The sequence below is a fragment of the Triticum urartu genome, chromosome 2, assembly GCF_003073215.2.
Source record: "Triticum urartu cultivar G1812 chromosome 2, Tu2.1, whole genome shotgun sequence".
NCBI classification, from domain to species: domain Eukaryota; kingdom Viridiplantae; phylum Streptophyta; class Magnoliopsida; order Poales; family Poaceae; genus Triticum; species Triticum urartu.
In genome coordinates this window covers 68,023,360-68,095,204 of record NC_053023.1, presented here as the reverse complement: position 1 = coordinate 68,095,204, position 71,845 = coordinate 68,023,360, and the positions used below count along the sequence as shown (strand labels likewise).

Below are 71,845 nucleotides of genomic sequence, written 5' to 3'. Positions count from 1 at the left end.
CTTAAATTTATCATGAACTTAGTACCTAATAGTATTTTGCTTGTCTATGTTGTTGTAGATAGATGGCCCGTGTTGTTGTTCCGTTTAAATTTAATGCGTTCCTTGAGAAAGCAAAGTTGAAAGATGATGGTAGCAATTACACGGACTGGGTCCGTAACTTGAGGATTATCCTCATTGCTGCATAGAAGAATTACATCCTGGAAGCACCGCTGGGTGCCAGGCCTGCTGCAGATGCTACTGATGACGTTAAGGACATCTGGCAGAGCAAAGCTGATGACTACTCGATAGTTCAGTGTGCCATGCTTTACGGCTTAGAACCGGGACTTCAACGATGTTTTGAACATCATGGAGCATATGAGATGTTCCAGGAGTTGAAGTTGATATTTCAAGCAAATTCCCGGATTGAGAGATATGAAGTCTCCAATAAGTTCTACAGCTGCAAGATGGAGGAGAATAGTTCTGTAAGTGAACATATACTCAGAATGTCTGGGTACTGCAATCACTTGATTCAACTAGGAGTTAATCTTCCGGATGATAGTGTCATTGACAGAATTCTTCAATCACTTCCACCAAGCTACAAGACCTTCGTGATGAACTATAATATGCAAGGGATGGATAAGACAATTCCCGAGCTCTTCGCAATGCTAAAGGCTGCAGAGGTAGAAATCAAGAAGGAGCATCAAGTGTTGATGGTCAATAAGCCCACCAGTTTCAAGAAAAAGGGTAAAGGGAAGAAGAAGGGGAACTTCAAAAAGAACGGCAAACAAGTTGCTGCTCAAGAGAAGAAACCCAAGTCTGGACCTAAGCCTGAGACTAAGTGCTTCTACTGCAAACAGACTAGTCACTGGAAGCGGAACTGCCCCAAGTATTTGGCAGATAAGAAGGATGGCAAGGTGAACAAAGGTATATGTGATATACATGTTATTGATGTGTACCTTACGAGAGCTCGCAGTAGCACCTGGGTATTTGATACTGGTTTTGTTGCTAATATTTGCAACTCGAAACAGGGACTACAGATTGAGAGAAGATTAGCTAAGGACGAGGTGACGATGCGTGTGGAAAATGGTTCCAAAGTCGATGTGATCTCCGCCGGCATGCTATCTCTACATCTACCTTCGGGATTAATTTTAGACCTGAATAATTGTTATTTGGTGCCAGCGTTAAGCATGAACATTATATCTGGATCTTGTTTGATGCGAGACGGTTATTCATTTAAATCTGAGAATAATGGTTGTTCTATTTATATGAGTAATATCTTTTATGGTCATGCACACTTGAAGAGTGGTCTATTTGTCTTGAATCTCGATAGTAGTAATACACATATTCATAATGTTGAAGCCAAAATATGCAGAGTTGATAATGATAGTGCAACTTATTTGTGGCACTGCCGTTTAGGTCATATTGGTGTAAAGCGCATGAAGAAACTCCATACTGATGGACTTCTGGAATCACTTGATTATGAATCACTTGGTACTTGCGAACCATGCCTCATGGGCAAGATGACTAAAACTCCGTTCTCCAGAACAATGGAGCGAGCAACAGATTTATTGGAAATCATACATACAGATGTATGTGGTCCAATGAATATTGAGGCTCGCGGTGGGTATCGTTATTTTCTCACCTTCATAGATGATTTGAGCAGATATGGGTATATCTACTTAATGAAACATAAATCTAAAACATTTGAAAAGTTCAAAGAATTTCAGTGTGAAGTGGAAAATCGTCGTAATAAGAAAATAAAGTTTCTACGATCTGATCGTGGAGGAGAATATTTGAGTTACGAGTTTGGTCTACATTTGCAACAATACGGAATAGTTTCGCAACTCACGCCACCCGGAACACCACAGCGTAATGGTGTGTCCGAACGTCGTAATCGTACTTTACTAGATATGGTGCGATCTATGATGTCTCTTACTAATTTACCGCTATCGTTTTGGGGTTATGCTTTAGAGACAGCTGCATTCACGTTAAATAGGGCACCATCAAAATCCGTTGAGATGACGCCTTATGAACTGTGGTTTGGAAAGAAACCAAAGTTGTCATTTCTTAAAGTTTGGGGCTGCAATGCTTATGTGAAAAAGCTTCAACCTGATAAGCTCGAACCCAAATTGAAGAAATGTGTCTTCATAGGATACCCAAAGGAAACTATTGGGTACACCTTCTATCACAGATTCGAAGGCAAGACATTTATTGCTAAGAATGGATCCTTTCTAGAGAAGGAGTTTCTCTTGAAAGAAGTGAGTGGGAGGAAAGTAGAACTTGATGAGGTAACTGTACCTGCTCCCTTATTGGAAAGTAGTTCATCACAGAAACTGGTTCCTGTGACACCTACACCAATTAGTGAGGAAGCTAATGATAATGATCATGAAACTTCAGATCAAGTTACTACCGAACCTCGTAGGTCAACCAGAGTAAGATCCGCACTAGACTGGTACGGTAATCCTGTTCTAGAATTCATGTTACTTGACCATGATGAACCTACGAACTATGAAGAAGCAATAGTGAGCCCAGATTCCGCAAAATGGCTTGAGGCCATGAAATCTGAGATGGGATCCATGTATGAGAACAAAGTGTGGACTTTGGTTGACTTGCCCGATGATCGGCAAGCCATCGAGAATAAATGGATCTTCAAGAAGAAGACTGACGCTGGCAGTAATGTTACTGTCTACAAAGCTCGACTTGTTGCAAAAGGTTTTCGACAAGTTCAAGGGGTTGACTACGATGAGACTTTCTCACCCGTAGCGATGCTTAAGTCTGTCCGAATCATGTTAGCAATTGCCGCATTTTATGATTATGAAATTTGGCAAAATGGATGTCAAAAATGCATTCCTGAATGGATTTTTGGAAGAAGAGTTGTATATGATGCGACCAGAAGGTTTTGTTGATCCAAAGGGTGCTAACAAAGTGTGCAAGCTCCAGCGATCCATTTATGGACTGGTGCAAGCCTCTCGGAGTTGGAATAAATGTTTTGATAGTGTGATCAAAGCATATGGTTTTATACAGACTTTTGGAGAAGCCTGTATTTACAAGAAAGTGAGTGGGAGCTCTGTAGCATTTCTAACATTATATGTGGATGACATATTGTTGATTGGAAATGATATAGAATTTCTGGATAGCATAAAAGGATACTTGAATAAGAGTTTTTCAATGAAAAACCTCGGAGAAGTTGCTTATATATTGGGCATCAAGATCTATAGAGATAGATCAAGACGCTTAATTGGACTTTCACAAAGCACATACCTTGATAAAGTTTTGAATAAGTTTAAAATGGATCAAGCAAAGAAAGGATTCTTGCCTGTGTTACAAGGTGTGAAGTTGAGTAAGACTCAATGCCCGGCCACTTCAGAAGATAGAGAGAAAATGAAAAGTGTTCCCTATGCTTCAGCCATAGGCTCTATCATGTATGCAATGTTGTGTACCAGACCTGATGTGTGCCTTGCTATTAGTTTAGCAGGGAGGTACCAAAGTAATCCAGGAGTGGATCACTGGACAGCGGTCAAGAACATCCTGAAATACCTGAAAAGGGCTAAAGCTATGTTTCTCGTTTATGGAGGTGACAAAGAGCTCGTCATAAATGGTTACGTCAATGCAAGCTTTGACACTAATCCGGCCAATTGTAAATCGCGAACCAGATACGTGTTTATATTGAACGGTGGAGCTGTTAGTTCGAGCAGTTCTAAACAAAGCATCATGGCAGGATCTACGTGTGAAGCGGAGTACATAGCTGCTTCGGAAGCATCAAATGAAGGAATCTGGATGAAGGAGTTCATATCCGATCTAGGTGTCATACCTAGTGCATCGGGTCCAATGAAAATCTTTTGTGACAATACTGGTGCAATTGCCTTGACAAAGGAATCTATATTTCACAAGAGAACCAAGCACATCAAGAGACGCTTCAATTCCATCCGGGATCAAGTCCAGGTGGGAGACATGGAGATTTGCAAGATACATACGGATCTGAATGTTGCAGACCCGTTGACTAAGCCTCTTCCACGAGCAAAACATGATCAGCACCAAGACTCCATGGGTGCTAGAATCATTACTTTGTAATCTAGATTATTGACTCTAGTGCAAGTGGGAGACTGAAGGAAATAAGCCCTAGAGGCAATAATAAAGTTATTATTTATTTCCTCATATCATGATAAATGTTTATTATTCATGCTAGAATTGTATTAACCAGAAACATAATACATGTGTGAATACATAGACAAACATAGTGTCACTAGTATGCCTCTACTTGACTAGCTCGTCGATCAAAGATGGTTGAGTTTCCTAGCCATAGACATGAGTTGTCATTTGATTAACGGGATCACATCATTAGGAGAATGATGTGATTGACATGACCCATTCCGTTAGCTTAGCACTTGATCGTTTAGTTTACTGCTATTGCTTTCTTCATGACTTATACATCTTCCTATGACTATGAGATTATGCAACTCCCAATTACCGGAAGAACACTTTGTGTGCTACCAAACGTCACAATGTAACTGGGTGATTATAAAGGTGCTCTACAGGTGTCTTTGATGGTGTTCGTTGAGTTGGCATAGATCGAGAATAGGATTTGTCACTCCGATTGTCGGAGAGGTATCTTTGGGCCCTCTCGGTAATGCACATCACTACAAGCCTTGCAAGAAATGTGACTAATGAGTTAGTTACAGGATGATGCATTGCGGAACAAGTAAAGAAACATGCTAGTAATGAGATTGAACTAGGTATTGAGATACCGACAATCGAATCTCGGGCAAGTAACATACCGATGACAAAGGGAACAACGTATGTTGTTATGCGGTTTGACCGATAAAGATCTTTGTAGAATATGTAGGAACCAATATGAGCATCCAGGTTCCGCTATTGGTTATTGACCGGAGACATGTCTCGGTCATGTCTACATAGTTCTCGAACCCATAGGGTCCACACGCTTAAAGTTCTGTGACGATCGGTATTATGAGTTTTTGTGTTTTGATGTACAAAAGGTAGTTCGGAGTCCCGGATATGATCACGGACATGACGAGGAGTCTCGAAATGGTCGAGATGTAAATATCGATATATTGGACGACTATGTTCGGACACCGGAATTGTTTCGGAAGGTTTCAGACATATACCGGAGTACCGGGGGGTTACCGGAACCCCCCGGGGAGTATATTGGGCCTAATGGGCCCTAGTGGGAGAAGAGGGCGGCAGCCAGGGCGGCGGCCAGGGCAGCCGCGCGCTCCCTCCCCCTCTAGTCCGAATTGGACAAGGAGGGGGCGGCGCCCCCCTTTCCTTCTCTCCTTCCCTCCCTTCCTTCTCCTCTCCTACTCCTACTTGGAAGGGGGGAGTCCTACTCCCGGTGGGAGTAGGACTCCTCATGGGGCGCGCCATAGGAGGCCGGCCCCCTCCCCCTCCTCCACTCCTTTATATACGGGGAGGGGGGCACCCCTTGGAGACACAATAATTGATCATTGATCTCTTAGCCGTGTGCGGTGCCCCCCTCCACTATAATCCACCTCGGTCATATCGTAGCAGTGCTTAGGCGAAGCCCTGCGTTGGTAGCTTCATCAACACCGTCACCACGCTGTCGTGCTGACGAAGCTATTTCCGGAAGCTCTACTGGATCATGAGTTCACGGGACGTCACCGAGCTGAACGTGTGCTGAACCCGGAGGTGTCATACATTCGGTACTGAGGATCAGTCGATCTTGAAGACGTACGACTACATCAACCGCGTTGTCATAACACTTCCACTTACGGTCTATGAGGGTACATAGATGACACTCTCCCATCTCATTGCTATGCATCACCATGATCTTGCGCGTGCGTAGGAATTTTTTTGAAATTACTACGTTCCCCAACATACTGTGCCTAGTTTAATTAAAAATTGGGAAAGAAATATATCCCAAACTAGTAGTTGGTCGGCCCACGTTGTTAACAACGTGTGTGTTACCTCGCTTTTCCGGGCGTTGAGGGTGGAATAGGAGCACTTCTTGTTGGCTGGGAGAGCTTAACCACTTTTGCTAAGGCTCAGCAACCCATACGCTAAAACAATCCACATTTCAACCTCCAACTAACCATTGGGTTCGATTTACTACCCTCAACTCCGAAACCGGTCTAAATACACCCTCAGCTTACCATAAGGTTTGAAAAACAACGAGGTCTCCGTTTGGACCAAGTAAGCCGGTTTTACCAAAGTCAATGTTAACTTGACATATCAACTAGGGGCTGAATTGTATTTTCATTGTAATTTCGACTTCATTTATCAAAAAAGAGCGAAACTTTCCTAGAATGATCATCATATTAGTGTTCGTTTCAGAGAATGTTTCCTCGACACTTTTTTTGTTTGAAAATTTGGTTGAAAATGAAAATTGATGAATCTCTCAATCTTCTAATCCAAACTTGATGATATTTTTGCACAGCACCAAACATATTGTCCAATAATTTGGAGAAATTCCATCAAGTTTGGAGTCCCAGATTGAGAGATTCGTCATTTTTTATTTTCAGTCAAATTTTGGCCAAAATTTTGACCCCCAGAAAATGTGTCCAAAATTTTATGATTTTGTACACAACACCAACCATATTTTTTCTTGTAATCTAGAAAATTGTCATCAAGTTTGGAGTAGATATTTATGGTGTTTTCATTTTCAATCAGTTTTTGTCCAAAATTTTGAACCAAAAAAAGTGTCCAGAAAGAAGTTTGAAAAATCTCAAAATTGTAAACTGATATGACGATCGTTATGGGTAATTTCATATGTCTTTGCCAAACCAATTAAAAATTATAAGGAAAATACCAATTCAACCCCTAGTTGGCATGCCCAGGCAGCATCGACTTCAGTCTGAACTGGTTGATTTGGTCAAAACTGAGACTCGGGTTGTTTTTGAACCTTGTGGTAAGCTGAGGGTGCATTTCGACTGGTTTCAAAGATGAGTGTTGTAATTCAAACCGATTGGGTAGCTGGGGGTTGAAATGTGGACTTTGCTCCAAAAAAACAGACTCAGCAACCCATGCGACTTGGAATTATCGGTGCATGTTTTATGGCGCAAGTATAATGACTTGCAATATCTCATTCGGGTGGAAGGACACAATAATTGTGATGATCATTAAGGCTAATTCTTTAGAGCACGTAACTCAATATCTCCTTATAAGTCTTTGCAATGTTTTTATAGCGTGGTCTAAAATGTTTGTTGTTTATATTAGATTTATTTTTACATAACTGATTAGGCTAGCATATAGTGTTTCTGTCCCATGTACATTGATTACTCGCAATGTCCTAGTAAAATTAATGCTTTCACAAAATAAAGAATAAAAGAGATAAGAAAGAAGTCGTGTGTGCAGTAAAACTAGACATGTACAAAGCTTATGATCATGTTGAATGAGATTTCGAAGCAACTGACGCTCAAGCTTAGGTTCCATGCAAACTAGGTCACTTTGATTATGCATTGTGTGTCCACTATGGAGTACAAGGTTTGTTTTTATTCAAAAGAGGTGTGATAGCTATTCCTTCATAGGTGTCAACTGCGGCTTTAGGAGAATATTTCAATATTGTCTGCCACTACGAAAAGGGAAAATAAAAATGAGAAGACATCATAGTAGTTAGAATAAAGTCGATGTGTTGCATGCAGGGCCAATCCTGAGATTTCAAGGGCCCTGGGCAAGACAACATAAAGGGGCCCTAAAACCACATAAAATTTTGAGTAATTCTTTTTCATATTCTGATTGCAAAGAAATACTCAAAACACCAACTTATGTTGCCTTGTCATCTCAATTATCAAAATAATCAGTGTCATAAATATTAACAGTAAAAGTTGTCAGTCGACACCCATTTTTTGTACGTAATATTGTTATTAGGTTAATTAGTAGCACTTTCGTGATTACTCAATATATTCTCATCCTACATTTGTTCGATAGGTTGTTCTTCAACCGTAACTAAAGCTAATTCCTTTGAAATCCCGAGTAGTAGAAGTACTCATTTATGTTCTAAAAAATATCAATAGCTCCTTTCAGGGACACAATCAACACAATACATGTTTTTTGTCCTTACTAGATGGATACTAGCAATCTTTCTATTAGCACACAAACTATCAAACAAGAAATTAAGAAGACTTCTAAATAAATAAAAATGCTAAGAACTGTAGGGAACACGGTACCTGGGTGGCTAGAAAATTAGAAATTGCAAGACTTTGCTACTGCCCAATCAACACAAGAATCCAAAGTGTGAGAAAGAGATATGTAAGAGGATGATTTTCACAGACGAATGAAAGATACAATAAAATAAAACTAGGGGATTTGTGTTGAAGAGGAGGTTAATGGGAATCTGAAAAATTGGAATACCTTATCGTGTTCAACAGTAGAAAATCAAAATTAGACGACGCGGGCGGGTGGCCGTCGACCTTGGCATGGCTGATTTATTGTCTATTCGGGAAGAGAAGGAATAGAAGCTGAGAAGACTCCGCTGTACGCGTGCGGCAAGCAGGGGAGTAATCAATCTTTTCCATAAGATCCCACGATGGACGAGAAGTAAACGATCTGTAAAATCCTTTTCCTTTTTTTGAGAATCTATGGATCTGTTACATGGCTTACGCACGTATAGGAAACCAGGCCATCAAGGGCCCCTTCGCACTCGGGGGCCTGGGGCGGCCACCCCCTATGCCCCCCCCCCCCCGGTCGGCCCTGGTTGCATGTTTTATGGCATGTCACCTGGGCTGAAGAGAGATTCTCATATCCAACAAACTGATAACTAGTTGAGCAATGCTTATTGCGTCCTTTTGTTTTCTTCTATTTCATATCCACGCGTATGTATATTGGTTCCCTATAGGGAGCTGACTTGAAACTACCCTTAGGCATGAAGGTGACAACAATGTTTACTGTTGTTCTGAGGTGTACCTATCAGAGACTCAGAGTAGCTATAGTCTTATAGAATTTTAGAGTACTATTGTTATTACTATCATATCATGCTTGCCTGCACTGTCAGCACGAGTAGTTTGGTCCAGTAAATACATCAGTCTCTAATGTCTGTTCAGCTACTTTTTTCTCTGAATTTGGTCCAGTAGTATTGTTATCACTCTCTCTACGTCACGAACAGAATGCAGGCAAGCGTACAGCATGCCCCCCTTCCATGAGCGATGGTGCATCTTCTCATTTTGGTTAGCGATGTTCACGTCTAATAATTAAGGCCTCAAACTCCGGCGCGCTAGCTCTCCCTATCGACCAAGCCCTTCCTTGCCCCATGCTTCAATATGCAGACAACACCCTGATTGTCCTCCCTGCTGATCCAGTCTAACTTCATAATCTGAAAGGCTTGCTAACCCAGTTCTCAGCTGCTACCGGTCTCACTACCAACTTTCACAAGAGTAATTTCGCTCCTATCCATGTGTATCAAGAACTTTCGCTCATCTTGCGGCTATTCTTGGGTGCCCGTTGCTTCTCCCCCCCCCCCCAACGTACCTTGGCATGCCGTTATCTACTTCAAAATTGAATCTCTCAGCGTTCTTCTTCATCATCGATGAAGTGGAGAAACGTCTGGCAGGTTAGCGCGGCCTACTTCTCTCCTAGGTTGGCCAGGCAATTCTGGTGTGGGCATCCCTTCTTGGACTCCCTATCTACGCCATGGGCGCTTTGTTGCTACCGATAAGGACGGTCCAAGAGATCAACGAACGTTGCCGAACTTTCTTCTGGTTGGGGAAAGAAGATATCATGGGAGGGCAGTGCAAGGTGGCTTGGGATCTCCTGTGTGCCCCCTTTGCTAACGGCGGTCTGGGTTTTTCGTCCCTTCAACACTTAAATATGTGTCTGCTTTTTTTAGATAAACATATGTGTATGTTTCTTAAGCACTTGTCGAAACTCCGCGATCAAGGCAATCAGGCGACTCCTCATTACCTGCTTAGCAAAAGACGGGTGGTCTCCAGTTCATGACTTGGGCCCTTGCAGTCAATCTTCCGCTCCTCCTTGTCGGGACATTTTCAAAGGCCTTGATTGTTGGGGAACGTAGCAATAATTCAAAAAAATTCCTACGTCTCACCAAGATCAATCTAGGAGATACTAGCAATGAGATAGAGGGAGTGCATCTTCATACCCTTGAAGATCGCTAAGCGGAAGCGTTCAAGAGAACGGGGTTGATGGATTCGTACTCGTCGTGATCCAAATCACCGATGATCCTAGCGCCGAACGGACGGCACCTCCGCGTTCAACACACGTACGGAACGGAGACGTCTCCCGTGCCTTGATCCAGCAAGGAGGAGGGAGAGGTTGAGGAAGAGAGCTCCAACAGTAGCACGACGGCGTGGTGGTGATGGAGTGGCAGTTCTCCGGCAGGGCTTCGCCAAGCTCACGCAAAGGAGGAGAGGTGTTGGGGAGGGGAGGGGCTGCGCTTTTGATGTTGTGTGCAGCCCTCCCCTTGCCCCTCTATTTATAGGGGAAGGGGAAAGGGGGCCGGCCCCCTCTAGATGAGATCTAGAGGGGGGCGGCCAAGGGGGGGGGGCTTGCCCCCCAAGCCAAGGGGGGCGCCCCCTTTAGGGTTTCCCCCAACCCTAGGCGCATGGGCCCTTGGGGGGGTTGGCGCCCCAGCCCACTTGGGGCTAGTTCCCTTCCCCTTACAGCCCATAAGGCCCTCCGGGAGAGGTGGCCCCTCCCGGTGGAACCCCGGAACCCCTCCGGTGGCCCCGGTACAATACCGATATGCCCCCGAACCTTTCCGGTGACCATATGACAACTTCCCACATATAAATCTTCACCTCCGGACCATTCCAAAACTCCTCGTGATGTCTGGGATCTCATCCGGGACTCCGAACAACATTCGGTAATCACATACAAGTCTTCCTAATAACCCTAGCGTCATCGAACCTTAAGTGTGTAGACCCTACGGGTTTGGGAACCATGCAGACATGACCGAGACAACTCTCCGGCCAATAACCAACAGCGGGATCTGGATACCCATGTTGGCTCCCACATGTTCCACGATGATCTCATCGGATGAACCACGATGTCGAGGATTCAAGCAATCCCGTATACAATTCCCTTTGTCAATCGGTACGTTACTTGCCCGAGATTCGATCGTCGGTATCCCAATACCTCGTTCAATCCCGTTACCGGCAAGTCTCTTTACTCGTTCCGTAATGCATGATCCCGTGGCTAACTCATTAGTCACATTGAGCTCATTATGACGATGCATTACCGAGTGGGCCCAGAGATACCTCTCCGTCATACGGAGTGACAAATCCCAGTCTCGATTCGTGCCAACCCAACAGACACTTTCAGAGATAACTGTAGTGCACCTTTATAGCCACCCAGTTACGTTGTGACGTTTGGTGCAGCCAAAGCATTCCTACGGTATCCGAGAGTTGCACAATCTCATGGTCTAAGGAAATGATACTTGACATTAGAAAAGCTTTAGCAAACGAACTACATGATCTTGTGCTACGCTTAAGATTGGGTCTTGTCCATCACATCATTCTCCTAATGATGTGATCCCATTGTCAATGACATCCAATGTCCATGGTCAGGAAACCATGACCATCTATTGATCAACGAGCTAGTCAACTAGAGGCTTACTAGGGACATGTTGTGGTCTATGTATTCACACATGTATTACGGTTTCCAGTTAATACAATTATAGCATGAACAATAGACAATTGTCATGAACAAGGAAATATAATAATAACCATTTTATTATTGCCTCTAGGGAATATTTCCAACAGTCTCCCACTTGCACTAGATTCAATAATCTAGTTCACATCACTATGTGATTGTAATGAATCCAACACCCATGGGGTTTGTTCATATCTTGCTTGTGAGAGAGGGTTATTAGTCAATGGGTCTGAACCTTTCAGATCCATGTGTGCTTTGCAAATCTCTATGTCATCTTGTAGATGCAGCTACCACGCGCTACTTTGAGCTATTCCAAATAACTGCTCTACTATATGAATCTAGTTTACTACTCAGAGTCATCCGGATTAGTGTCAAAGTTTGCATCGACGTAACCCTTTACGACAAACTCTTTTACCACCTCCATAATCGAGAAAATTTCTTAGTCCACTAGTTACTAAGGATAAGTTCGACCACTGTCATGTGATCCATTCCTGGATCACTCTTGTACCCCTTGACTGACTCATGACAAGGCACACTTCAGGTGCGGTACACAGCATAGCATACTGTAGAGTCCTACGTCTAAAGCATAGGGGACGACCTTCGTCCTTTCTCTCTCTTCTGCCGTGGTCAGGTCTTGAGTCTTACTCAATACTCACACCTTGTAACACAGCCAAGAACTCCTTCTTTGCTGATCTATTTTGAACTCCTTTAAAATCTTGTCACGGTATGTATTCATTTGAAAGTACTATTAAGCGTTTTTGATCTATCCTTATAGATCTTTATGCTCAATGTTCAAGTAGCTTAATCCAGGTTTTACATTGAAAAACACTTTTCAAATAAACCTGTATGCTTTACAGAAATTCTACATCATTTCTGATCAACAATATGTTAACAACATATACTCATCAAAAATTCTATAGTGCTCCCACTCACTTCTTTGGAAATACAAGTTTCTCATAAACTTTGTATAAACCCAAAATCTTTGATCATCTCATCAAAGCGTACATTCCAATTCCGAGATGCTTACTCCGGTCCTTAGAAGGATTGCTGGAGCTTTGCATACTTGTTAGCATCTTTCAGGATTGACAAAACCTTCTGGTTGTATCACATACAACCTTTCCTCAAGAAAAACGTCGAGGAAACAATGTTTTGACATCCTATCTGCAAGATTTCATAAATAATGCAGTAACTGCTAACATAATTCCAACAGACTCTTAGCATCGCTACGAGTGAGAAAGTCTCATCATAGTCAGCTCCTTGAACTTGTCGGAAAACATCTTAACGACAAGTCGAGCTTTCTTAATGGTGATACTTACCATCATTGTCTGTCTTCCTTTTAAAATCCATCTGCACCCAACAGCCTTACAACCATCAATTAGTTCTTTCAAAGTCTATACTTTGTTTTATACATGGATCCTCTCTCGGATTTTATGGCCTCGAGCCATACGTCGGAATCCGGGCCCACCATCGCTTCTCCATAGCTCGTAGGTTTATTGTTGTCTAGCAACATGACATCCAAGACAGGATCACGTACCACTCTGAAGTAGTACACATCCTTGTCGACCTATGAGGTTTGGTAGTGACTTGATCCAAAGTTTCATGATCACTATCATAAGCTTCCACTTCAATTGGTGTAGGCGCCACAGGAACAACTTCATGTGCCCTGCTACACACTAGTTGAAGTGACGGTTCAATAACCTCATCAAGTCTCCACCATCCTCCCACTCAATTCTTTCGAGAGAAACTTTTCCTCGAGAAAGGACCCGTTTCTAGAAACAATCACTTTTGCTTCCGGATCTGAAATAGGAGGTATACCCAACTATTTTGGGGTATTCTATGAAGATGCATTTATCCGCTTTGGGTTTGAGCTTATCAGCCTGAAACTTTTTCACATAAGCGTCGCAGCCCTAAACTTTTGAGAAACGACAGCTTAGGTTTCTCTAAACCATAGTTCATATGGTGTCGCCTCAACGGAATTGTGTGGTGCCCTATTTAAAGTGAATGTGGTTGTCTCTAATGCCTAACCCATAAACGATAGTGGTAATTCGATAAGAGACATCATGGTATGCACCATATCCAATAGGGTGCAGTTATGATGTTCGGACACACTATCACACTATGGTGTTCCAGGCGGTATTAGTTGTGAAACAATTTCCACAATGTCTTAATTGTGTGCCAAACTCGTAACTCAGATATTCATCTCTATGATCATATCATAGACATTTTATCATCTTGTCACGACAATCTTCAACTTCACTCTGAAATTACTTGAACCTTTCAATAATTCAGACTTGTGTTTCATCAAGTAAATATACTCAGCATCTACTCAAATCATCTGTGAAGTAAGAACATAACGATATCCACTGCGTGCCTCAGCACTCATTGGACTGCACACATCAAAATGTATTACTTCCAACAGGTTGCTTTCTTATTCCATCTTACTGAAAACGAGGCCTTTCAGTCATCTTGCCCATGTGGTATGATTTGCATGTCTCAAGTGATTCAAAATCAAGTGAGTCCAAACGATCCATCTGTATGGAGTTTCTTCATGCATATCTACCAATAGACATGGTTCGCATGTCTCAATCTTTTCAAAAACGAGTGAGTCCAAAGATCCATCAATGTGGAGCTTCTTCATGCGTTTTATACCAACATGACTCAAATGGCAGTGCCACAAGTATGTGGTACTATCATTACTATCTTATATCTTTTGGCATGAACATGTGTATCACTACGATCGAGATTCAATAAACCATTCATTTTAGGTGCAATACCATTGATGGTATTATTCAAATAAATAGAGTAACCATTATTCTCCTTAAATGAATAACCGTATTGCGATAAACATAATCCAATCATGTCTATGCAAACACCAAATAACAATTATTTAGGTTTAACACCAATATCGATGGTAGAGGGAGCATGCGATGTTTGATCACATCAACCTTGGAAACACTTCCAACACATATTGTCATCTCACCTTTAGCCAGTCTCCGTTTATTTTGTAGCCTTTTATTTCGAGTTACTAACACTTAGCAACTGAACCGGTATTTTAATACCCTGGTGCTACTAGGAGTACTAGTAAAGTACACATTATAATGTATATCCAATATACTTTTGTCGACCTTGCCAGCCTTCTCATCTACCGAGTATCTAGGGTAGTTCTGATTCAGTGACTGTTTCCCTCATTATAGAAGCACTTAGTCTCGGGTTTGGGTTCAACCTTGGGTTTCTTCACTAGAGAAGCAACTGATTTGCCGTTTCATGAAGTATCCCTTCTTTCCCTTGCCCTTCTTGAAACTAGTGGTTTAACCATCAACAATTGATGCTCCTACTTGATTTCTACTTTCGCGGTGTCAAACATCACAAGTTGCTCAAGGATCATCATGTCTATCCCTGATATGTTATAGTTCATCACGAAGCTCCAATAGCTTGGTGGCAGTGACTATGGAGAACCATCACTATCTCATCTGGAAGATTAACTCCCACTCGATTCAAGCGATTGTAGTACTTAGACAATCTGAGCACATGCTCAACGATTGAGCTTTTCTCCCTTAGTTTGCGGGCTTAAGAAACTTGTCAGAGGTCTCATACCTCTTGACGTGGGCACTAGTCTGAAATCCCAATTTCAGTCTTTGGAATATCTCATATGTTCTGCAACGTTTCAAAAACGTCTTTGGTGCCACAATTCTAAACCGTTAGCATTACGCATTGAACTATCCCGTAGTCATCAAAACGTGTATGTCATATGTTTCCCAACATCTACAGAGACGCTCGAGGTTCAGCACACTGAGCGGTGCATTAAGGACATAATCCTTCTGTGCAGCAATGAGGACAATCCTCAGTTTACAGACCCAGTCCGCATAATTGCTACTGTCAACTCTCAACTAAATTTTCTCTAGGAACATATCTAAAATAGTAGAACCAAAGCGTGAGCTACGACATAATTTGCAAAGACCTTTTGACTATGTTCATGATAATTAAGTTCATCTAATCAAATTATTCAATGAACTCCCACTTAGGTAGACATCCCTCTAGTCATCTAAGTGATACATGATCCGAGTCAACTAGGCCGTGTCCGATCATCACGTGAGACGGACTAGTCATCATCGGTGAACATCTTCATGTTGATCGTATCCACTATACGACTCATGTTCGACCTTTCGGTCTTCCGTGTTCCGAGGCCAAGTATGTACATGCTAGGCTCGTCAAGTTAACCTAAGTGTATTGCGTGTGTAAATCTGGCTTACACCCGTTGTATGCGAACATTAGAACCTATCACACCCGATCATCACATGCTGCTTCGGAACAACGGACCTTAGCAACGGTGCACAGTTAGGGGAACACAAATCTTGATATTTTAATGAGGGATCATCTTATTCATGATACCGTCGTTCTAAGCAAATAAGATGTAAAAACATGACAAACATCACATGCAAATCATAAAGTGACATGATATGGCCAATATCATCTTGCGCCTTTGATCTCCATCTTCGAGGCGCGGCATGAACACTATCGTCACCGGCATGACACCATGATCTCCATCATCATGTCTTCATGAAGTTGCCTCGCCAACTATTACTTCTACTACTATGGCTAATGGTTAGCAATAAAGTAAAGTAATTACATGGTGTTTTCATTGACACACAGGTCATAAATAAATTAAGACAACTCCTATGGCTCCTGCCGGTTGTCATACTCATCGACATGCAAGTCGTGATTCCTATTACAAGAACATGAACAATCTCATACATCATATATATCATTCATCACATCCTTTTGGCCATATCACATCACATAGCAAACCCTGCAAAAACAAGTTAGACGTCCTCTAATTGTGGTTGCATGTTTTACGTGGCTGCTAAGGGTTTCTAGCAAGAACGTTTCTTACCTACGCAAAACCACAACGGTGATATGCCAATTGCTATTTACCCTTCATAAGGACCCTTTTCATCGAATCCGATCCGACTAAAGTGGGAGAGACAGACACCCGCCAGCCACCTTATGCATCAAGTGCATGTCAGTCGGTGGAACCAGTCTCACGTAAGTGTACGTGTAAGGTCGGTCCGGACTGCTTCATCCCACAATGCCGCCGGATCAAGAAGATAAGACTAGTAACGGTAAGCAAATTGAACAAATCATCGCCCACAACTGCTTTGTGTTCTACTCGTGCATAGAATCTACGCATAGACCTGGCTCTGATACCACTGTTGGGGAACGTAGCAATAATTCAAAAAAATTCCTACGTGTCACCAAGATCAATCTAGGAGATACTAGCAACGAGAGAGAGGGGGTGCATCTTCATACCCTTGAAGATCACTAAGCGGAAGCGTTCAAGAGAACGGGGTTGATGGATTCGTACTCGTCGTGATCCAAATCACCGATGATCCTAGCGCCGAACGGACAGCACCTCCGCGTTCAACACACGTACGGAGCGGAGACGTCTCCCGTGCCTCGATCCAGCAAGGAGGAGGGAGAGGTTGAGGAAGAGAGCTCCAACAGCAACACGACGGCGTGGTGGTGATGGAGTGGCGGTTCTCCGGCAGGGCTTTGCCAAGCTCACGTGGAGGAGGAGAGGTGTTGGGGAGGGAAGGGGCTGCGCTTTTGATGTTGTGTGCAGCCCTCCCCTTGCCCCTCTATTTATAGGGGAATGGGAAAGGGGGCCGGCCCCCTCTAGATGAGATCTAGAGGGGGGCGGCCAAGGGGGAGGGGGCTTGCCCCACAAGCCAAGGGGGGGCGCCCCCTTTAGGGTTTCCCCCAACCCTAGGCGCATGGGCCCTTGGGGGGGGGGGGTTGGCGCCCCAGCCCGCTTGGGGCTGGTTCCCTTCCCCTCATAAGGCCCTCCGGGAGAGGTGGCCCCTCCCGGTGGACCCCCGGAACCCCTCCGGTGGCCCCGATACAATATCGATATGCCCCCGAACCTTTTCGGTGACCGTATGACAACTTCCCACGTATAAATCTTCACCTTCGGACCATTCCGGAACTCCTCGTGACGTCCGGGATCTCATCCGGGACTCCGAACAACATTCGGTAATCACATACAAGTCTTCCTAATAACCCTAGCGTCATCGAACCTTAAGTGTGTAGACCCTACGGGTTGGGGAACCATGCAGACATGACCGAGACAACTCTCCAGCCAATAACCAACAGCGGGATCTGGATATCCATGTTGGCTCCCACATGTTCCATGATGATCTCATTGGATGAACCATGATGTCGAGGATTCAAGCAATCCCGTATACAATTCCCTTTGTCAATCGATACGTTACTTGCCCGAGATTCGATCGTCGGTATCCCAATACCTCGTTCAATCTTGTTACCGGCAAGTCTCTTTACTAGTTCCGTAATGCATGATCCTGTGGCTAACTCATTAGTCACATTGAGCTCATTATGATGATGCATTATCGAGTGGGCCTGACTGTGTCCTGGACTAGGGGGTACTCAACACGTCATCTCCCGATCTGTTAGATTGGGCCGAGGACCCCATGGCTGTATACTCATGGGCCAGTTCGGACAGCTGCCGCATACATGGAAGATTCCACAAGACTTGGTGATCAAGACAAGGACTCCTCCCCACCGGCGTATTCGGCTAGGACTCTTGTTATCCTAGGCCATTGGTGCATTATATAAACCGAGGCCAGGCTAGTCGATAGATAACATATACAACAATCATAATCATAGGCTAGTTTCTAGGGTTTAGCCTCTTCAATCTCGTGGTAGATCAACTCTTGTAACCCCTATACTCATCAATATAAACAAGAGCAGGACGTAGGGTTTTACCTCCATCAAGAGGGCCCGAACCTGGGTAAGCATCGTGTCCCCTGTCTCCTGTTACCCATCGATCCATGATACACATGTTGGGACCCCCTACCCGAGATCTTCTGGTTTTGACACCGACAATGGTGCTTTCATTGAGAGCTCGGCTGTGTGATCAGCAAAGGATCAATGGCTCGCCCGCAGATCAACTGCGACGCCGGCATCTTCGTCGCCGGCTCGACTGGTCACCTCGGCTCGACCGAGGACCGCACTCCAACTCCGATCATCGTGTTCAGACGGGGGCCTTCATCAACATCAACTCCGATCTCTATCAAGATCATGGAGGAATCATCCATGGAGCTCGAGGGCTCAACGTCAACATTGCCCTCGGGCGACCGTGCTGTTTTTTCCGAATAGCAAACTTGTATCCGCTGCCACCGCCTCCTCGAGCATCACTTTGACGATTCCTTTGGTGAAATTATGCGGAATTGAGTCTACAACAACCATGCAAAATTTCGTTTAGTTCCGATGGAGGAATCTCCGGCAATCTACGATATACCGGAGCCCTGTCAAATCTGGACGAGAATCTGGACGAGTTTAGGGCTTGATCTCTAGCACCTAGCTCGGACGTCCTTTGGAAGATCCAACCATTGATCGGCTGTGGAATTCCTATATCTACCAGCCCTCCAAATGTCTGCTCGATCCGACCGTCCAAACTCCGGGAACCTTCCGATTGGTGCATCACTTTTCGGATCTGTTTTCTGCGTGAATACGGATCCGACACGAATTCATGTTTCTTTATGAACGTGATATGGGACAACCTTCTTAAAGAAATTTGCTCCTAGGGTATTGTGCACTGTTTTTAAACATGTGCCCATAAAATTTTAAGCCTCCTCTGAGGTAATCTTCACTATCATGCTGGTGTCAAACCAGTCCGGCAATACTGCTCCACGGCTGCCGACCTGTGCTAGACACGTCGTCGCCTTTTGAGCCGGGCTCAACTTCTTCGGATCATCATCTCGGCGAGCGAACAAGAGTTCGGAATCACCAAGGATAAATCATCACCAACATAGCCGCCCCACGGATTACATGGAGCGGGAACACACGCATCACCGCATGGTCACTTCATCAAACCGGCATTGACCGCGTCACAAGTTACGACCAGCGTCGGCATGGCCGCACTGTTGCTTCTTCAAGCCGATGTCCATCACGCCGAACTGCTTCAACACCTCGGCTGACACGGCAGCTGCAACGTCTCCTTACCGACCTGCTCCGTCACCTCGGCTAGACCGAGGGCTTCACCATCTCTTCATCAACTTACTTCGGAGACTTCGGCGTCACCAGCCGACCAGCTTCATCACATTAGCTGGACCACGGGCTTTTTCTCGGCGAGCCAACCTTTGCTAGCATCGCCATGCCACCGCTTCATCACCCATCAGGCAATGGGTGTGCGGGTCGAGCCCTAATTTTGGGAGTAACCTTTCTCCAGATTGCTACAACAGATAAACCAGGTGCTATTAATCCTAGTATTTTTTTTCTTGCTTGGGTTTATTTTTCCCAAGGAATTATTACTCCGGTTTGTTTCAGCATCTATACACAGGTCTATCAAATGGTGGCTGTATTAACAACGGTGGCGTGGTGGTTCGGTTAGTTTCCGTATATAGTTCGGCAAATGCCGCATCCGGAACTCAGACCGGCCTGCGAATTCGGGCTTGGCTACGCCTTCACCGCGTCACGCCGACGCCCTGCATCGACATGACTTCGACGCCAGGCCACATCTCTTTTAATAAATTATTTTTGCGAAAAGCAATTATACTTTTTGGACCGCACTATTTTATGTGTGTAGGTGATCGACTTCGACCGCGTCATGTGGTCTCTTCGGCAAGCCGACGCCGTCGTCCTAATCGGCGTAAATTGGCTCGCGTGATCACCTTGTTGGTCGTATTGCCATACCGACGCGTTCGGTTGCCTCGGGGACTTCGGCATTGCCAAGAGAGCTCTACCTCATTGAGTGTTCGGCGCACATGCCATATTTCTTTTATTACTCACTTTGCATAAATTTTTGATTATGCAACATTTTTTATTATTCCTATTATCTCCGGCTTGCACTATTTTCTGTGCACGGGTAGATAATCCGGGCAGCGCTATCACCGCGGCGTACCGATGTACCACGTCACCTCGGCTGACCGGGAGCTTCGTCATCACTTCATTAACACATGCTGGGGGCTTCGGCGTCACACTGCCGGCCTGCTCCGTCGTCGCGGTCGGACTGGGGTTTTCACCTCGCCCATCGACTATGATGTGTCACCACTTCATCAAGCCAAGTTCTTTACTCAGACATCTCGGGACCGGCTTGGGGGCTGGGATATCGTCCCGCCACAATCTCGACCTGCGTCATCAACATCGAACACATTAACTAGCTAAGTTGCCTTCATGCTCAAAGTTTTAAATTTTTAACTTGTGTTTGGTTCGACCAAGCATTATACTTTTTTGGAAAAAAGTTGCTTGTAAAAAATTTCCTTGTCCAAACTTTGTTTGTGACGCACAAATTCAAATACCCCATTTATTTGGGGGCTTCCTTTATGAAGCTTTTCCTCTTGCATATGATTATACTTGTACGACTTCGTTCCTTGTTCGTGTATTACGCTGCAGTATGCACCATATTGACTTAAGCGATTTGCAAGTTGGGTTGCCTGGCTCCTGTGCTTATCCCTACTTTCCCGATTGTTCGGCTAGGGAGTAGAGGGAGCACCTCTACGATTGTCATGACCGGGTCCTCCGAGCTCTGACCTTAGACTGGGTGAAGCTGAAAGCTAGCGCTCTTATTGTTTTCAATCATGGTCGGCACACAACGGAACTCATGAGTACACAAAATCTATTGCACAAGTCTCATAGTAATAATGAGCACCGAAGAAAGGTATCGGTGGGGGTACTATTTTCTTCGAAGATGCTTCTTACACTTCGTTTGTAATATAGCATAAGTTCCCTGAGCGCGCTTTGTCTGTTACAGCCTTATGGCCCGGTTGCCTGGTTATCGGATGTTGGGGAACGTAGTAATTTCAAAAAAAATCCTACGCACACGCAAGATCATGGTGATGCATAGCAACGAGAGGGGAGAGTGTGATCTACGTACCCTTGTAGATCGACAACGGAAGCATTATCACAACGTGGTTGATGTAGTCGTACGTCTTCACGGCCCGACCGATCAAGCACCGAAACTACGGCACCTCCGAGTTCTAGCACACGTTCAGCTCGATGACGATCCCCGGACTCCGGTCCAGCAAAGTGTCGGGGAAGAGTTTTGTCAGCACGACGGTGTGGTGACGATCTTGATGTACTACCGTCGCAGGGCTTCGCCTAAGCACCGCTACAATATTATCGAGGACTATGGTGGAAGGGGGCACCGCACACGGCTAAGAATATGATCACGTGGATCAACTTGTGTGTCTAGGGGTGCTCCCTGCCTCCGTATATAAAGGATCAAGGGGGGGTGCAGCCGGCCAGGAGAGGGCGCGCCAGGAGGAGTCCTACTCCCTCCGGGAGTAGGATTCCCCCCCCTTTCCTAGTTGGAATAGGATTCGGGAGGGGGAAAGAGGAGAGAGAGAAGGAAGGGGGGCGCCGGCCCCCTCTCCTTGTCCTATTCGGACTAGGGGGGAGGGGCGCGCGGCCCAGCCCTGGCCACTTCTCCTCTCTTCCACTAAATCCCACTAAGGCCCATATACCTCCCGGGGGGTTCCGGTAACCTCCCGGTACTCCGGTAAAATCCCGATTTTACCCGGAACACTTCCGATATCCAAATATAGGCTTCCAATATATCAATCTTTATGTCTCGACCATTTCGAGACTCCTCGTCATGTCCGTGATCACATCCGGGACTCCGAACAAACTTCGGCACATCAAAATGCATAAACTCATAATATAGCTGTCATCGAAACCTTAAGCGTGCGGACCCTACGGGTTCGAGAACAATGTAGACATGACCGAGACACGTCTCCGGTCAATAACCAATAGTGGAACCTGGATGCTCATATTGGCTCCTACATATTCTACGAAGATCTTTATCGGTCAGACCGCATAACAACATACGTTGTTCCCTTTGTCATCGGTATGTTACTTGCCCGAGATTTCGATCGTCGGTATCTCAATACCTAGTTCAATCTCGTTACCGGCAAGTCTCTTTACTCGTTCCTAATACATCATCTCACAACTAACTCATTAGTTGCAATGCTTGCAAGGCTTATGTGATGTGCATTACCGAGAGGGCCCAGAGATACCTCTCCGACATCGGAGTGACAAATCCTAATCTCGAAATACGCCAACCCAACATGTACCTTTGGAGACACCTGTAGACACCTTTATAATCACCCAGTTACGTTGTGACGTTTGGTAGCACACAAAGTGTTCCTCCGGCAAACGGGAGTTGCATAATCTCATAGTCATAGGAACATGTATAAGTCATGAAGAAAGCAATAGCAACATACTAAACGATCGGGTGCTAAGCTATGGAATGGGTCATGTCAATCACATCATTCTCCTAATGATGTGATCCCGTTAATCAAATAACAACTCTTTTGTTTATGGTTAGGAAACATAACCATCTTCGATTAACGAGCTAGTCAAGTAGAGGCATACTAGTGACACTCTGTTTGTCTATGTATTCACACATGTATTATGTTTCCGGTTAATACAATTCTAGCATGAATAATAAACATTTATCATGATATAAGGAAATAAATAATAACTTTATTATTGCCTCTAGGGCATATTTCCTTCAGTCTCCCACTTGCACTAGAGTCAATAATCTAGTTCACATCGCCATGTGATTCAACACTAAGAGTTCACATCACCATGTGATTAACACCCATAGTTCACATCGTCATGTGACCTATACCCAAAGGGTTTACTAGAGTCAATAATCTAGTTCACATCATTTATGTGATTAACACCCAAAGAGTACTAAGGTGTGATCATGTTTTGCTTGTGAGATAATTTTAGTCAACGGGTCTATCACATACAGATCCGTAAGTATTTTGCGAATTCTATGTCTACAATGCTCTACACGGAGCTACTCTAGCTAATTGCTCCCACTTTCAATATGTATCTAGATCGAGACTTAGAGTCATCCAGATCTGTGTCAAAACTTGCATCGACGTAACTTTTTACGACGAACCTTTTGTCACCTCCATAATCGAGAAATATTTCCTTATTCCACTATGGATAATTTTGACCAATGTCCAGTGATCTACTCTTAGATCACTATTGTACTCCCTTGCTTAACACAGTGTAGGGTATACAATAGATCTGGTACACATCATGGCATACTTTATAGAACCTATGGCTGAGGCATAGGGAATGACTTTCATTCTCTTTCTATCTTCTGCCGTGGTCGGGCTTTGAGTCTTACTCAATTTCATACCTTGTAACACAGCCAAGAACTCTTTCTTTGACTGTTCCATTTTTGAACTACTTCAAAATATTGTCAAGGTATGTACTCATTGAAAAAACTTATCAAGCGTCTTGATCTATCTCTATAGATTTTGATGCTTAATATGTAAGCAGCTTCACCGAGGTCTTTCTTTGAAAAACTTCTTTAAAAACACTCCTTTATGCTTTGCAGAATAATTCTACATTATTTCCGATCAACAATATGTCATTCACATATACTTATCAGAAATGCTGTAGTGCTCCCACTCACTTTCTTGTAAATACAGGCTTCACCGCAAGTATGTATAAAACTATATGCTTTGATCATACTATCAAAGCGTTTATTCCAACTCCGAGAGGCTTGCACCAGTCCATAAATGGATCGCTGGAGCTTGCACACTTTGTGAGCTCCTTTTGGGTTGACAAAACCTTCCGGCTGCATCATATACAACTCTTCTTCCAGAAATCCATTCAGGAATGCAGTTTTGACATCCATTTGCTGGATTTCATAAAATGCGGCAATTGCTAACATGATTCGGACAGACTTAAGCATAGATACGAGTGAGAAACTCTCATCATAGTCAACACCTTGAACTTGTCGAAAACCTTTTTGCGACAATTCTAGCTTTGTAGATAGTAACACTACTATCAGCGTCCGTGTTCCTCTTGAAGATCCATTTAATCTCAATAACTCACCGATCATTGGGCAAGTCAATCAAAGTCCATACTTTGTTCTCATACATGGATCTCATCTCAGATTTCATGGCTTCAAGCCATTTTGCGGAATCTGGGCTCACCATCGCTTCTTCATAGTTCGTAGGTTCATCATGATCTAGTAGCATGACTTCCAGAACAGGGTTACCGTACCACTCTGGTGCGGATCTCACTCTGGTTGATCTACGAGGTTCAGTAGTATCTTGTTCTGAAGTTTCATGATCATCATCATTAGCTTCCTCACTAATTGGTGTAGGTGTCACAGAAACAGGTTTCTGTGATGTACTACTTTCCAATAAGGGAGTAGGTACTAGTACCTCGTCAAGTTCTACTTTCCTCCCACTCACTTCTTTCGAGAGAAACTCCTTCTCCAGAAAGTTTCTGAATTTAGCAACAAAAGTCTTGCATTCGGATCTGTGATAGAAGGTGTATCCAATAGTTTCCTTTGGATATCCTATGAAGACATATTTCTCCGATTTGGGTTCGAGCTTATCAGGTTGAAGCTTTTTCACATAAGCATCGCAGCCCCAAACTTTCAGAAACGACAACTTTGGTTTCTTGCCAAACCACAGTTCATAAGGCGTCGTCTCAACGGATTTTGATGATGCCCTATTTAACGTGAATGCGGCCGTCTCTAGAGCGTATCCCCAAAACGATAGCGGCAAATTAGTAAGAGACATCATAGATCGTACCATATCTAGTAAAGTACGATTACGACGTTCGGACACACCATTACACTGTGGTGTTCCAGGTGGCGTGAGTTGCGAAACTATTCCACATTGTTTCAAATGTACACCAAACTCATAACTCAAATATTCTCCTCCATGATCAGATCGTAGGAATTTTATTTTCTTGTTACGATGATTTTCAACTTCACTCTGAAATTCTTTGAACTTTTCAAACGTTTCAGACTTGTGTTTCATTAAGTAGATATACCCATATCTGCTTAAGTCATCTGTGAAGGTGAGAAAATAACGATATCCGCCACGAGCCTCAACATTCATCGGACCACATACATCTGTATGTATGATTTCTAACAAATCTGTTGCTCTCTCCATAGTACCGGAGAACGGTGTCTTTGTCATCTTACCCATAAGGCACGGTTCGCAAGTACCAAGTGATTCATAATCAAGTGGTTCCAAAAGTCCATCAATATGGAGTTTCTTCATGCGCTTTACACCGATATGACCTAAACGGCAGTGCCACAAATAAGTTGCACTATCATTATTAACTTTGCATCTTTTGGCTTCAATATTATGAATATGTGTAACACTACGATCGAGATCCAACGAACTATTTTCATTGGGTGTATGACCATCGAAGGTTTTATTTATGTAAACAGAACAACAATTATTCTCTGACTTTAATGAATAACCGTATTGCAATAAACATGATCAAATCATATTCATGCTCAACGCAAACACCAAATAACACTTATTTAGTTTCAACACTAATCCCGAAAGTATAGGGAGTGTGCGATGATGACCATATCAATCTTGGAACTACTTCCAACACACATCGTCACCTCACCCTTTACTAGTCTCTGTTTATTCTGCAACTCCTGTTTCGAGTTACTAATCTTAGTAACTGAACTAGTATCAAATACTGAGGGGTTGCTATAAACACTAGTAAAGTACACATCAATAACATGTATATCAAATATAATTATTATCACTTTGCCATCCTTCTTATCCGTCAATCACTTGGGGTAGTTCCGCTTCCAGTGACCAGTTCCTTTGCAGTAGAAGCACTTAGTCTCAGGCTTAGGATCAGACTTGGGCTTCTTCACTTGAGTAGCAACTTGCTTGCTGTTCTTCTTGAAGTTCCCCTTCTTCCCTTTGCCCTTTTTCTTGAAACTAGTGGTCGTGTCAACCATCAACACTTGATGCTCTTTCTTGATTTCTACCTTCATTGATTTCATCATCATGAAAAGCTCGGGAGTCGTTTTCGTCATCCCTTGCATAATATAGTTCATCATGAAGTTCTACTAACTTGGTGATGGTGACTAGAGAATTCTGTCAATCACTATTTTATATGGAAGATTAACTCCCACTTGATTCAAGCGATTGTAGTACCCAGACAATCTGAGCACATGCTCACTAGTTGAGCGATTCTCCTCCATCTTTTAGCTATAGAACTTGTTGGAGACTTCATATCTCTCAACTCGGGTATTTGCTTGAAATATTAACTTCAACTCCTGGAACATCTCATATGGTCCATGACGTTCAAAAACGTCTTTGAAGTCCCGATTCTAAGCCATTAAGCATGGTGCACTAAACTATCAAGTAGTCATCATATTGAGCTAGCCAAACGTTCATAACGTCTGCATCTGCTCCTGCAATAGGTCTGTCACCTAGCGGTGCATCAAGGACATAATTATTCTGTGCAGCAATGAGGATAAACCTCAGATCACGGATCCAATCTGCATCATTGCTACTAACATCTTTCAACACAATTTTCTCTAGGAACATATCAAAATAAACACAGGGAAGCAACAACGCGAGCTATTGATCTACAACATAATTTGCAAAATACTACCAGGACTAAGTTCATGATAAATTTAAGTTCAATTAATCATATTACTTCAGAACTCCCACTTAGATAGACATCCCTCTAATCCTCTAAGTGATTACGTGATCCAAATCAACTAAACCATGTTCGATCATCACGTGAGATGGAGTAGTTTCATTGGTGAACATCACTATGTTGATCATATCTACTATATGATTCACGCTCGACCTTTCGGTCTCCGTGTTCCAAGGCCATATCTGTATATGCTTGGCTTGTCAAGTATAACCTGAGTATTCCGCGTGTGCAACTGTTTTGCACCCGTTGTATTTGAACATAGAGCCTATCACACCCGATCATCACGTGGTGTCTCAGCACGAAGAACTTTCGCAACGGTGCATACTCAGGGAGAACACTTCTTGATAATTAGTGAGAGATCATCTTATAATGCTACCGTCAATCAAAGCAAGATAAGATGCATAAAAGATAAACATCACATGCAATCAATATAAGTGATATGATATGGCCATCATCATCTTGTGCTTGTGATCTCCATCTTCGAAGCACCGTCGTGATCACCATCGTCACCGGCGCGACACCTTGATCTCCATCGTAGCATCGTTGTCGTCTCGCCAATCTTATGCTTCCACGACTATCGCTACCGCTTAGTGATAAAGTAAAGCATTACAGCGCGATTGGATTGCATACAATAAAGCGACAACCATGTGGCTCCTGCCAGTTGCCGATAACTCGGTTACAAAACATGATCATCTCATACAATAAAATTTGGCATCATGTCTTGACCATATCACATCACAACATGCCCTGCAAAAACAAGTTAGACGTCCTCTACTTTGTTGTTGCATGTTTTACGTGGCTGCTACAGGCTTAAGCAAGAACCAATCTTACCTACGCATCAAAACCACAACGATAGTTTGTCAAGTTGGTGCTGTTTTAACCTTCGCAAGGACCGGGCGTAGCCACACTCAGTTCAACTAAAGTTGGAGAAACTTTCACCCGCTAGCCACCTTTGTGCAAAGCACGTCGGGAGAACCGGTCTCGCGTAAGCGTACGCGTAATGTCGGTCCGGGCCGCTTCGTCCAACAATACCGCCGAACCAAAGTATGACATGCTGGTAAGCAGTATGACTTATATCGCCCACAACTCACTTGTGTTCTACTCGTGCATATAACATCAACATATAAAACCTAGGCTCGGATGCCACTGTTGGGGAATGTAGTAATTTCAAAAAAATTCCTACACACACGCAAGATCATGGTGATGCATAGCAACGAGAGGGGAGAGTGTGATCTACGTACCCTTGTAGATCGACAACGGAAGCGTTATCACAACGTGGTTGATGTAGTCGTACGTCTTCACGGCCTGACCGATCAAGCACCGAAACTACGGCACCTCCGAGTTCTAGCACACGTTCAGCTCGATGAAGATCCCCGGACTCCGATCCAGAAAAGTGTCGGGGAAGAGTTCCGTCAGCACGATGGCGTGGTGACGATCTTGATGTACTACCGTCGCAGGGCTTCGCCTAAGCACCGCTACAATAATATCGAGGACTATGGTGGAAGGGGGCACCGCACACGGCTAAGAATATGATCACGTGGATCAACTTGTGTGTCTAGGGGTGCTCCCTGCCTCCATATATAAAGGATCAAAGAGGGGGTGCGGCCGGCCAGGAGAGGGCGCGCCAGGAAGAGTCCTACTCCCTCCGGGAGTAGGATTCCCCTCCTTTCCTAGTTGGAATAGGATTCGGGAGGGGGGAAAGAGGAGAGAGAGAAGGAAGGGGGGCGCCGGCCCCCTCTCCTTGTCCTATTCGGACTAGGGGGGAGGGGCGCGCGGCCCAGTCCTGGCCACCTCTCCTCTCTTCCACTAAAGCCCACTAAGGCCCATATACCTCCCGGGGGGTTCCAGTAACCTCCCGGTACTCCGGTAAAATCCCGATTTTACCCGGAACACTTCCGATATCCAAATATAGGCTTCCAATATATCAATAATCTTTACGTCTCGACCATTTCGAGACTCCTCGTCATGTCCGTGATCACATCCGGGACTCCGAACAAACTTCGGTACATCAAAATGCATAAACTCATAATAACTGTCATCGTAAACCTTAAGCGTGCGGACCCTACGGTTCGAGAACAATGTAGACATGACCGAGACACATCTCCGGTCAATAACCAATAGCGGACCTGGATGCTCATATTGGCTCCTATACATATTCTACGAAGATCTTTATCGGTCAGACCGCATAACAACATACGTTGTTCCCTTTGTCATCGGTATGTTACTTGCCCGAGATTCGATTGTCGGTATCTCAATACCTAGTTCAATCTCGTTACCGGCAAGTCTCTTTACTCGTTTCGTAATACATCATCTCACAACTAACTCATTAGTTGCAATTCTTGCAAGGCTTATGTGATGTGCATTACCGAGAGGGCCCAGAGATACCTCTCCGACAATCGGAGTGACAAATCCTAATCTCGAAATACGCCAACCCAACATGTACCTTTGGAGACACCTGTAGAACACCTTTATAATCACCCAGTTACGTTGTGACGTTTGGTAGCACACAAAGTGTTCCTCCGGCAAAAGGGAGTTGCATAATCTCATAGTCATAGGAACATGTATAAGTCATGAAGAAAGCAATAGCAACATACTAAACGATCGGGTGCTAAGCTAATGGAATGGGTCATGTCAATCACATCATTCTCCTAATGATGTGATCCCGTTAATCAAATAACAACTCTTTTGTTTATGGTTAGGAAACATAACCATCTTCGATTAACAAGCTAGTCAAGTAGAGGCATACTAGTGACACTCTGTTTGTCTATGTATTCACACATGTATTATGTTTCCGGTTAATACAATTCTAGCATGAATAATAAACATTTATCATGATATAAGGAAATAAATAATAACTTTATTATTGCCTCTAGGGCATATTTCCTTCATCGGAAACATTGTCGATATTCTCGACAGGTGGAGTACATAACACTTTTCGGTCCTTGACCGAAGAGGGAGAAGCCGACGGTCGGTTAAGACGCGTTTAAAGTTCGGGTGAACAAAGATATGATATTAGTACTTCGGTACATACAATCATTATACATAAAATTCTTTTACCCAAGTCACTTGGGGGCTCTTAAATTTATATGAGTCGTTTTATAATAAGTGTTCTTCTTCTTAGTTGTTGCAAAGTTTTTATTACTATTATTATTCATCACTTCTTTTTTCGACACGAGTGTGTGGTCACTAGCCGAGGAGCCTAATTTCTCTCTCAAAGCTGCTAGAGTTTAGTTTGCTAAACTGGCCTAATGAGAAGTACTCCGCCTTCGGGATAGGAGGTTGAAGCCGTAGGCTAACCCGCTTGGAGTCTTGAGATAGGATGTGTCATGTTAAAGCACGACAGAGGCACTCTTTTTTTCTAAGACCAATTTTCGGATTGGCACCGAACACTTGATCTTGTTCGGATGTCATGTTTTTACTGACTTTTTTGGTTTTCCAAGCTTTTGGCACTTTTAAACTATTCATGTGTTTTCAGCACAAGTCTTGTAGTGCAACGCCGGACACCTTTAGAGATTCGGCAAAAACATTCTCGGATATTGCTATATATGCATCGGTTTCGAATTGTGTCTTCGGTCAATAGTTGGGTTGCCCGGCTCCTGCGCTTGCCTCCTACGTTCCGCTTTGTTCGGCTAGGTGTGCAAAGGGAGAACCACTGCGATTGTGCTTCCAGCTCACATGGTTAAGCACCTCAGTGGAGAAAGCCAAAATCTGACTGTCACAATAAGTGTAAACTGGTCAGCGATCCGATGATTGTGTTATATGATGGGCCATTCATAACATTGGCCGAAGTGTTTACGGCTTGACCTCGACTGTCACTGAACACTACCGGGGGCTAGTAACTGGCCTCCCAAACTAAATCCTCAATATTTTGCTCTTACATTAGAGCTGAGGTTTCATGATCATGCTTAGCATGACAACCCAAAGAAAGGAACCGCTAGCGGGACTATTTTCTTTGGAAGACATTTCTTATGTTAAACAGTAATATAACATATCTCTCTACGTACCTTTGTTTATAAAATCGTATGGCCAGTTTGCCTTGTTTGTCGTAAATCTTTGCCCTCATAAAGGCTTTATAAAGTAGGACAAACACTCCTCGGCTACTGGCCGAGGAGATTGAAGCCGATGGTTGGTCAACAAAGTTTTGTACAATGCGGATCCGAGCATTAATGACGTAAAGTACTTGGATACATAGAGTCATTACACATAATTTGTGATTTTACTATGGATATCGATCCTTAATTCGGCCACCCGTGCCCGCGTTAAGGCTCGGGGGCTACTGGGCTTTGGGCTTATTACTTACAAATATTAAAGGGGTACATCGATCCCCTGATCTGATGTTGCCACCCGACCAATGTCTCGGGGGCTACTGCATTGCCTATCCAATGCATAAAATTTTAAGTGCAATACAGTTTCCGAGGAGATTTTGATCCCCAGGTTGGTCAGCCGCACCCAACCTGAGTCTTGAGGACTGAGCACGCCGCTTTTTGTGTCCCGAAGTATTCTGCCGAGCTAGGACTTGATCCTCAGGCCGATTTTGCAAATCAACCTGAGTCTCAGAGGCTACTGGGATCAGCGGTCTTACGTCATCCTTCAGGGGCATCTCGGGTTTTAGACCGTTACACACCTTGAGGGCTACTGGCTATATATCTCGGTAGAGAATAAATTGCACCAATCAAAAATATTGACAAAAAATCGGCCCACAGTCGGGGTGGTGCACCACCTCGGAAGCAGTCCGGCCTAAAGCTCGGCGCTAGTGGCTGGCTCCATAGAGGGCATTTCCGGCATTAAGCTCGGCTAAACTCCTTCAACTTTTTTGAACCAAGGTGATTTATGATAGTCCGGCGTTGGAGCTTGGACATAGTCCTGTGTTGGAGCTTGGACATAGTCCGGCGTTGGAGCTTGGACATAGTCCAGCGTTGGAGCTCGGATACAGTCCGACGTTGGAGCTCGGATACATTCCGGCGTTGGAGCTCGAAAGCGGTCTGGCGTTGGTGCTCGTCTGCAAAAGATACCTCGAATGCAGTCCGACGTTGGAGCTCGGACGCAAGAGGACACTGCCTCCCGGGAACAACTTCAAACCCGAGGTGTGGCATAAAAATAACAAGGCATTGATAAAGGCCGAAAACTTAAAGGGGCTCCTCGGATACCCGACGTATAAACTCGTCGAATGCATTTCGGCGATCCTCAAGATCGAAGATGAGAAAATTTGTTGAACCAGTTTTCAAGACTGACAACCGAAGATGAAGAATAGTTCGGAAGAATCGAGGAGCGTCCCTAACTTGAAGACCGGTTCAGGGGGCTACTGACGGTGTCCTGGACTAGGGGGTACTCAACACGTCATCTCCCAATCTGTTAGATTGGGCCGAGGACCCCCATGGCCGTATACTCATGGGCCAGTTCGGACAGCTGCCGCATACATGGAAGATTCCACAAGACTTGGTGATCAAGACAAGGACTCCTCCCCACCGGCGTATTCGGCTAGGACTCTTGTTATCCCAGGCCATTGGTGCATTATATAAACCGAGGCCAGGCTAGTCGATAGATAACATATACAACAATCATAATCATAGGCTAGCTTCTAGGGTTTAGCCTCTCCGATCTCGTGGTAGATCAACTCTTGTAACCCCTATACTCATCAATATAAACAAGAGCAGGACGTAGGGTTTTACCTCCATCAAGAGGGCCCGAACCTGGGTAAGCATCGTGTCCCCTGTCTCCTGTTACCCATCGATCCATGATACACAGCTTGGGACCCCCTACCCGAGATCTGCCGGTTTTGACACCGACAAGGCCCAGAGATACCTCTCCGTCATACGGAGTGACAAATCCCAGTCTCAATTCGTGCCAACCCAACAGACACTTTCGGAGATACCTGTAGTGCACCTTTATAGCCACCCAGTTACGTTGTGACGTTTGGTGCACCCAAAGCATTCCTACGGTATCTGGGAGTTGCACAATCTCATGGTCTAAGGAAATGATACTTGACATTAGAAAAGCTTTAGCAAACGAACTACACAATCTTGTGCTACGCTTAAGATTGGGTCTTGTCCATCACATCATTCTCCTAATGATGTGATCCTGTTGTCAATGACATCCAATGTCCATGGTCAGGAAACCATGACCATCTATTGATCAACGAGCTAGTCAACTAGAGGCTTACTAGGGACATGTTGTGGTCTATGTATTCACACATGTATTACGGTTTCCAGTTAATACAATTATAGCATGAACAATAGACAATTATCATGAACAAGGAAACATAATAATAACCTTTTATTATTGCCTCCAGGGCATATTTCCAACATTGATTTCTTCCTATCCATCACCATTGTTTCTGTGGGTAATGGTCAGTCCACCTCCTTCTGGGCCAACCTGTGGCTACCCAACTCCACTGACACCCTGGCGGTTCGTTTCCCAGCCCTTTTCTCACACTGCAAAGCGGTAGTCTGCCTTTGTGGCTCGGTGCTGGCTTCTACGGAACTTAACCTAGACCTCACAAATCGATTATCTCATGCGGCTGAACGTGATCTGGGGGAATTGCGTGCTATTTTGGCAACAGGTAACTTGAATTTGCAGATACAGGACACGAGGATTCGCAAACACGGAGGCAAACCTCTTACAACCAAAATGGCCTATTCGATGCTTTGGCTAGCACAACCGATCGACCAACTCGCTCCTACCATTTGGAGGAATTATGAGCCGAATAAAAGCAGATTTTTCATTTGGCTTGCATGCAAGGACCGTGTGTACACCAATGAGAGACGCTTCCGGAGATCAATCGCCACCTCAGATGTGTTCCCATTCTGTGGTGCTTGTGAAAGTATCACTCGCCTTCTTATTTAATGCCACCTATTGTTAACTCTGTGTGATGAACTCCAGAGCCTTCATGATGGACGGCCAGATAGTCTGCTGGATGTTTGCCTGGGTGCAACCACCAACAAAGTGTGCTCTACTGTGATCATCGTCGTGTTCGGGAATACTTGGAAAAGGCGGAATGCAAAAGTATTTAGAAATGAAACTTGGGGCATACACTGCATTGGTCGAGTTGCAGCGGGCGATCTAATGCTCTGGTCCATCGGTGCAAGAATGCTCAGAGACAATCTCTGCTCAAAGACTGGGGATCAATGTTGTTCCACCTGGCCACGAGATTATAGGCCTTATGTATTTCCTTTAAACTTCTTTTACTTCCTCTGAACTTTTGTTATCCCCCCCTCCTCTTGTACTCCTCTGCTCCTCTCTATAATTGTTTTCGTCTTGGAATATATGGTTCAGCGTAAGCCCGCTGTTGACGCGTAAAAAAATGATGCAGCTTTGCTCTTACTTTGAATATTCCTTCCAATTTTATCTGTTTTTGAATAATTCTGTGCTAACCATCTTCTGTAGTCACACTTTTTTATTGCAACCAAACACTACTCTTTTTTGGCTGTAAACAATACCTCAAATCTTCCCAATTCACCGCATCACGAAGAACCCTAACCTCCAACCCCCACATTTCACCAACAAAAATATATCTCGAGCCGCAAACACAACAACGAGCAAAATCGAAGGAGAAGAGGGCAAGGGCAGACGAGGAGGAGGAGCTCATCGTGCTTTCGCGGCCTCAGAGGATGGTGTCGTTGGCGAGATGACCAACCGTCATCTCCGCTGCCCCGAAGAATGATCTTCTCCCGCTTTGCTTCTTCTCCTTAGTTTTGGTTCGCAATCAGTGGCACCGTCTCATCCAGCGGAAAGCCTCTATATGAATGACAAGCGGGCCCAACCTGCCACACGCGGATCCAGATCCCATGCGCAATAGCGTCTAGCGCGAGTACGTGGGGTCCACCTGTCAGCCGATCTCTTCCATTCTCTCGCCTCCTCGTTCCCCTTCGGCATTCTTAGGCATAACTCGGGCCGGGTTGGGCCTAACAAAGCCCAAAGCAGAAAACCTAGGCATGGGCCAACCGTCAGGCCTAGTTTTTCGGCCCAAGCCCGGCCCATCAGTCAAAAAGCTCATCAGGCCTCGGGTCGGGCTTCTTTCTTAAATTGCAAATACAACAAGCCCAACCCAGCCCGGCCCGACCATTGGGCTCAAAATCTAGGCCCAGCCCCGGCCCATGGGCAAGGTCGGGCCGTTCGAGACGGCCTGCCATGGCCAGGTATACTGGCCTTCCGCTTCTCCTGTCCCGATCTCTCTCTCGCTCGCTCGCTCGTTCGAGGCTCGGCCATGGCGGACTACCACTTCGTGTACAAGGACGTGGAGGGGGCGACCACGCAGTGGGACGACATCCAGCGCAAACTCGGAAACCTGCCCGAGAAGCCGGAGCCCTTCAAGCCGCCGCCCTTCGCCCCCAGGGTCGACGCGGACGAGCAGCCCAAGTCCAAGGAGTGGCTCGACGCGCGCGACCCCGACGAGCTCGAGGAGCTCGAGGACGACCTCGACGATGACCGCTTCCTGGAGCAGTACAGGTGCGCCCCCTCTCTTTTCCCCATCGGCCTCGATCTAGTCTCCCGCACGTCTGGTGATCCATGAGATGTGTTCCACTAGTGCTTTTCGTGATTGGTTTGACCCGAATTACACGGTAGGATGGAGGTAATTCGTGTGATTTCCACAGAAATCTGGTCTGTTTCAGTTGTTTTTGATCTGGACTCGGGGCACTACTGTACAATTTCAGTTGTTTTGGTACCACTTGCGAGAAAGTGTCGTTCTGATCCATGGAGCCAGAAATCCATGTCCATCAATTGTCTGATGTTTTGATGTTGTGGTGTGCTTACAGGAGGATGAGGCTTGCAGAGCTCAAGGAGGCAGCAAAAACTGCCAGATTCGGCGCAGTACAGCCCATCACAGGCTCTGATTTTGTGCGTGAGGTTTCGCAGGCTCCACCGGATGTCTGGGTTGTGGTCTTCCTCTACAAGGATGCGTAAGGCGAAATTCATCCTATTTACGATATGATGCCCTTCTTCTGTCAAAAACTACACCAAGAAACAGCTAATTTTTTTATGGGCATGTAAGTAGAACTTTATTCGTAACTAAGTGTCGAACTATACATACTCCCTCCGCAAAGAAATATAAGAGCGTTTAGATCACTAAGGCCCTGTTTGTTTGGGCTTTTGCTTCTACGGTTTGTTTGAGCTTTTATGGCTTTTTGGCCAAAGTGGAAATGCTGCAAAAGCAGAAGCAAAAGCCCAAACAAACAGGGCCTAAAGTAGTGATCTAAATGCTCTTATATTTCTTTACAGCGGGAGTGTTTGTTATGTTGATTAAAAATGGCAGCTTGAAAATGAGTACTATCTACTATGGTTCTTGGAATTTGTTATCCAGAGATATAATTGTGTTGAAATAGTTTTGGCAAAATCTGACCTTGTATGCACGTGATTTTTGAACTACCATTTCAAAATAAACAAGATAACCTAGCTTAGCAAACCATACCACACCATGATATTTTTCCTCTTCTTTTCTACTTCGATTTACTCCACACGCTCTCCGCAAACAGAACAGGTTGGATCCCATCTTTAACTGCACAGAGCAGCAGCCTACGAAAAGCCCTGTGCTCGTATTTTGATTTATACTCATTTTGACTGGAAACTGAAGGATTTTAGGACATTATGCCCTATGCTTCTGTGAGACGTTTGCAGTGCTTCTGCTTTATATGCTGTTTAACTGTTTCCCAGAGGTGCTTATAATACAGAAATGACTCTAGGAAGAAATACTACCTCAAACTGTTCATTGTCTGAGACTTCTATGGATCTTATCGCAGGATACCAGAATGTGGGCTGCTTGAGACTTGCCTGGAGGAACTGGCGCCGAAATATGCAGAAACCAAGTTTGTTAAAATTATTTCCACGGACTGTATTCCCAACTACCCAGATAGAAATGTTCCTACAATACTGGTGTACAACAACAGTGCTGTCAAAGGGACTTATGTTGGTCTACAGAAGTTTGGTGGAAAGAAATGCACACCTGAATGTAAGTTGTACCACACAATCAGTTTCCACTATCTTAGTTCAAGTTACTCTTCTTTCTTTAGTTGGTTGGGCAAAAATATTGTCAGTACACACCAGTAGACTGTGTGCGTGTGCGTGTGCGTGTGCGTGTGCGTGTGTGTGTGTGCGCGCGCGCTTAAAGTTGCAATTAGCCAGTCGCACGATACAATTCGCAATTCGGCTTAACGTGACTATAATCTTTGACCTTAGGATGAGGTTTTTTCCCTTCGTACTAAGAGGAAAACATGTTCAGGGCGACAGGCATGTCTACGGTGAATATATGGTCCTGCTGTATGTTTGCCTTGCATCATATGACAAACAGAAGAAAAAAAAAATCGAGGGAACAAATTTTAGATGAGTGCCTAACACAGTGGCATGCCTAGTTCACAGTTATGCTGCTGTTACCATTAAAATCGAATATGTCATGTGAATAAGAAACGACAATGGATTTCTTGCTCACTTAAATTACACCGACTGATGTGAGCGCACGGAATCTTTAAGTGTCATGCACGGTCTTCCGCTCTTTATGCTAGACTTCCATTCTGTTTATTCCAGCTGTTGCATTGGCGCTTTGCCATTCAGACCCAGTACTGAATGATGGACAAGGTGGTGGCGATTCATCCCGTAACAATGTCATGGAAGGCGTTCGCAGGAAGTTCATAGAAAAGGTTGTCTCCCAGCTTGAAACGCAAGAAGACGAAGATGATAGCGACTAAAACTTACTCTTTTCTGCTAGTTTTATTTTAGCTCGGTGATATATCATTTTGATCCACGGACAACATTTGTCTCGGCTTTACTAGTCTTATTTGGTTGTCTGTGTGTGGAAAATCTGGAAGCTGTTTTAATGAGGTTCTGTATAAACTTTGTCTCGGTAACTTGCTGCGATTCACGTGGCCGGTGGTAATGTATCTTGGTGTTCTGGTTCTGAGAGATGATTATGGAATATGAAACGGAGAAATTCGTCAGTGGAGATGATTTTTTTTGCGTTGACGCAAACTGCACACATTTATTCTGGGATTTTGTCTCTACTGCACATAATTTCTGAAGAGAAAAAATAAAAAGGACAATGCTACACGTCTGCCGGATGATAAATTGATTACATCGGTCGCCTCGCTAGCCGTCGGATGCTGCCCGAAACAGCTGTCCGATCTACCGCCCCAGCCAACTGAGGGGCTTTACAACAAGGACCTTGTTGCAAAGGTCCGTCAAGACAACACTGTTGGCCCGCCATGGCACGTTGCTGGTGGTCGGAGCTGTCGCGCCTCCTCCCGCCCAGCACCCCGAGCAGCTGCCTCTACTCCAGCACGACAACGACGAGCTCTCATGTCGGGCATTCCTTTGGCGATTTCTGCAACTGAAGCTATGTTTCTGAAACATGCGTCGTGTTGCAATGCTTGGTCTCGCACGCTCTAACGCGGAATGCTCCTCCAGCGCTTTATGCAACCGGGGCTATGTTTTTGAAACAAGACCCATATTGCAGAAGAAAAAATATTCATCATCAAACCTTTTTTCTTCTTTCTGAAACATGACCTTTGTTCCAGGACATTCTGAAACTAGATCCTGTTGATGAAAAAAACTTCATCACCAAACCATTTTTTTCTTTCTGAAACAAGACTAGACACAAAGCAATAGACCTTGCTTTGTGCAATTAGGGTGACTCAATTCAACATTTGTGTATTCATTACCCCTTCGCTCGTTTTATATGGCGGTGATGTTATAGTGATTACATATTGTTGATGAGGTGAGGGGAAAGGCCTCATTAATACTCGCTCCCATGTAAGTCTGGCCATCTTGTGGTGTGTAATTTTGGTGGCCAGGCTTTATCGTCTACTAGCATTTCAAATAATGAGACTTCTTCATTGACTCCTTTCGAAGGTGCTCATAAATGATAGGATGTGATGTATATGCGTACACTCATAAAAATGAGCATGTGAGCGTCTCTGTCTATGTTGTGTTTGTGAAAAAAGCTTCGTAGGTTTGGCAAAGCAAACCACCATGCCAATCTCCTTTCAAAAGAAAAAAAACTCCTCGAAAAAGGAGTGAAGTGAACCATTGGATGAGTCTCCCGAGTCGCTCCCCTCCCGGGCGGCTCTGGAGGCCCTTTCCCATTGATCCCTAGTAACTCCTTCGATCTGTGTCTCCTGCCATCACTGTCACCGATGCCGTCGGCGGTGGCGGCGCCCACCCCATCAAAGACGGTGGGCAGGGAAGGTGCTTCCTCGACAGTATCACAAAGGGAGGAGGTAGGACATTGTTTGAGGGCATGGGGCGGCGCGCCTGTCTTGGCCGGTGCCTGAGGACCCCGTCGGAGTGAAGGGAAGGTCGTGCCGCCGCCGTGGCCGTCTTCGACTTTGTGTGGTGTGTGATCTAGGTCACCGGGTCTCGATCTGGGCTGCAGCGCTCCGAGGCCATTGGGGCCCAGTCAAGGCTTGTGCTGCGGGGGAAACTGACTGTGTCCCTGGGCACGCCGGCGACGACCTGCAAATGCGAGCTAGGCTGCCCTCTCCTCTTCTGTCGTTCCTGCTTGGTGGTGACTCGCGGCGTGGGGGCTTGCGAGAGTCTTCAGAATAATGGTGGTGGTCCTAGCATTCTTCTCGCATCAAGGCAGTGTTTTAGTGTGTTTGCTCCTCTTCGATCTACCCATCAGATGTGTTCTGGATCTTCTACCAGAGATCTTCTTGAATTGGCGTATGAAGCTTCTGGATATCTGGATAGGATGGAATCCAGTCATGCGCACACATATCCGCCCGGGTGGCTTCACGATGGTGCGGCGCGAAGCTCCGATTTGTTGTCGAAACCATGGGACATGTGGGCATCTCAATTTCCATGGTGTACACTGCGGTGGAGAAGGTCATGGCGGCTGAGATTGGAGGGCCAATGTTGGCGGAGGGGACCTTCGACGCGCTGAAGATTTTGCTTCAGGGGGGCCGATGATCCATTTTGGATCTGGTAACTGTGAGCCCGGTGTTGATGATTTGCAGGAGCAGACTTGGCAAGTGGGGGGGGGGGGGGGGGGAAGCACTAGAGGAATTCAAGTTTGGTGGCGCTCCTCGAGTGCCGAGTCTTGACTTTCATGGTGAAAACCTAAGGTCTCACCTTTATTGGTTGTGTCTGGCAATGGCTTTATTAAAGGAATCGTTTTGAGAGTTCATACTTTTTCCATGGTGAAAACTTAAGATCTTTGATAGGGCGAAGACAGCGCTTGTGCACTGTTTTCCTCCTTGGAGGCGTGGCCTTTGGAGAACGTATTCCGGGTGTTGTCTTTGGCGGTAGTTTGTCGAGTTGTTGCTGCGAGGAGTTGATTACCGTCGTGGAACCTATTTTTAATTCTTTTTTTCTCTTTCAGGTTGTGTGCATCCTGAATGTCGTTTCTGACATTTTGTTGGTGTAGAGACTTGATGTAATTGATATTTCCGTGATACTAATATATTCCTTGTATAAAAAGAAGAAGATGAGTCTCAACGCACAAAGCAGCACCATGTTACAAAACACTAGGCCCAGTTCTTTTGCAAGATTCTCCTAGAATATGATCTCTCTTCAGCTTCTCTCAGGGTTTGTTTTACAATTCTAACTAGCCTGGTAAATGGTAGCTTCACGAATCTAAATTTGTGTTCACGAGCTTAAATGCTGAGAACAGTGACAGCACAACTGGGGAGCAACACCTGCAGCTGCAGGGGCCGACGTGGAAGGAGAACAAACCGCAGGTATTTCTCCAAACTAACCATTCGGCCATTCCCCTTCTCCAAGGGTTTAAGGGAAAACGGCGGCCCACTCGTCAGTAAGGGTTCTGGGCGTCTCTCCCCTCTCCCTCCCGCCGCCTCCATTCCCCGCCGCCAGGTTGCAGTCCCCGCGTCGCCCCTACCTCTCCTCCTCCCTCCCCCCTCCGACGACCGGCGCCCTCCCCGCCGCCCTGGAGGAGCCGGCGAGCGCGGCCCCCACGCGCCCATCCCGCCGGCCCAAGAATTCATCCGTCCCGCCTCCTCCGCCCCCCTCCCGACGGCCCTGCACTCCTCCGCCCCCCACGGCCCCCACGGGCCCATCCCGCCGGCCACTCCCTTCCCCCGCCGTCCCCAACGAGCCCATCCCGCCGGCTGCAGCTCTCCTTGCACCGCTGCCTGGTGAGCCTCTCCTCCTTCGGTTTTTGTTCATCACTCCGTTCTAGTTCCTCTCCTTCACATGGAACGATGGAAGTTGGATAAGATGGATGTATGTGGATGCTTAGTACATGATTTGCTTGATGGATGGATCAATGGTGCTAGGTTTTTCGTAGATGGATGGATGCATGGACCAGGCATGTAATTTCTTTGGCTACTGTGAATGCTCAATGGTACTGTGAAGGGAAGATGACTTGGTTAAAAAAAATGCTACTGTGATTACTCAATGCAACTGTGAATGGTTCTTTTTTGCTTATTTATTTGCTACTAATAATTTGAATGCTACTTTTAATGTGAATGCTATCATCAATGGTACTATCAACACCCAGTTTTAGTTCAGGGACATTACAGACATTCCAGCACACAACTCATCCCATAATCCCAGACCACAATCTTAGAAAATAACTCGACGGCTGATTCTGTGGGAAGCTGATTTTGTGAGAAGTTTCCCCAAAGCTGATTTTGGAGAATCAAAAGCTGAAAAGAACTGGGCCTTAGTGTTTTGTGACATGGTGTTTACTGTCACTCGCCTGCTTTGTGCGCTGATACCTAATTATGGTTTTCTCCAGATGATGGCCAAAGGATTTCTAGCCAAGAGCGATAATGCAGGGACAAAGAAATCTCCCCTGCAAATCCAGATGCTGGAGAGTTTTTATTCTGGTAAACATGTGCTAGTGTTTCAACCTCTTTTCCTGCTGGCATGTCTTATTTTTTTGTTGTTCAACTTTTTGTGCTGTGGCTAAAAATTTCCTGATCCAGAGGTACAATATCCGAAGCCGGAGGACGTGACAGAGTATGCGGCATCTGTTGGTTTGACTTACAACCAGGTCAGAATATGGTTCAAAGAGCGGAGGCGGAAAGAGAGGAGGCACATGGAAGCTGCAGAGGTTCACATGGAAACACAAGCTAGTGCAAGATCAAATTGGCCTAGATGTAGCAGCAGCAGGTCTTCCAATTCAAGTCAATCTCCAATGCAAGGTATTGCGGGTTTGCAGCCCGAGGATGACATTACTCTTGGTAGGAGTATGAGCCTTGTAGGAGAGAAACACACACTTCGATCACAGGTCCTATTTCCGAAGGATTATATTCTGAGGAAAGTCTTCGGCAAGGATGATCCATCTCTTGGGGGTGATTTTGATCCCCTTCCTGAAAGGGCACATGTCCATGTCAGGGGTCTGTCTCTAGTAGCACTAAAGGTTACTGAGAAAGCCATTTATCATCATAGACATATTTTTCTATCTATGTGTCCCAGTAGGTTAAGCCATGCAAAAGACCTGATTTGAAGCTTAATCAACCACACAGTTCTATTAACAACTCTGGTAATTATCTCATTTTTTGTTTGGTAAGTGTAGCACTTCTTATGTTCCATCTCAAAACACTGCTATTTGCTGTAATTATTTATTTACCATGCTATGTAAGTTGCATCCTTCTCTTTCGGCCATGCATTCCCCCATTCTTGTGTCCATCTCAAAATAATACTAATTGTGTTAACGAGTTAGCATGCTATGGAAGTCCCAACCTTTTTGTTGGGCTTCACTCATTTGTAATACGGAGATTGTATCGAGCAGCTTGTGCTTGATTGTGTTCGTCCTATTCATTTGTGCTTCAAATTGTGGTTGCTTTGTAATGGCACTAAACTAGACTTCTGAGTAAACAAGGAGAGTAGAATTAGCAGGATCTGCAAGCACCTTCAATCCCCATTTGATCTTTGCTAACACTAATGCTGCTAACATATTTTGCATACTTAATGTTCGAATTGCATTCTGTAGATGCGGTTAATACCCTCACAATATCATGTTGAATTGATCGCAGATACCACAGGACATCAATCCTACCAGGATCAAAGCGTTTTGAAGAAGAGAAAGGTATTGCTAGGTTGCTCAAGTGTTCATTTTCATTTCTAGCACAGCTTTTGTTTCCTGTTGGTGCCGTGCCTTGTCTCACTGTGTGTGGCTAATGACGACTGGTGCTTATAGTCAGTATGGTCAAGCATAATTTTTGGTTTTCAGTACCAGAGCCTTTTAGGAAAGCATAGTTACTAACTCACTATTTAGGCTAAGTACACATTTTCATTGTCGTTTCTAGCACATATTTTTTTCCTGTGTTAATCATTGTTTACCTGTTGTTGCCATACCATTTGGTGCCATCATGATCATGAGCTAGTGTCATCTTCTGTGCTGGACTGCTGGTAGTCAGTCTGATCCAGCATTATCTTTATTTTATTATCAGGCCTCTTTTTTGTAATTAGAACAATGGTTTCTGGAAACTTTTGGGCCAGGATATACAATAAGAAATCCCATGTATTTTGTGGGCCAAGAGATGGCTCTCACATTTGAATTGGTATAAAAGATTTACAGTTCCTGCCTTAGTATCACTTTTATTCAGCTATTTGCTGTAACAGTCTTTCTGAAGGCACTCTAATGTTCATTTTTATTTGTTACATGTAAGATTAGAGATCCACCGTATTTGTTTCTTAAAATTCTTGTGTTCTTTTGCCAGTTGCTGATTGACAAATTATTTTAGTGCCTGAGATGAAGATGCTGTCAGTTAAACTGACATTTTGTGCTTATTGTCCCTTTTTGTAATTGTAATCCATGTTAATTTGTTTCCATTTGTTATATTGAGACCTCTAACGTCAGGTGCCCACCTTTCTAAAAAAATGTTCATCTGCAGATCATGTCGCCTACTGCTCAGAGATCCACTTTGCCATTTGAGAACAATGATCCTGTGAGGAAGCATGGAAAGGGCAAAGGTCTAATGACAGTGTGGCATGCAATGTATTCCCAAACTGCAGAAATTCAAGATTGCTCCAGTTTCATTGATGAAAGTGGTTGCTTGAGGTCATTGAGACCATTCGAAGATTGTGGTGGAAAACTTGCCCAAGTAAAGTTGCTTATGTAATTTGATCTGATACAGCCTATGTTATTTGAAACTTGTAGTTGTATATTCTGAATTAGCAACTCAGAATTTCCTCCTTTTAACCTTATTTGGTGCAGAGACAAACTTCGCCACGGAAGAAAGTAAACAAGAAGAGTAGACCTCCACCGAGTAAAAGAAAGGTAAGCTTTATTACTTGGAGAAGTCCACATATGGAGATAATGAGCGTCCTCTAGAATGAGAATCTAGACCTGTAAAGCTATTAATTTATCATTTATGCCACTGGTTGTGTCTCACTACTCTATTTCGCCACTAGGAATTTTAACTGCTCAAAAATGCCATCGCTTTGTTAGGCACATGCTTAAAAATGCCACTGGACACCATTACTGTCAGCACAAATCTCGTTTGCCATGTTATAATGACCCAAATACCTATAGACCAACATGCCAGCTCTCCCTCTATCTCACTACAATAAAGTGTGGGTCCCACTTGATCCCAACAGCGTTCTTATTTTCCTTTAAAATTAGTCGCTTTCTTACTCCTGATAAGTGGGGTCCACACTTATCATTGTGAGATAGAGAGAGCTGACATGTGGGTATAGGGGTATTTTCGTCATGGAACATGGTCAATGAGTTTGACTTGACAATAACGATGTCTAATGGCATTTTTTAGCAAACATCTAATGGAACGATGGCATTCTTGAGATATCTAATGGCATTTCTGAGCAAGCATCTCACAGAACGATGGCATTTTTGAGCAGTTGTAACATCTAATGGCAAAACTGAGTAGAGGGACACAACTAGTGGCATAAATGATTAAAACCCTTATATATATATATATATATATATTTGCAATTTGACCTTTTTAATCTGGTTAGACGGAACTTAATCTGCCTTTTGTGTAGTATGCTAATGGTGATTTCTCGCTATTTTAGGTGCCATGTGGCAGAGCTACTGATTTGACGGAGCATCCTTCAGTGGAGTGCCATCTTTCAGTTGATGAATCAGAATCCTCAGAACTACGAACTGAACAGGCTACTTTAGTTGATGATGAGGAGCTTGAGCTCAGTGAGTTACAAGCAGGTCCTAATCCGTTAAGATGTTCAGCTCATCTTTCTTCCACTGGGAGACATGGCTGCCCCCTTTGTAAAGGTTTGCAATATCATCCTCTACCTCTTTGTTCTCATTTTTTCTAATATAAGCCAATTTACTTAAGTATTAGTGCTTCTCTTGCAGATTTACTTGCCAGGTTTCCTCCACCAAGTGTCAGGATGAAACAACCATTTCCCACAAAACCTTGGGAGTCATCACCTGAAATGGTGAAAAAGCTCTTCCAGGTTAAATGCAACACATTACTTTGAGAATACATGAGTAGTATTATCATCATTAATGGAATTTACATTACATGAAATGAAAAAAAAGCTCATTATCAGTCTGTCCAACTTCTATATTCTATTAACTTATGGAATTTACTGCATAGTGATTAGTGAATGATCATACATGTCTTATGCTGGTCGTGGAACAAGACTGGCTTCAATAATCTTTGCATACTGGTATCAATTTTGCTCATGAATCCAACCAGTAGTTTACCGGATTTAGTTGCATCTGGGCAGCAGGAATATTAGACATGTCTCCTATAATATACTCCCTCTGTAAACAAATATAAGAGTGTTTAGATCACTATTTTAGTGATCTAAACGCTCTTATATTTCTTTACGGAGGGAGTATTTGGTTATTTTGTTTGGAACATTAATGGCCTAAGCATGTTGTTAAAAATCTAAATAGCCCATATGTGCTTGGTTAACTGAAAAATTCTTTCTTCCTAAACTTATTGTTTGTGTTACTGCCGTGCTCGTAGATTTTAGTGCGCCCACCTTTCCTCTACTAGTTTTCATGTTGAAACTGTGGCCAGCATCTGTTAATTCGAAAATATTCTTGGCAGGTTGTCCGGTTTGTCTACACACATTTTGGTAGTATGGATGTTCATCCCTTTACGTTTGATGAGTTTGCACAAGCATTCCATGAGAAGGTGCAAATTTTGTTAAATCTCCCTGAAATTGGTATAATTTGCTGTATTTTCTTATTGTTCAAATGTGATCTCCAGGACTCCTCGTTGTTGGGGAAAGTACATGTCAGTCTTCTCAAGCTACTTATGTTAAACACAGAAAGGGGCAGCGGCAGTGTGTTTGTTCCAAGATCATCTAAAGATAACAGATTCTTAAGCTTTCTGAACTTTGTGAGTTTTGAAATGTGCTGTACACTTTAGTTCATTTCCAAGATAGAATTACATTGTGCTTATTCTAGAGCTATTATGCTGTGGCGTCATTTCAGCATTGTCGGACAGTTCACAGATGAATTTTGAATGAGTGGAGAAGTTAGTAGTAGGTTCATTTTATTAGTTTTCTTCAGTCTGATTGTACCTTGTTGGGTATATTTATTTATGTTGGCAGAAGTATTGGCGAGTTTGTTGCACACTGTGTAAAGTTTATAGTTCGAATATGATGCTGCATCGGAAGTCAAAGTATATGGTCTTAGACTAGTGCTGGAGTTGAGCAATTTGTCGAGCCGTTTCATTACCATGCACTTTTTTTTTGTTATGCTCCTGTTCCAGTCTACTCTGGATATCAAGTTAATGATTTCCTTGAAGAACAATATGGGCCTACAGGGTCTAATAAATGACAGCGTAGGATGAATCGGCTTTGTTTTCTAGTAGCACGAGGCTACTGACTTGTGTTCATCGTAATTCATTACATTGAGTAACAGTGATCGTGCAATAGCCAATAAGTGTGACATCAACATGATCCTTATCTTTCTATGTGGTCTGATAAATCATACTACTTTGTGTGAAGAAACTGACTATGCTATTCTTCTCATATTTACATTTATTTAGTTCCATGACTTTGTCAATTGCAGCACCAAACTTCTGTTTCAGTTGAGGTGTTCGTCTTGTCATACTTCCCATAGAATGTGGACCAGAGTCTGAGTTTCACTGAGCTAGTATTTGTCTTGCTTTCTTTTCTTATAGATTCGATGGGAGGTAACTAGATAGAATTCAGACTACTTGATGCTGCTTCATTAGGGCGAATGTCTTGAATGAATGCATAAGAGAACTGTCATCCTGCATACCTGCTTCCTGTTTGAAGAACTTGAATCTGAAAAATGCAGTAGCTAAATGGTTTGCCTCTATGTTTCTCTTTCAGGTTAGAGAACAAGAATTCAATGTGAATTTTTGGATCAAATCCCTGAATTCTCTTACTTGGGTTGAAATACTACGCCAGGTTCTGGTTGCTTCAGGTTTTGGTTCAGATCATCATATGCTGAATCGGAATTTCTTTAACAAGGTACTTAATGAGACACCTCATTATTCTAGATCTCACACTTGTATGTGTGTGCATGCCTTTCAGGTTACAGCTACCAATATTTGTATATATGCTGTAGCAATAGATCCCCCCTACAAGTACTTCTATTATGTTTCAAAGTAACATATATCCTTTTATTCAATTATAGGAAAAGAATCAAATGGTTAAATATGGGTTACGTCCTCGTACACTGAAAGGTGAATTGTTTGCACTATTGTCTAAGAAAGGAAGCGGTGGGTTAAAAGTTGCTGAACTTGCCAAATCACCACAGGTAGTTTCAGAAATGAACTGTTCATATTGATGATAGCTGGCCTTCTGTATATACTTTTGGTTGAGTATCTCCGTGGCATTTACTTGATTGTTCTTTTCAGATTATTGGTCTTAATCTCTCTGGTGCATCAGAAGTAGAGCAGCTTATTTTTTCAATTCTCTCTAGTGACATCACATTGTTTGAGAAGATTGCGCCTTCTGCATATCGTCTCCGTGTTGATCCTCGGATTAAAGGAAAAGAAGATCCTAGATCAGATACCGAGGATTCTGGAACTGTTGATGATGATAGGGATGCTAGCAGCAGTGGTGATGAATCTGATGGTCCACAAGAGAGTTATGCTGAGCATGAAAGTAGAATTGTCAGGTGGAGACAGAAGAACGTACATAAAAATATGAATAAATGCAGTGAAATTGATGAAAGTTATTCTGGAGAACGATGGCTTCTGGGGTTGATGGAAGGCGAGTACTCAGACCTAAGCATCGATGAGAAGCTGGATTGCTTGGTTGCTTTGATAGATGTTGTTTCTGGTGCTGGTTCTGTTCCAAGGCTTGAGGTAACCTTCACTCTCTTCTGGTATATTTCAATTGCAACATCTCATCTTTGTTCAAAGCATCATTGCTTAAACATTACTCCCTCCGATCCAAAATAAGTGTCACAGTTTTGAGCTAAGGTTAGTTCAAAACTGCAACACTTGTTATGGATCGGAGGGAGTACTGAACTTGCAAAACGACCATCCAGGACTTAAAGGATTATTATTCTTTTTCATTATTGTTAATGTTGCCCTGTATGAAGTTTGCTAGCTGACTATAGTGCTCTGTCTTGGTAATGTAAGTACATGAATAGTTTGGATGTTCTTAGAAGTGATCAGATGAGTTAAGAGAGCAAGGTCTCATTTTTTAGAAGATTACGGCATTATGTCAGTTCTTTTTTCTTTTAAGTCATCCAAACCCATGAACCATTTATGCAAATTTACCTCCACTGAATTTTCTTCTTCTATTGATGTGCTTTATTCACTTCTCCACAACTAACATAAATGATCACACTTATAATTGATTATCCTAAGTTCCTAACTATACTATGGTTGTGTCTCCTTACGGCTTAGGCAGAATTAAGAGAAATGGACATTTTAAGTAGATACTACTTTCACTAGGATATGTATATGGACATCTTAAGTGGATAGTGCCTGCCTTATGTTACCGTATAACTCATTTGAAGTATTCGAAGTGAAAAATGCATACAATAGCCATTTCTCAGTTGTTGGGAAACTTAATCTTGGATAACTTTGTTGTGTTTACGTTCCAAGTTAAAGATCAGCCTTCATACAAATGTTCTATTCTCTATTTGTATGCCTTGTTGGAAAGCTGCAGAATCTTATATTATTGTTTTCTACCTTTCATAGGAACCACAAAGTGTCCTGTCTAGCATACAGAGAGCACAGTCGCATGCCTCAGGTGGGAAGATAAAGAAGTGTACAAGAACCATTTACCAATCTAGTGATGAGTACTTAAATAGACCAGGAAGCTCGCACAGTTTTGATTCTTCTATGCAAGGACAATCAGGAAGCCTGAGGAGTCAGGATTACATTGCTGACTCTGGAGCTAACGAATCACCCACAGGATTTGCACATCAGCCACAAATTGTTCTCTTAGGATCAGATCGCAGATATAACAATTACTGGCTCTTCCTTGGCCCTTGTAGAGCAGATGATCCAGGGCACCGTAGGGTTTACTTTGAGTCCTCAGAAGATGGTCACTGGGAAGTGATAGATTCACCACAGGTTGCCCACCTGCTTGATTTGTGCAGTATCTAAATTTGCCTCTTATTTAATCACTCGAGGTTAAACTTCCACAAATAAAGTTACTGGCTCTTTTTTTGTTTGCATTGCAGGATTTACTCTCGCTATTGTCTGTCCTGGACATCAGAGGCACCAGGGAAGCTCATCTTCTTGCATCAATGAAAAAGAGGCAATCATGTCTTTTTGAAGGCATGAAAAAACACTTGGAAGATGGGTGTGTAGTTGCGCTCACAGCATCATCTGATTCTTCTCATTCCGAGACAAGCAGTGGAAACAGATATTCACCCAAGCCAAGTAGTGGAGATGGAGCTTCACCCCTATCAGACATTGACAGTGCTTCTGTTCCAACATATCTAGCTGGTAATCTTCAAAATGCATCATCTGCAATAGGAATTGAAGTTGGGAGGAGAAGTGATGAGAAGATGTCAAAGTGGGAAAGGTTGCAAGCGTTAGATAAATGGATCTGGACTTCTTTCTACTCTTCCCTTACTGCTGTTAAGTGTGGCAAGAGATCATTTAAGGAATCACTTGTTCATTGTGATAGTTGTCATGATCTGTATTGGAGAGATGAAAAACATTGCAGAATATGCCACTCTACTTTTGAGGTTGGTTTTGATCTTGAAGAAAGATATGCTATACATGTGGCAACATGCAGGGAGCCTGAGGATTTGTACGATGTGCCAAATCATAAAGTTCTTCCTTCGCAGCTACAGGCACTTAAAGCAGCCATTCATGCTATTGAGGTGAGTACTAGAAAATGGTTGTTCTACGCAGTGTTTATTGTCTGGGATCTACGTTAAGAAACCATGATACATGGTGATTCAAAGTTGAGTTATGTTTCTGTATTGGATCGCCAGTCACTTGTTTGGTCACAAATAGTGTATGTATTTCATAGCAGCTCATTAATCATATTTTTTCCCTCATTCTGTGTGCGCTGATGTAGGCACTTATGCCTACGGCAGCTTTTGCTGGTTTGTGGATGAAGTCTTCGCACAACCTGTGGGTTAAGCGGCTGCGACGAACATCATCATTACCCGAGCTTTTGCAGGTCAGTATCTTTTTCCTGTTTACATCGTAATATCAGAACATTCATTCAGTTTCAGGTAATTTATACAGTATGTACTGGCTTTTGTTTTGCCATGTTTCTTCCCTGCAGGTTCTTGTTGATTTTGTTGGGGCAATTGATGAGGATTGGTTGTACCAAAGCTCATCAGCAGTAAGCTTTAGTTCATATCTGGATGACATTACTGTATACTTCCAAACGATGCCACAAACTACGTCTGCAGTTGCACTCTGGGTTGTCAAATTGGATGCCCTCATTGCACCTCATTTGGCACAAGCTGATTCTGGCAGAGGATTAGGCAAAGGGTTCATACAGACAAGTATGTATTTGGCTGATTCTCAATATTATGTATTCCTTCCGTTCTGATGAATAAGGCGTATTTCGTTTCGTTAAGACAATTGACCAACAATTACTCTTTTAATATTTGATTTATGTGATGCAAAATCACTATCATAACAGAGTACTAATTTTAAATACGAATCTAGTGACACAAATTTCATGTCATATAACTTTGTATTTATGGAGTAATTATTGGTCAAATGCATGTCTTAACGAAACAAAATATGCCTTACTTTTAGGAATGGAGGGAGTAATGTTTAATATGCTTATATTTGCGATTTGTCTTAATTTACTACTCCCTCCGTCCCATAATATAAGATCTTGCAAAACGATCTTATATTATGGGACGGAGGGAGTACAATCAATGCCTTTGTTCCATTGAAGCACTTGCGTTTGAAATTATTATCAGAACATCAGCCTGGAACATAAATGATTACATAAGCCCAGCAATTTAATGCCAGTATTATTCAACAGTACCAGTACTAGAAACAGTATTAGGGAAACCTTTATCTGGTATGTATGCCGTTTGTGACTGTATGCCATTGTCGTGTGTGGCTATATTATTCATTCTAGCTACTTCAGAATTTTGATGCTTATTTTTTTCCCAATGTTGGGTCATTCCTCCAATAATATTTTGTGTATTATACTATACAGGAGCGCAGGCATGCTTGAGATAGCTAGGAAGGGACTAGATGGATTATTTTGTGTGGTGCCCCAGCTGCCACTATTTTTTTTTGCATCAGTTCCAATCTTTCGATTGATGCCGCGCTTTTTCTCGAGGCGAGACGAGCATGATGCCCTTTTTTTTGCCTTCATCTTGATGCCTTCAGCTTTGAGGTTATGATCTTGAACTCTTCAGAAGCCACGGCATCTCCGTCGGATGGTCGTCGACGGTGTGTGTACAATAATGCAAACACTAAGAAATTCTTTGTTAATAATCATTGCTCCGGCTTTGTAGTTTCCTTTTTGTACTTGAAGTGGTCAGCGAGGCACCTGACTGGATAACATAATAGATCTTTTTGCCGGGTTTGCTAGGTCGGGTAGGTAGGTAGGTCTTCTGGTTGCAGGAGGACATGGCGCCCCACTGTGCTACTCTGTGCATTCCCGTTGTGCTTCAGGACATTGTAGAGCTTGTCTGCTATTGGTATTTCCTGCGTTGCATAATTTTGATCTTTATATCCAAGGGTTTGCCGTCAGGGCACTTCATAATTTTATTTCTAATCACTAAAGGACCTGGAGAAAATTAATTAGAGACAGGATGAAGCCTGGAAATGAGCATCGATTTTGCCGAATGCGGCCAGTTCAAAAATAGTGCTACAAGGACTTTACACATTTTTTGGTCAACTTTGACTGTCAGTTTGACTAAATGAAATAAACTTTGACTAAACTTATATGCTGCCCGACTTATATATTAGTATAATTGAAAGTCAAAATATATCTTGCCAAAGTGTGTGAATCTTGTTAACAGAAAATGCAGCTGAAAGGATTTTTCACTTTTTTTAGCATCATAAACTTTATTCATCAAATGATAGCCAGATCGTTTACATAATGGTGAAGAATAAAGTCAGGGATGGCAGTTTGCCAGAACTAATACAATGTTTTGCTAAATCATCCGCGGCCGAATTGACCTCTGCTACAGTGATCAAAAGTGATACTATCAAACTCCAGTGCCAGGAGGGAGCACTCGGCTATGATTGGTGTTCGAAGTAATTGCAAGAGCAAATGACAAGTAGTAGAATCGTCGTTCTCATTGATAATGAGATTACATATATATAGCCCCCGAAGGGGTACGTCCAAAGGGACATGAGACAACCGCCTCAATTAGGAAAAACAGGGATTAATAGGATTAATTAAATCCTAACACTCCCCCTAATCCATGCTTGTTAGTGTAAGTATCATCATCTTGAGAAGCTCCTCCAAAAACCCTGTGGGAAAAATATGAGGAGATAAGTGTTTGATATGTCGCTAAAACTCCTTCAAACCCAGTGGAAAAAATAAGGAGAAAATGATACAACATATAATGGTCATTATCCCTTTTAACTCAATACGAGAAAAACTCATAGAGTTTAGAGGACAATAAATGTGTCATGTATACTTACCCAAAACCCCGGTGGGAAAAACAGGAAGTATGACATATGATCTCATGTTGATATTACCTCATTAAAAACCTTTATGAGAACCTGTAAAGTAAACTCATGAAGGGAAAAAGAGTATAATATGATGCATTGAATAGGAACAATTCAGGAAGATACTTCCCCTGATTCTTGCAAAATTCGAAGCCGTTACATACCAAAACATAGAAGTTGGTAGAGACCCGCTGAACAAATCAGTCGCATTGATTTGACTTGCAAGATATGCAATATAGTGATATTGCTTATTATGTAACCTGTTTGCATCCGAGCAACACAAGAAACATTATCGTTGAGATAATGGTTGGTGGATGTAGCCATGAGGTCTGTTTCGAAGACTCTTCATGAGAGGACTACCACACCTAGTAGGAACACTAAACTTGTCTACGATCTGACATAGTGGGGATCTGATCGATGTATCCAATGATATTGGTGTTCAGATTTCTCCAAAACTGAAAAACCAAGACAAAATGTTTCATGCCTTGAAGATATCGAAAGATATTCTTGAGTACCAACCAGTGGCGGATCTACAGGGTGGACAGGGTGGGCCGCGGCCCACCCTGGGATTTTGGTACAACCCATATATATACCATAGTCCATAAGAGATTAGCAGATGGGCCAGAAGAAAAGAAACGAAAAGCCCAACAACCACAACCTCGACTCGTTCGCACAGCCGTGGACCGTGGTAGCCCGCGCACTGGCTCCCCGTCCCCAAATCCCCTCGCAGCTTCTCTACGCTCCAGCCAATCTCGTTGCCCTGACTTGCCGCCTGGATCCATGCCTCGCCGGCGACTATGCCCATCCCGCACCGGCCCGGCGCCACCGCACCCAGCCTAGTCCGCACTCGGCTATCGGCGCTTGGCAGCCGGCGTTCTGCAGCTCCAGCAGGCCAGCCGTCACGCTCCCAGCACGATTTGAGGTACCTTTGATGAGATTTCTGCTCGGTCCCCAATTTTTGTTTACTCTTACTCATTGCTCGGCATGCTGCCACCTGCCAGTACTGCTCATTATGAATTTAGGCTTGTTGTGCTCCTTTATAAATTGTAATGCAGTATTGCTGAATTCTGTCTAGGAATGTTACTACTTACAACTGAACTATTTCACTTTGGGGCAAAAAAAAAATCTATGTGGCATCTTGAGCTGTAATTTCCAAGAATTTTACTAATTACTACCAAATTGTTTCAGTTTAGGTCAAAAAATTGATACATTGTTCTCGTTTTTTGAATCAATAAATGTCATTGTCACATTGAAGAACAGAATGTCAATCATGATCACATGATTACATATACAACCCAATAACGGTGGCGCAATGGGCGCTCGCTGAGCTATGCCACGTCATTTTCCATACCAAAGGTGGAAGAATGAACGTATGCAGGTAGTCTTTGAACTTTTCAAGGTATGCAGGATTCTTTTATGCAAAATTGAGACTTATTTGAGAAAAAAATTGATTAATTTATCTTGTGCTATTGGTAAATTAATTAGTACATTCGCAGTTGTAAAAAAATATTATTAGGTTGGACCACCCTGGTTCAAAATCCTAGATCCGCCACTGGTACCAACCAATTGTGTTTGGTCGGTCCAATGGCATATGGAACGTTGAGTCCCAATATCTCATTTCCATCATCTCTTGGTCTAAATAGATCATTCTCTACATTTAGAGAATGAACTACCATGAGAGTTATGGATTGATAATATTTGTCCACAATGAATTTCTCCAATATATCTTGGATATAGACAACATAGTATACCATAATGTATAAATGAAGGTGCTCAAGTTATAGTAACGAGCGGTGTTTTGGTTTACCCAAATCCTTCATTTAAACTCCGTCATTAGATGATTACATGTGTCGTCATTGCAGACATACAAACATGCATAATCATCTTTGCAGGAGTAATCCTTTTGTATAAGGAACTCACTACGTCGGTTGTACCATATGTACCGACCACAATAAGTCGTATGGTGACTTACTAGTTTTACACAATGTATGTTGCATTTTGTATTTCGATTCAGAATTGAGATTCCATCGGAAATCAATCATATATGTCTGAATCTAGTGATCCACATGGATATGTAATCACTACATCTATCAACTGCAGAGATAGATGATTTTGTATTGCCAATGATATAAGTTACCGGAAAGAGATTCCACCTCTGGAGAATAGTTGGGTATCTGCGTGAACCCTTGTGCTACAATACTCGCTCTTTGTTTCACCACCTCATTGTTCTCAATTCTGTTTCCAAAAAAAACTGGTGTAGGTATTGCTTATGAATACCTTCCCATTATTGAGCAAGATCATTTCTACCTAGATTATACCCTTTGCTTGAGTTCAGTCCGAGTGTTGTTCACACTTTGCCATGGCCATGGTCTTTGGATCTGAATCATTTGAAAGGTTTTTGCAATCTAGTTGAGAAATGTATGTCGACAATTGTAGACTTTTGGTTATATGATTCTCCAGAATCTATATATCAATATATAGTTGATGGAAATATCGTTACCCATGGTGACTGCTCACGATTTCCCAATGCGATTGAGTCGGGTATTCCGATGTCCCGGTCATTATGTGCACTATGACCTGGGTTGGTGGAGGTTTCCCGTCCACTGGGTGTATACTACCCATTAGGTGTCTATCAACGTGAAGTTGACTTGCATTTACTGATTCACGGGCCTTAATATCCTTACTCGCAAGAAGTTGAATCCTGATGTACTTCTGCCATACATCTCCCCCTGTTGCTTTGAACGGGGAGTGGAGTGAATTTTGTTGCTACCTCCACTCTTTCAGGCGTACTTTTGCGGGATTGTAGGATTGTGTGACACCTTTATAGTCAGTAAATGAATCTGGCAGGTTATTTGCAATGTGTTGCAAATCTTCTGAACGCACGGTTCAGATCTTTGAGTACGTGGATTTAAGGAAGAAATGTGTTCAACATTCCACTAATTTCCTGGCATTCTTTATGGTACTTGAATTCTCCCCCTAATGCCTGGAAATATTCCTCATTGAATCAACATACTGACCTTGAATAACTCCCCATTCGAGGGGCTTGAGGTATTGACGGAAATACAGTTATTCCTCACATAGATCCCAATTATATGTTGAGGGGCCAATGATGTATGCCGGGTGGTGATATCGGCGTGTAACCGAATTACCGCAGATAGAAAATACTTGGTAGATTTCCACGTATCAAAGATAGAGGGAATAATATAATGCAGTTTGGTCATGAACGTGTAAAACTGCACGACTCCAACGTAAAGTTGGTAAGTTGCAATTCAAAGTAAAGATTATGCAATGAGCTTAACTCTTTGGATAGGATTCTACCAAACCATTTTGAGTCTAGACATTAGGACAAATTGCTAAACTTTAATCCAAGGGCCATAAAGAAGGCACTCAAGGAGAATTCTGCAAGGTTATCCATTCGATTTGCTTGAAATCGATGTCAGGATAATGAGCCAATGGTTTTGTGTGAATAAAGCACACACTTAAGACCATCATGTAGATATGTCCTTTAGAACCATAGAATACCTGAATAGTCTACTCAATGGTTGGGAAGAGCCACTTACCTCGACTTGATGCATTCAAGGAGTCTGAGTGGTCCAGCATACACTTTAAGGTGTACAAGCCTTAAAATTTTCCTCCTTGTGTCACATGTAGTGCACATAAAATCCAAATATTGTTAGAATGTAGCATCATAATAATCATAAACCACTGGAATTGCTGATAGTTTTGGTTTCAACCCAATGTCAATGATGACCAAAGCAGGAATGCCAAGTTTGTCATGCAAAAGACACTCTGGAAAACTATCTCGTACGTAATATGTGCTACGGGTTTTGTAGTATGTGTAGTGCAATGCCAATGATACATAGAGAATGTGCCTGCCATATCCGTTGCATATGGTAAAGAGAAGATATTCCTCTTTGTTGTCATCATAAGTTTCGCTATGGAAACTATTTTGACGGATACCTCTATAGTTTAGTAGGGTACGAGCTAAACCTGAAAGCAATAAAGCATCCTGACGATACTCGAGTACCCACAGGGATAGTAAATATGACTCGAGTTGAGCCAACAAATACCTCATCATGTCTAGCGATTTTAAAATATCTCCTTTCTCTCAATGAGAGTGGAAACATTGGACTTCCCTGAGTATAGAGTGTGTGTGGTGCATATGTCCACAAGGCACATATCATTTTTCATCGGATTGACTCCCGTATAAATCTATATATAGACATGAAGATTCTCAATATGAAAATCACTGTCAGATATATAGAATGCATACAAATGTATGTGTATCAAAGTGCTGATACAATATATTGTGATATACAATATATGATGACAACAATACTTATGTTCTTATTAGAACATCGTAAATTGACATAAATTATGTTGACCACTCAGGAGATTGAGAGACTAGAAGAAGTCTCCAAACATGTCGGTTGAGGCATATTCAACCATCACGTTCTCCGTGCTCATAGGGTCCCGTCACAACTGGTGTTGTCGGATTGAAGGTTCAAGTAAGATTCAAACCTTTGCCCTTGAGGTTCATTGTATCCCAGGAATTGCTGATACAGAATAACCAGATGCTGAGATCTGAATCTAATGCCTTATAATGTATAAGATAACATTTTTCTGTTAGCGGCGTGATCCTGACCAGAAGTGAATCCTGGATTGCACACATTATCCCACGAGACACAAGAGCGATCATGATGTCCATGGCCCCGATAGGGCAGTGGTGGCCATTGAGGGCGAATGCCCCAAACTCTATAGCCATATGTTACCTCTATGGGTAAACCAGAGATAATTAATTTACAACCAGTAAATTAAAGACCATCATGGTTGATGTTATAATGAACTTAGAAAAATCAATGGGTATTTCAAAAAGTTATCTTGAAACCATTAGTGTGAATCTCAAATTGCTAAATATGACACCTTGAAGATAATCTCCAAAATGGAGTAGATCTCGTAGCACTAGAGAGTATAATCTGATGGAATCAGTAGATACTCACTCGTAATGCCTTATGTCATGACTTAGTAAAATGCGTGGGAGAGCACTTTGTAAAGCAATTATAATGTCAAAATGACAATATAGGCTTTAACAGTAGTCATTGATAATCTGCGAAGGCAGTAGATCTAAATGACTACCTTGTGATCCCAATACATCAATTTGAAGAAATCACTTTGAATTTTGCATTCTTATTTGTAAGAAATTAAAAATCTCAAATGCAAATAGACGGATTAATCTCAACATGTAGCGTACATTCCGGAATACATCGTACTCAACAGAAATACACCACTATTATAATGAATAGTAATGATGTTGCAAACTTGATGTTCAAGTGAAAAACTTGAATTGTATAGATCCCAAATTAAATGAGATGATCCTGTATCAAGTTGCAAGATAATTCAGCAGGATGAATTAATATTTTGCGAGAGAAAATTAATCTCAATCGCTATGAGATTGTTTGGCGAGAAAATAAAATTCTCAATCGCAAATCAATATGGCTGTGCGAGAAAACTTAATCTCAATCGCAAAACAGCGTCGTTGTATTAATAGGACATGTTATAGGGATTGCTAAAAAGCACACACATTGAACATGTCAAGCATCAACAACCACATATTTCTGGATTTTTTTTAAAAAAAACTCAACAGATAAATAGGCTACCATGCGTGATGAACTAAGCAGGAAGGCTTAAGAGAAAACTGCAGAAACTCATTTTTGATTATGAGAAACTGCAAGGGCTGAAGTCAAAGCAGCCGAAGAGATAAGGTTCTCTTCCTTTTTCTCTCCTGCAGTTACGATTGGGACTCGTCCCTAATAATCGTCGCCGCCCGGAGACGGCCGCACCGTGCGCCGCCGCGCGCTGGGTACCACGTGCGCAAGCGCCGCGCGTGGGTCTTACGGGAAGAGGCCGGGAAGGCCGCGCCATGGCCGCCGTTTCGGGCTGCCACTGCTCCAGGTGGTTGCGCCGCCAGCGTTGCCTTGCTTTGCTGACACGCATGGAGCAAGTCACCGACGCCGGAGGGACGAGCCGCCGCGGCGCGCGCGCTTCAGGCGTCGCCGGCCGGAAGCCGACACAATTCCCTCTGCAGGCGAGGCCATCGAGAAAGTCGCTCCGCGTCGGATGCGGTGTCCGCGTCGTGCGACAGGAGGCTTCACCGCGGCGGCCACAATCGTTGGCCACTGCTACCTTCGACCGCCACAGCCTGCTGCCGCGTGGGCGCGAGCGCCGCAGTAACCGACAAGCGAGATGGGTTCGCCGACCGAAAGAAAGAGCGCCGCGTTAGCCGTTGGCCGTCTCCACTTCAAGAGGAGTCGGGGCTGCAGAGGAGCCGCGCTAGGAAGCCCCACGCAGAGGCCGAAGGCCATGGTCGTGTGTTGTTCTTCCCGCTGCTGCATGCCGGAAGGCAGCCGAAGGCCATGGCCTGCATGCCTGAAGACAGTTTGTTGCGTAAAGGATTAAAATCGGAAGGTAGCACCTTGATTCTTGTACGTAGCAATTAGATCAAGGCTTCGGTTGCTTCTTGACTCCGATTTCTCTCTTTCTTGATTTCAATCCATCGAGCACATGGATATGGATCGAAGTTTGTTGTTGCTCCATGGCCGTGGTCGTCCCGTCCGTAACCGTCTCGTTGGGATGGCCTAGTCGCTCTGTTCGGAGAAACTACAGTGCTGATAACGTGTTCGAAGTAATTGCAAGAGGCAAATGACAAGTAGTAGAATCGTCGTTCTCATTGATGATGGGATTACATATATATAGCCCTCGAAGGAGTACGTCCGAAGGAACACGAGACAACCGCCTCAATTAGGAAAAACAGGGATTAATAGGATTAATTAAATCCTAACAATTGGGACGCCTATTCTCATATATGTGTTTAGATCAGAGATGGCCTCAAGTGTATTGAGATAGTCAGACTTGGACTCCCAAATTCACTTGTTTTCTTAGTATAATATAGAATTGAAATGTTCCCGATCATATGGCCAATACAGGGTAATATTAGAGCAACTCTAGCAGACCCCGTATCCCACCGGCTCACAAAATGCGTTTGCAGTTCGCGCAAAACCGCTTTTGTGGGCCGACGCAGGCTGGCACAGATGCAGACCCCCCAAACGGACCCGTAAAAAAATATATTCGTGAAATATATTTTTTTACGAGATCCGCCCGAGAGAAAGGGGCGTGCGCGACCTCGACGGTGACGGGGGACATGGGGTCGTCCATAGCGGCGAGGGACAGCCGGGGAGGAGCAGTCGAAGCTTGTGGAGTGGGGGCAATGGTGACGGAGGGTGCGAGGAGCGGGAAGGGCCGCGTGAAAATGTCCCTCCCACCAAATCTCGTGCGGGATAGGGGTTGAGCTCGGGTCAGCCTCCCAGCCCGTGAAGATAGAGGTTGGGGAAGAAAATTTGCCGCGCCCCGCAAAAAAATTTGCGGACCGGGGCGGGATGCGGGGTCTGCTCGTGCAGATTTTCTGGCCACAACCCGCAATTTGGCAGTTATTTTGCGGGCCGGGGCGTTCTGTGGGTCTGCTAGAGCTGCTCTTACTTCGCTGTTTCAAATTAACAACAGTGTACATCCATCCCAGTATTACAGCAGAAGCAATACATATCTGGCAATCCGCAATCACCAAACGACCAAACCATTCACCCTCCATTACAAAAAATGACAGCCTAATCTACAAAGGCGGAGCAGGTGGTGAAGACAGGAATGATCTTGTGCTAGAACATTCAGTTTGCAATGCTCCAATCCACCAGGAATCAAAATCGATCATGATGAACCACCGAATACCTGCAAGTGTGATGAAAGCAGGTCAAATGACTAGCTAGCTAACATAAAAGCGCCACCAGATAAACTGCCAGAGGGCTGCACACTTACTCCGGCCAGAATATTTTTTGAGAGCTTTGCCTTTTTATTAGGGCCTCTCTCCTCAACTGCTCTATTCTGTCGAGGAATTGGACGATCGTTATTCGTCTCACCAACATCATTGGATTCTTTTCCTTCCGGCTTTTGCTTCTGTTTCAAGGATGTCACCAAGGTATATAGAGATCTTAGTAATGAAACTTGCAATGAACGGCAAAATAAGGGAGAAAATATCCAGTGTTCGGGCTAGCTTGTAACTGAAATGTTTTTCCTACTATAACCAAACCATGTGTCACCAAGTGTCTGGTAATCATAAATAAAGATGACACAGGACAGAAAGAAAATCCCCATTGTGAATTATGCTAGCAGAAGTATGTTAAACAATAGAGCATACCTTTTTTATGCGCTCACGAATAAATTTCTGTGTACGAGACTTTTCAGCATTAGAGAGATAATGATCACGTTGTTTCTTCGCAGCTGTTATCTCCAATGTTAATTTCTGTTCCCTGATATGAGTCTTCTCAGCTGCATTAAACTCCAAGGATTAGACTACGTACAAATCAGTTCACATTACTGACAAGTTTATAGCTACTTTACAGTTTTGTACTTTAGGCATACCTATTTCACCAACCAGATCATCCCATTTGAACTTCCTGAGATACTTTATGTTCCAGATGTCATAATAAAATGACGACCTCTTCTTCCCACCTAATAAAATACATCATTAACACAGACGGTCATCAATAATTGTCAGACAAGAATAATTGAGCTCTCTAGCACACATTGTATAGCTCTTCAAACATGACAGAGCCGACAAAAGCAACCCTTTTGAGGCCAAAAAATTGAGGGGTTTGAGGGTTGAGCAATAAAAAGGAAGAACCGATCATCCATGTTCAGTACATCTAATGTAAACCAACGGTAACATAGAAAGAATAAAACACATGAAACATAGAGCCGAGAACACACCTATTTGTTCACCATTAAGAAGATTAGCCACCCTCTTGGCGACACTTTTCTTTGCAAACTCAACCCACCTACACAGATTTTAGGAACATTATTAAGGCCATACAAGTGACAAATACAACAATAAAAATATGTCAAAATTGTGAAATACACATCATCTACCATATGTTTACATGACTACTCCAGAAATGCAATAAGTAGACAATGGTAAGTATTGCTCCATGTTTCACTTTCAGCATAAAACCGAAAAATGGGATCTAGCAAGTCTCTCCAAAGCAGCTCATCTGTGTATTTTCATAACATACCCTTCGGAGTAAGCCTTCGCTTTTACGTTACTATGCTTGCGATGACCTTGACCTGGAGGAAAGAGATGACATTAGTACATAACAGTTAAGAAGTTGGGTTATTTTCATTTACAAATATGTAAGCATCATAAAGAGCAGTAGAGCACTTCACATTCTAAGACGTATAACCACGAGGGGCAGGAAAAACAACTCACTTTCACTGCACGGTAAATACTGCCGCAGCAACATGTGCAATCAGCATGCAAAACATGATTATCATTTGATGACATGCTCTATTTCAATTTTTCCCCTAGAAGAAATGAAGAATGTTTTCACAAATACAAGCAAGACAAACAAACCTAGAACTCCATGAACAGCCTTCTACTACCGAAATACAGCCTTGCTACACAGGTTGAGAGGCGTTATTTGCAGCAGAATACTCTGCACGGGATTACGCGGGAGACATCAACATCAGATAAATATGGTTTGTTCTCTTTGATTTTCTATAGACTAGACTAGAAGCTAACATCATTGCATTAGCTTTGGTAAAACAAGTAGGGCTTTCAGCTCTGTGTGTTCCTAGCTTTGGTACCGTATCACAAATCAAACATACAGAACGCAGCCACCGATTTGGTTCATGACGGGGGATTACCTTCGGGGACGAGGTAGATCCTCTGCACCTCGCCGTACTTGGAGAAGATCTGGCGGACGTGCGACGGGTTCATGTGGGGAGGGACGCGGCTGAGGTAGCACACCCCGCGCTTGCTGAAGCCGTCCAGGCTCTTCTTCTTCAGAGGCCGCTTCCTCTTCTTGCCGGTCACTCCAACCTCCTCGCCTTCGCTCCCGGTGCCTCCTTCCTCCTCTCCGACCAGGTCTTCCTCTTCGTCGGTGTGGTACTCGTTCTCGCTGGTCTCTGCCATGGGTGGCGGTTGGCGGGTTGACGGTCGCCGACTGGATGGTGGAGGCGTGTGTGGGACTGAGGCGACGGCCTGAATGTCGGCGGGTGCGTCGCTCGTCGGGGGGAGGGGTTCGCGGGCGGCGGCGGTGGAGCTAAACGGCGGCACGCTAGGTCTGGGGGCCTCTGGATACTGACGAAGGCTGGGCCGGATGGTGATGACACGCTCTGTTCGACCCATTGACTTCTCTCCTACGAAGTGGGCCTAAATTGAGAGACATGCCTTAGCCTCGGCTGCTTGGCGCATTATTTTTTCCCGTTGGCTCAACACACACGCCCCCCTCAAAGAAGAAAAAAAAAAGCTCAAGACGCACGTACAACCAATTTACAACCTCGAATAGACGAAGTCGCCATAACAACGCAATTTTTTTTTTTGCGATTCAAACAAGAGCTTCATCATTAACTAGTAACATGATTACAATCTTGTCTAGTACACCGAAGGATGCTATCCGGCACCTGGTGTATGCAGGCACACTCCGGATTTGATTCAGAAGCAAATTTGGCAACTTTGTGAGCTGTTATATTTGCCTCCCTCTTAACATGGTAAATATCAAAACCACTACATCCTTCTACCAGCTCTTGTATTTCATTGATAATCGACAAGATGCTAGCTCTATGATGTTTTCTGGATCTCCAAAAGGACACAAGCTCCTGAGAATCAGTCTCCATTGTTCCTTGCCGAATATTGAGAATCTTCATCATTTTAGCTCCATCTCTACAAGCTAAAGCTTCTACTGTTAAAACATTAGGGACTGAATCATACCATTTACTGCTCGCCGCTACTACAGTGCCATCAGCGTCTCTGATTATTACCCTTGAAGCTCCTTTTTCATCCTTTGAATTAAAGGCTGCGTCTACATTAATTTTATAGTAGCCTTCTTGTGGACGTTGCCAGTATGTCTTGGTCTTAGTTTTGGTTCCTTCTCCTTGTGGTTTTGCATTCAACATCTGATCTGATGCCATGTCATGCGCCCACCTGCAAGCTTGAGTTAGATTAGTTGAGGAATCTCCATGAATTCTATTATTTCGTGATGTCCACACTGACCACATGCCACACAAAATATATCCTACCTTTTCCGTTGCACATACTTCATCATCTAGAATGTCTTGGGCCCAAGTTAGGTGATGTAGTTTGGGAAGCTTATTGCCATAAAGTTTTTTAAACAAATTCCAGAAAACTCGGGCATAAGAACATTCTATCAAAGCATGGAAGATAGTATCTTCATTTGCACCACATTCAACACAGTTACTTAATTTTTCGATGTGTTTTTTTTCAATATAGCCTTTACAGGCATGAAGCCTTTAATAACACGCCACCAGAAAGTTTTTACCCTGGGGGAATTGACAAGTTCCAAAGTTTCTTCCATAACTTATTCTCTTCAATAGTTGAACTTTGTGCAACTCCTTGATGATGTTGACTTTCAGCCCTGAACTGCTTTGCTAAAGCTCTGTAGGCTGATTTTACAATGTAGATGTCATGTCTTTCTTCACCCCAAGCCCATAGGTCTTGGTCTAACCTTCCCAAAGGAATCTTAAGGATTTCATTTACCTCCATAGGAGATAGATTACTATTCAATTTTTGAATGTTCCAACTTTTTCCATCATCGTTAATGAGCTCTGAAACTTTCTCCACAGTTACTTCTTCGCTCTTAAATATTGGCTTGCCTCCTGGAATCCTTGGTATCCACCGATCCTTCCATATGTTGGTTGATAGACCATCACCTATTCTTTTGATTAATCCCAGCTGTAGTACTGTTCTACCCTTCAAAATTGCTTGCCAAACATGCGAGCTGCCTTTTTTCTTTTTGGCATTCAGAAAATCTGTACCATGATAGTATTTCCCAGCCATTACACGTGAACATAGTGATTCTGGTTTTGTTATCAATCTCCATCCTTAATTGACATGCACATTGTACCATTGAAAGAATAGCGGGGGAGAAGCCGAAATAATTCAGAAAATATGTGAGTATAAAGTCTAGGACCTCAACCTAAATGGGTTGGTTCCACATAAAAACACTTTTTTTACATAGTATAATCGAAGTCGCTCACATACGTGAGCATACACTCACCTCTATGAATGCACACACTCACACCCTATCCCTATGAACACCTTCAAGAGAATGAGACGACATAGTATCTTGAAATTTTATGAAATCACCACAGACGCATCGCAGTCGATGGGAACGTCTCCTCCCACTGAACGGACATATCCGGAAGTTTGGAATAAATCCAGGAATAATGCAAGCACCAACATCAAGTCTAAGACTTGAACCCTGTTGGGCTAGGGATATCACTGTTTTCCTAACCATCCAACCACAGGTTGGTTCGCCACATCAAGAAACCTAACCATGTAAGCTGGGCTTAGTTCGTCCCAGGTCATGAATGTTTTTTTTAAAGGAGGATAACCCCCGACCTCTACATCAACCGATGCACACAACCATATATATTATTAAGCATGTAAATCCATTAGCTGAACAATGTCGACCCAAAAATAACAACAACAACAACAACAACAAAGCCTTTAGTCCCAAACAAGTTGGGGTAGGCTTTGGGTTTCATCTCCATAAGAGTGGTTGAGTTTTTACGTTGGGTCGCCAAGCCTATCACAACCCTCCTCCTTTACCCGGGCTTGGGACCAACTATATTGAGACAACATAGGCGGAGTTGTTGACCCAAAAATAAAATGAAAAGAAAACCCGAGGTTGCATGCCTCGCGACAGTAACTCCATCAGATAGCCACTAACCCTATGATACAAGACGAAATCAAAACAAGAAATACACAACTTCTAGGCTATACCTTCAAGAAGGAATCACCGCACATACGCCTATGGTGACGAGTCCAAAACAAGGTCCAACTGCGCATTCTCATCCCCAAAGCCAAGCATCAGTCCACCACTTTCAGTAAGGACACGACGCATGCGTGCGTTGACACAGCTTGATCAGAGATCTTGTGTTTTCGCCAGAGTGCATAAAGTCATCCTTGAAGTCATTTGTACCATCATCCCTTAACCGGCTACCGACTCCTCGATAACCGGATACCTCTGGAGATGGCACCAAAAAATAGATGTCCCATACGGCTTGCCTCCCGCCATTGTCGCACCACTTTCGATCGAGCAGCAACAGAGTAAACATGACACCTCTGCTAGAGACACCGTGCAGCACCTGCTGGTAGCAGGCATGATTGACGCCTCCGCATGAGACGTCATGTGTAGCATCCAACGACGGTGCATCCATCGGAGGCTTCATTGGTCGGCGACAGGCATTGCTCAATGTCTCCGTGTGTCACCTCCCGAGCCCCATCAAAACTGATCTGTTGATGGAGTGGACGTCTCATACCGCCGCCGGCCTCATAAAGGCCGTCACCAGCTCGAGATCCAACATCTGAGTCACCTACACGACTCCGAAGCCCTCCATCGTCGAAGAAGAGGGGCCACCACCTCGATTCTGGGCGCTACAAGGAGCACCCAACACCGCTCCAACTGATGTCGTCGCCCATACAACGACAACCGCCGCTGCGACCATCAGATCCGGGCATAAGGGCCCGAATCCCTCGTGTGCCACCACCTAGTCAACCATGCTCGACCTTCCGTCTCCGCCATCCGCGCCTGCCGTGGTGAGGACCCACCGGCCGCCGTCCACCACGTAGGGCTTTGCCCGGCACCTTCCTCCGTCAACGGCGGGTGGCTGGATAGGAGGAGGTGCAGGGGCAGCGGTAGGGTTTCGCCCGAGCCGTCCCCTGGGAGCACGTGAGCGCTGAGCCCCTCTCTGTTCTTTTCCATTCTAGAGAAAACCATTTTTGTAATTTTGTTGTTTCTAATCCAGGATGAAACTGAATGACAAAAATTAATTTGGTTTAGCATGCCTCCAGCGATAAAAAGAACATGCTTCTGCTTTGTGAGTATTTCCTCGAGAAACATCATCATCGCTTCGTTATTTTTCAGTGGCCTTTTCTTTCTTTTTTACAAAGACCAAGTATCAGGTGCGAAAGTTCAAAGTTGTATCAGGTAAGAAAATTGGCATTTGCATAAAGAGAAAAGACTGGTACAACAATCTCAGCTGGCCAGTTCTAACTTCTAAGAATCAAGTAGGACGATGCACAAAGGGAAGGCTACAAAGTGGAGTAAGCCACATAATTCCTAACGCGTGCTCCACGCCATCCAGTGATTCAAATGCGCCTACGGTCATCGACCCTTGGTTTCTTGGACGCAGCTACAGCATTGGAACCATCACTGCCGGACTGTATCTGTTATTTTGAAAAAAAAAAATAAAACTCTTAGCTTATCCATGTGGCATGTTAGGCGATAGATAACACATAACAGTAACACATATATACTTTTACCTTATCAAGCTTCTGCCTCACAAGATTTACAGTTGCATTCATCGACTCGGATGGAAAATAGTCCTGCGATCAAAAGGCAAGTCCACCACAAATTGATCAAAAGGCATTTCATGAAAGGAAAGAAAATCACAAGCCATGAAAAGGTAAAAAGGGGTTTGTTGGAAAATCCTAATGGATGATGTGCCGCACTAATGAGCTGAGCTAGATTGCACACAGCAGGATATCCACAATTCCAAATACTACGGATTTTGCCCTCGCCGAGTACTTCACATGAGCAAGCGCACTAATGCTGTCTTTCTAGCAGTAATGCATCTTAGTTGACCAGAGCTTCTCCCTAGCTTTTCTAAAAATAAAATTCCCTTAAAGCACGATCTAGTCTGCTTACTAAATGGCCCAATTTCCATCAATGGACAACTTGGTTTTCAGCCTGAAAATTGTATTACTACTACATACCTTATTAGAGGACACATGACTGAAACGAACATCTTCGATATGAGAAGCATGAAGTGTCTTTGTGTATTCCCTGAAGATGATAAGATGAGTCTTTAGACGAGCAGTCACCTAAGTGTTCACCTTTTTCTCGGAGAACAGTCACACTGTATTCTTCTGGACCTCTAGCCTTTTATTAGGTATAAGCGATGTAGTACAAATCCTCAGACAAAATAAGATTGTATATGATCTATTCCCTAGAAAAAAGAATCCATATCTCGAGTTTGGATGATACTGCTAGGTCTGAATATTCACATTGATTGTTCTAGAAGAAAATGCATAGAAGCTCAGGGAAAGCATGACCAGAAAAACTTGATGGAAGAAGTAACTGCATGTAATATCATATGACAAGCAAATTATGACCAACTTTTAATTATCATTTGTACACCGCAGAACTAAATAAAGAGTGGAAACAAATGACAACATGTGAAATAATAACCTCTTATTGGGGCTCATATGATGATGCAAGTTCCCACTAGAAGATCCCTGCCCTGGAGAATACTGAGTTAACCGTTCTGATCTGCTTCCAACAGAGGCTGAAGCAAGCAAATATATAAATCAAACAATTGAAGAACCAAGGAATAAATACTGTCATCACAATAATAAATTCTAATACGAAGATATATCTTTGTAAAAAATGGCATACATCTTATTCGGCCGAGGACTTCGTTTCTCCGGACTTCCAGTTTCTCCTTGGTATCCAAAATACTCTCAAATTGAGGTGCATATGACACCTGCAGCCGGTTGCCAAGAAATACAGACTCATCTAACTTCCTTTTTGCGAACCTGCAAAATGAGTAAATTACAGCGCCAATTCCTCACTTAAAGAAGTATTAGGTATTAGGAAGTATGAATTTTGATGAAAGAAAAGATAGGAAACAGGTGGTTGTTAAAACTATTGGCTCCAGATTTGCTACCCTAAGTGCCAAAGACTGAAGCAGAATACCTGAACTAAAAATCATGCCCTCAAAGAAGGTCCAAGGAATAATCAAACCCTTCCTTTGATTAACATCTTGGTAATCCCAATTCACAAGTAAAGGCACACATACTGGCATCAAAGTATACTAGTATCTTATTAAATTTTGCTTCTGGAATGCCTACCCAAGTCACCTTTCCTCAGTTCATTCCATTAATTATGCTGAATAATAAGCCTCTGTTTTTTTCACTCAATTGCATAAGCACGAAACACTGACAGTCCAACAAATTCAACATGCTACTTACATCCTTCAGTTTTCAGTACATATTCAGAAATAGTCACCTCGCGTTGCTGACCTGCGAGAACTTGATGAAGAAGACGTCGGTGTACTCCTCGCAGTCCTCGGCATCCATGGCTTTGCACCTGAACCAAAACAAAAACACATCACTCACAAAGGAATATCAAAATGGTGAGAGCGAAACTCGGAAGGAAGGTACTGAACGCAAAACGTTAGAATAAGTGAATTTTCAGGTCGCTGAAGGATGGCTCACTCTTCCAGCGGCCCGTACGACGAGAATAGGGTGCCGAGCTCGTCGCCGCACCCGAGCGAAGGCACGTTCCGGATGATGAGGTACCTGCGGTTGGTTTGGGATCCGCGGCGAGCGGGGAGGGAGAAGGATTGGATTAGCGGCAGTGCTGCGGAGGAGGAGATGCCGGGGTAGGGCTGGGAAATGGTACTTGGACTCGTCGCATACTGTGTAGACGCGCACGGTGGCCGGCTCGTCGCGGCCGCGCGGCATACCGCCGGCAGGATTCCGGGCCGGGGCTGGGAGCGGCGCCGGCGGGGATCGGAGATAGGTCGGAACTTGTGGCTCGTTGTGAGTTGTGACTCGTGTGAAGGGAATGGGTGCGGCCGGAACTTATTTTGAGTTCGGGTGCACATGGGCAAAATGGTCAAGCACATATAACTGGAGTATATAGTTATTGAAAACAAAAAGCTACTAATACATAATGAAAATGAAAAGACAACAAAGCATCAAATGATCACCAACAAATAAAATTACAATGGAAACCATACCAATCGATTTTTTCTCGTTCGATTGTGCACCGTCCATTGAAGCTTGAAAATTGTATTAAACTGACAATAATGAAAAGAGGCGCCTGTAAACGCTCATACAAGACTTGAGATAACGCAATAGCCATCCACTACTAGAAACAAGATCTCTAACAACAGATTAATGAACGTCCGCTGGGGATCTCCCATGCAACGCAAATTTGTGATCCTTCACCATCGGTTCAAGGGTTGGAGAAACCCGACTATGCCGCAAAGCAAATAGAAAAAAGGTCGAAGTCGCCACACCAAACGCCAGACAGTTACTTCTCTTGATTGATACACCAACTGCCAAGATCCAAAAAGGGCTAACAGATCTGGTAGCCCCTACACTCACAAGCCATTCATTAGCTTCGGATTGAACACCATCGAGGTAGGGAGAGGTTGGAGAGACCTTATTCCAACATATCATTGTCAACACCACCTCCCTGATATCGTCAATGAAGCAACACCTAATGGAAACAATGACCTAGCCATTCGTCAGCGCCGGATCGACATAGTTGAGGTAGTGACAGGCCGGAGGGACCTTATTCTAGCGCATCATCATCGCCACCTTGTTGATGTCGTCAAGGAAGCAAAACATAATGGAAACAAGGACATACTAGACATTACAAACTAAAGACACAAATTAATTAGTTAGAGATCAACCTTTTTTTTAAATCAAGTTGCATTTATATATATTTGATCAACTAACAGATACAACTTGATAATTGGTACCTAAACAATTTGTTGACAACACCTTGCCTGGATCTCGTGTGGAGGCTCCGGGCGCCCTCTAGTGAATTAGGACAAGATGATAGCTCGCCATGAGTTCACCTAGAAACTCATGACGCCATTCGGGGCAATCTAAAAGTGTGAAACCATCTACGCTCTCCGGACCAACCTAGATATGTGCAACCATTTTCAAGACCAAACGAAATGGTTTCGGACGCCCTCCTAGCCAATATAGAAACATGTTGACTTGGCCCAGAGCCCATCCGGAGGGATTCATAGGCTCTGGGTGCACTCGTCTGAATCAGGCAAGATCTAAGGGCCGAGATAGGATTCTAAAACCTTTTCTTGCACAAAAAATTTCAGTTTTCCCATAAATATAGGAGGGATTACAGACGATTGAACAACACACAATCGATCAAACACATCCATTACTACTTTGTGAGTATTATTTATCATTTACCCTAGTTTCTTGCTTCTTATACTTTGTTGTTCATCATAATCGACTGTAGTGAATTATAAGGCTCTATGGGTGGCCAAGCCAACCTAGGGGAGCACATTGTCGCTGCACTCATTAACGGGGCCCCTCCCAGGCATGTGGGGTTTCAAGTCTCATTATACCTCACTAGCTCGTCTTATGTATTACGCTCTCGATGAGGCTCCTTTGTTGATATGTCATGGTTGGATCAAGCAGCTCGTGTGACTTTCTGAAGCATCGGTTTCGGCGGCAATAAAAAATCTAGCAGACCGGTCAAAATCAGCAAGATATACACCCAACACTTACTCCAATCTATCTTTACAAAAACTGTAGCAAAACAACTGTCACACCAACGTTAATCGGAGACCTCCCCCAAAATAAGGAGCGACCGTTGTGGACCCTCCTCCCCTTGGAGAGTCTTTGTTGCTTGGAAGCAACTTGACTGGATTGTTAAACCCCAATTTATTTGGCAAAGCTAGTCCATGTCGTATGGCTGGAGCTTCTATTGTCCCAACGCGTCAATGACATAAGTAACTTCTTCATTGCAATCTACCCTGAACCTGCCCATCTCATCTTGAGCCACCACTCCAATACCGCATGTGCACAACTCATAGTCGAAAGTAGTGTCGACATTGCTTGCAATAAACCCTTCTTTTGATTTTGTCCATTCACTCTTTCTTTTTTCACTTGTTTTCCTCAACAGGATATTTAGTATATTAATCCTAATAAATAGCTAATATTTTTCATAGAATTTACTTAAAAGAAACTTTCA

The 71,845-nt window shown here is 43.6% G+C and overlaps 4 protein-coding genes across 5 annotated transcripts; 2 read left to right on the top strand and 2 right to left on the bottom strand.

Moving 5' to 3' along the window:
- The first annotated feature begins 35,185 nt into the window (after positions 1-35,185).
- On the top strand, positions 35,186-37,961 carry LOC125535824 (phosducin-like protein 3). Of its 2 annotated transcripts, none has more exons than XM_048698894.1 (4): positions 35,186-35,481; positions 35,790-35,933; positions 36,771-36,979; positions 37,579-37,961. In XM_048698894.1, exons 1-4 carry the CDS (start codon positions 35,240-35,242, stop codon positions 37,710-37,712), a joined length of 729 nt encoding a protein of 242 aa, XP_048554851.1. In that variant the 5' UTR covers positions 35,186-35,239; the 3' UTR covers positions 37,713-37,961. The 2 variants fall into 2 exon arrangements, with proteins under 2 accessions (XP_048554851.1, XP_048554850.1); XM_048698893.1 differs by having other exon boundaries at positions 37,552-37,961.
- A 2,803-nt stretch (positions 37,962-40,764) lies between these two features.
- Positions 40,765-52,062, top strand: LOC125535823 (homeobox-DDT domain protein RLT3-like). The gene is made up of 18 exons (XM_048698892.1): positions 40,765-41,114; positions 41,720-41,810; positions 41,910-42,128; positions 42,963-43,015; positions 43,824-44,033; positions 44,147-44,209; positions 44,962-45,178; positions 45,263-45,363; positions 45,969-46,055; positions 46,131-46,262; positions 47,227-47,367; positions 47,534-47,656; positions 47,757-48,209; positions 49,056-49,433; positions 49,544-50,194; positions 50,395-50,499; positions 50,608-50,833; positions 51,508-52,062. The coding sequence occupies exons 2-18, from the start codon at positions 41,720-41,722 to the stop codon at positions 51,528-51,530; spliced, it is 3,273 nt and encodes a 1,090-aa protein (XP_048554849.1). The 5' UTR covers positions 40,765-41,114; the 3' UTR covers positions 51,531-52,062.
- An 8,441-nt stretch (positions 52,063-60,503) lies between these two features.
- Positions 60,504-63,195, bottom strand: LOC125541070 (pre-rRNA-processing protein ESF2-like). Its single transcript, XM_048704559.1, has 7 exons — positions 62,727-63,195; positions 62,096-62,147; positions 61,794-61,861; positions 61,446-61,535; positions 61,222-61,352; positions 60,843-60,980; positions 60,504-60,755 (listed from the first exon to the last, which is right to left on the bottom strand). Exons 1-7 carry the CDS (start codon positions 62,992-62,994, stop codon positions 60,735-60,737), a joined length of 768 nt encoding a protein of 255 aa, XP_048560516.1. The 5' UTR covers positions 62,995-63,195; the 3' UTR covers positions 60,504-60,734.
- Positions 63,196-67,029: 3,834 nt separating this feature from the next.
- LOC125535822 (RNA-binding protein 48-like) lies at positions 67,030-69,679 on the bottom strand. Its single transcript, XM_048698891.1, has 8 exons — positions 69,512-69,679; positions 69,325-69,408; positions 69,116-69,196; positions 68,504-68,643; positions 68,297-68,393; positions 67,822-67,891; positions 67,369-67,431; positions 67,030-67,272 (listed from the first exon to the last, which is right to left on the bottom strand). The coding sequence occupies exons 1-8, from the start codon at positions 69,571-69,573 to the stop codon at positions 67,195-67,197; spliced, it is 675 nt and encodes a 224-aa protein (XP_048554848.1). The 5' UTR covers positions 69,574-69,679; the 3' UTR covers positions 67,030-67,194.
- Positions 69,680-71,845: the final 2,166 nt, after the last annotated feature.

Bases quoted from the DNA above. Each gene is read 5' to 3' on its own strand.
- LOC125535824 (XM_048698893.1), top strand. From the start codon at position 35,240: ATGGCGGACTACCACTTCGTGTACAAGGACGTGGAGGGGGCGACCACG. The intron at 35,482-35,789 runs GTGCGCCCCCTC...GTGTGCTTACAG, and splicing joins CGCTTCCTGGAGCAGTACAG to GAGGATGAGGCTTGCAGAGC. The intron at 35,934-36,770 runs GTAAGGCGAAAT...ATCTTATCGCAG, and splicing joins GTCTTCCTCTACAAGGATGC to GATACCAGAATGTGGGCTGC.
- LOC125535823 (XM_048698892.1), top strand. From the start codon at position 41,720: ATGATGGCCAAAGGATTTCTAGCCAAGAGCGATAATGCAGGGACAAAG. The intron at 44,034-44,146 runs GTAAAGTTGCTT...TATTTGGTGCAG, and splicing joins GTGGTGGAAAACTTGCCCAA to AGACAAACTTCGCCACGGAA. The intron at 45,364-45,968 runs GTTAAATGCAAC...TATTCTTGGCAG, and splicing joins TGGTGAAAAAGCTCTTCCAG to GTTGTCCGGTTTGTCTACAC.
- LOC125541070 (XM_048704559.1), bottom strand. From the start codon at position 62,994: ATGGCAGAGACCAGCGAGAACGAGTACCACACCGACGAAGAGGAAGAC. The intron at 62,148-62,726 runs GTAATCCCCCGT...TCTTTCCTCCAG, and splicing joins GATCTACCTCGTCCCCGAAG to GTCAAGGTCATCGCAAGCAT. The intron at 61,353-61,445 runs GTATGCCTAAAG...AGTTTAATGCAG, and splicing joins TGATCTGGTTGGTGAAATAG to CTGAGAAGACTCATATCAGG.
- LOC125535822 (XM_048698891.1), bottom strand. From the start codon at position 69,573: ATGCCGCGCGGCCGCGACGAGCCGGCCACCGTGCGCGTCTACACAGTA. The intron at 69,409-69,511 runs GTACCATTTCCC...AACCAACCGCAG, and splicing joins ACAGTATGCGACGAGTCCAA to GTACCTCATCATCCGGAACG. The intron at 69,197-69,324 runs GTGAGCCATCCT...GTTTTGGTTCAG, and splicing joins TCGTACGGGCCGCTGGAAGA to GTGCAAAGCCATGGATGCCG.